Raw genomic sequence first — 72,089 nt, 5'->3', positions numbered from 1 at the left:
TTAACAAAAGGCTTAAGCAAAGATAAGGTGTATAAGTCGTCAAGAGGAATGGGACTAAAGCCCATAGAAGAAGGGAATATGAGGGAAACCTAACCTAGTTGACTGGAGATCCCAAGATCTAGGTTCAATAGGCAAACTTAATCATAAACCCAAAGGGAGTCACTGTGGGGGGGGGGGGGGGTGCCCCAAAATTAATAAAGGGAGTTGTATACTTCCTAGTCCATTCCAATCAGTGACATGAAGGAAAGGTTAAGCATGTTGAGGTTAAGGATTTTGAGGAAATCCAAAATTAACTGTGACAACCCGAGATTTCAAGGTCTTTCCTTTTTGCACACCACTAACTTCACAATCTTGGCTATCTGATGTTTATGGTCCTATGTGTTATATTGACTTGTGAATTGATGTTCATGGTCTTATGTGTTATATTATATTGAGTTGTGAATTGTTTAGTGTTTAAAATAATTTAATTAAAGTAAATTATCAAGTCTTTCACCACAAGTCTACTCGACGAAAGTTAAGGACTTTCGCCAACCACCCTATGACGAAAGTTAGACTTTCGTCAAGCCTAGAGTTTCGCCGATAAGGGTCCTCGGCCCAGAGAGATTAGCGGCCCAACTCCTTTTATATAATAACCTACTTGTAACCTATTGCCGTAAGAACAAACCCTAAGGCTCCTTCTCAAGAAATATTGTGCGACGACAATCAGTAGATCACGAAGTATTCTGTCTCGATTAACCTAGATTTTTCGGTACACGGTTAGTGTCCTCTCATTATTGGTGTGTTATGATTCTGTGTTTGCTGCTATGATTCTATGAAAATTAGGGTGTTAGATGTGAAACGATTGTGGGGTGTAGTGGTTCCAATGATTGATATATTACATGTTGTGATGTGATTCACCAAGTCTGTACAATGAATAAATGGCATGATAGTTTAACATGGAATGATGTATGATCATTGTATATGATGTTTTAAAGTTTGATGAAATTATTATATCGAATCGATCCGTATGATGTTAGCTGTAACGATGATTTGATTATGTGAACTGTTAATGTCATATTGCATGATAATGATGATTGGGGACTTGAGTATTGGTTGATGATTGTGTTGAAACCGTTGCTGCTGATGATTAGGGTTCTGGAAATTACGAAATTGTAACTGTTTGGTTCTGTAACTGTTGCATCACTTGTTGAGGGGCGACGAAACATAGAGGTGTTTCGCCGCACCTCACCTTGACGAAACTAAGTATGTTTCGCCATACCTTGTCACGACGAAACATGCTATGTTTCGCCACACCTTAGCTCGACGAAACCTGCTGACTTTCGTCGTATGAGCCTTTCGTAGTGGACTTGAACTGTAATAGTAATATATTGTCATGAACGTGCTAATGTATATTTATATACTTGGAATGCTGAAGTTCTATGATGACCTCACTAATTGAGCATGAACCTAGGCTTGTGTAAACTAAACACTCTCTTGTTAATATCATCCTGTTGGTACAAAGCACATGAGATGTGGACTTGATTGATGAACGAACACATGCTGCATGTTAACAATGATCATCATGTGAATAATAAACCTGTCTGTTATATGTGTTACGTGATTTGTTTGACTATGTCACTGATATTGTTTGGTAACCACGGTAGGGTTTGGGTTGACCAATTGCACGGGTAATTAATACACACCGAGCAAACCAAGGTGAGTTCACTACTCTTGAGCATGCGTCCCGGTGGTTGGGACAGTCAGTGGGTATCCTGGGGAGGGATAAGTCTTTTGGGTAAAACTGGGATGTTGGATAATATTCTCACTCTATCACTCTTAAGTCCCATATTTTTGTTACCGGAGTGGTAGCGGGGTATTAGTTGGTAGCGCTACTTAGGTTTGGCACCCTCACCCCGTACCGGAGAGGACGAGTGTGAACTAATGACCCAGTCATGCCCAGTGCTTTGATAGGAGTACTGGGGAACGGGCAAAACATACATCAGGAGCCGTCTTGTTCAGTATCGAGATATTATCAACATTACTTTCGGATTTGTAACAAACTGGATTAAACACTTGGTAACTAACGTTTTCTTAAAACTGTGAACTCGCCAGCATTGTCTGATACACTTGTTGCATGCTCGCAGGTCGTTAGGTACTTTGGATGGGAACTTGCTATCTGGATGGCTGGAGTGGTCATGGTCATGTTGCTGAGAATCACTTGCATGTTATTTAAACACTATTACATTTGGTTGTGAGAATACATTAAACATTACTATGTCATTTGCTTCCGCTGAATCTAATAACTCTTGTTTGACAATTATGATTATTTAATTTAATAAATATAAACTTGGCAATGTTTTGTTATTGGTTCAATGTGATTGATGGCTTGGATCCTGGTATGTCACACGTCCCGCGGTGTTACCGCATGTGGTATTTTGGGGGTGTAACAGTTTGGTATCAGAGCCACTGGTTATAGTGAACTAGGTTTTAAAACGTTTTTATAAAACCAGACTATAACCGAACAACTTCAAAAATCGACCATGACACTCAGCTCCAGATTGCAAGGTTCGTCTTCTGTTTACTTTATGCATTACTTGTTTAGTAATCACACACTCACAGCTTGCATGAAACGACATACTAAATACTATGGTGATTTGATAGTGTGACACTACTCTTCGACTTTTGTGATTCGTAATCCTGTAATACCTTTCGTTGTGCTATTTGAATGTGGGGGAAACTTCTAGCGCAAGTTAAGAGGCACTGAGATAAGCATGCAAATTGCCTTATTATTATGGGTGCACACATAATAATAACGTGAGGTGCATGTAAGGCTTAACGAGTGCGAGAAGGGTTCTGCCCTATTGTGTGTAAACTTGGTAGTTTGTAGATTTCAACGTGAGACTTGACTCTTACCTCATCTCGACTCTTAAGTTTGTTCTCTCTCCTTATATAGAATCATGAGCGGACGAGGTCACGGACGTGGTCACATTGCGATGACCCAGGCTGAGCTGACAAATCTGATTAATACACGTGTGGCTGAGGCTTTGGTAGCCTACCAAGCTGGTACAATATGTGCCAATTACCCTTTATTCTTGTGTCGCGTACACAACTCATACCCCTGTGTTGTATTTTCTTTCGTCCATTAGGTCAGCAAGCGCAGCAAAATCAAAACAATCCACCTGCTTGTACGTTCAAGATGTTAATGGATTGTAAGCCACAGACCTTCAGTGGGACTAAAGGGGCTGTAGGACTCCTATGGTGGTTCGAAAAGGCAGAATCGGTGTTTGCAATGTGTAACTGTCCTGCTGGGGACATAGTGAAGTATGCTACGGCACACTCGAGGATGGTGCCCTGACATGGTGGAATGCCCAGGTTCAGCTGTTGGGCATCGAGGTGGCAAATGCCACTACTTGGGACGACTTTAAGGAGTTGATAAGGGAGGAGTATTGTCCTCGTGATGAGATTCAGAAACTAGAAAATGAGTATTATGATTTGAAGATGGTGGGATCCGAGATTGAGGCATACGTGAAACGGTCTCATGAGTTGGCTATCATGTGCCCGAACTTGTCCCAACCTCCGCATCGGAGAATAGAATTGTTCATCAAGGGATTAGCTCCATGAGTGAAGGGTTTGGTTACTGCAGCGAACCTCAACAACTTGCCTCAGATTGTCCGTTTGGCTCACAAGATCACTGATCAGGAGGTGGAGATTGGTTCGCTACCACCGCGCGTTTCTGCCACTACCGCTGCTGCAACTACAGCTACTACGCCCGCTACTGATGGCAAGCGGAAATGGAATGATGTAGATAAGGGGGCGAACTCGAATCAGTCACAGAAGCGGCCAGACAATAACATCAATCGCAGCTTCAGTCAGTCTTCTGTTAATCAAAGCCAGGGCAACAGTTCGGGTCAAGGTTCTTACGCGGGGAAACTACCAAAGTGAAATAAGTGCAACTATCACCATCGGGGACAATGTACCCGAGTATGTCACAGGTGTAACAAAGTGGGGCATATGGCCAAGGATTGTAGGGTTTCACTTCCGAATCAGCAGCAGTACATCCCGCAACAGCAACAGTCCCAGCAGCAGGAAAGGCAACAACCCCATCAAAACCATGGAAATCGTAAGGGATGTTTTCAATGTGGAGCCGAGGGTCACATCAGGCGAGACTGCCCTCAGCTAAATCAGAATGCTGGTGGTAACAACAATGGGAATAACAACAACGGAAACAACAACAATGGGGGCAATGGTGGAAATGGCGCGCATGGGAGAGTGTTCACTATTGGAGCTGGGGAAGCTCGTAACGATGGCAATGTTGTGACTGGTACGTTTTCTGTGAACAATCTGATTGCTTCTGTTTTATTCGACTCTGGTGCCGATTGGAGTTATGTGTCTTTGGGGTTCAGTCGATAGTTAGGGTTAACCCCCACACCTCTTGTAAATAAGCATGTAGTAGAACTAGCTGATGGTAAATCAATAGAAGCTTCTCATGTTCTGTTTGGTTGTAAACTTGATCTCATGGGTCAAGTGTTTGACATTGGCCTACTCCCTGTTACTCTTGGAAGTTTTGATGTGGTCATTGGCATGGATTGGTTGTCCAAGCATCAGGCGGAGATTCTCTGTAAGGAGAAAATCGTGCGTATCCCTCTCCCAAGTGGAGAATCCTTGTCAGTACAGGGGCATTGCAGTGGTGCCATGGTTGGCATCATCTCAGTCATGAAAGCCCAGAAGTGTCTACGAAAGGGCTACCCTGCTGTTCTAGCTCTTGTCACTGATCCGCAACCTGAAGAAAGGAAGATCGAGGATCTTCCAGTTGTTCGTGAGTATCCTGACGTGTTTCCTGAAGAGCTACCCGGTTTACCTCCACATCGTTGGGTGGAATTCTAGATTGACCTTATGCCAGGAGCAGCTCTGATTGCCCGTGCTCCTTATCGTCTTGCACCAGGAGAGTTGCAAGAGCTATCGAACCAACTTCAAGAACTGTTGGATAGAGGTTTTATCCGACCCAGTTCTTCACCTTGGGGAGCCCCGGATTTGTTTATAAAGAATAAGGACGGATCTTTCCGTATGTGTATTGATTATAGAGAACTCAACAAGGTGATAGTCAAGAACCGCTACCCTTTACCACGCATTGCCGACTTGTTTGACCAGTTGCAAGGGTCAAGTTTTTACTCGAATATCGATTTAAGGTCGGGCTATCATCAGGTGAGAGTCCGAGAGGAGGATGTTCCTAAAACGGCTTTTAGAACGCGATATGGGCGTTATGAGTTCTTGGTTATGCCGTTCGGTCTGACAAACGCACCAGCAGTCTTCATGGATTTTATGAACCGTGCAAGCCGTATCTTGACGACTTCCTTATCGTGTTTATCGGCGACATTCTGATCTACTCAAAGAGCAAGGAGGATCACGAGCGGCACTTACATCTTATTTTGGAGCTCCTAAGGAAGGAGCAACTCTACGCGAAGTTTTCCAAGTGTGACTTCTGGATTCGAGAGGTACACTTCCTTGGAGACATTGTTAATGAATTGGGGATACACGTGGATCCTGCAAAGGTTGATGCTGTTAGAAATTGGGCGGCACCAAAGAGCCCTACGGAGGTGCGACAATTTCTTGGTCTCGCTGGGTATTATCGAAGATTTATCAAGGACTTCTCGAAGATCGCTCAACCTCTTACCTCTTTGACACAGAAAGGTGTTGTGTATTCTTGGGGAAGTATGCAGGAGGATGCGTTCCAGCTATTGAAACAGAAACTCTGCAGTGCACCGATCTTGTCTCTACCTGAAGGTACCGAGGATTTTGTGGTTTACTGTGATGCTTCTATTCAGGGTCTTGGTTGCGTGCTGATGCAACGCAACAATGTGATAGCTTATGCTTCTCGACAGTTGAAGGTTCATGAGAAGAATTACACGACCCACGAATTGGAGGCCGTGGTGTTTGCGTTGAAAATCTGGAGGCATTACCTGTACGGTACCAAATGCACCATCTACACTGATCACAGGAGCCTTCAACATATTTTCGACCAGAAGGAATTAAACATGCGACAGCATCGCTGGGTAGAACTACTGAACGACTACGATTGTGCCATCAAGTATCACCCCGGTAAAGCTAACGTTGTAGCTGATGCCCTTAGCCGAAAGGAATCAAAACCGAAGCGTGTACGAGCCTTACAACTTACCATTCATTCAAACCTTCCTGATCAGATTCGTTCGGCTCAGACTGGAGCAGTGAAGGAAGGAAACATTGAAACTGAGTATTTACAAGGTATGGAGAAATGACTTGAGAAGAGATCAGATGGCATTTACTACTTTATGGAGCGGATATGGATTCCGTTGTTTGGCAATCTTAGAGATCTTGTGATGGACGAAGCGCACAAGTCTCGATACTCAGTTCACCCAGGTTCGGATAAGATGTATCAAGATCTTAAAGTCTTGTATTGGTGGCCGAAGATGGAAGCTCACATCGTGACGTACGTTAGTAAGTGTTTGACTTGTGCAAAAGTTAAAGTGGAATATCAGAAACCGTCTTGGTTGCTGCAACAACCAGAAAATACCCATGTGGAAATGGGAGCAGATAGCAATTGATCTTGTGATGGACGAAGCGCACAAGTCTCGATACTCAGTTCACCCAGGTTCGGATAAGATGTATCAAGATCTTAAAGTCTTGTATTGGTGGCCGAAGATGGAAGCTCACATCGCGACGTACGTTAGTAAGTGTTTGACTTGTGCAAAAGTTAAAGTGGAATATCAGAAACCGTCTTGGTTGTTGCAACAACCAGAAAATACCCATGTGGAAATGGGAGCAGATAGCAATGGATTTTGTCATTGGTTTGCCGAGAACTCAAAATGGAAACGATACCATCTGGGTGATCGTTGACCGCCTCACGAAATCTGTGCACTTCCTCGCGATCAAGGAAATGGATAAGTTCTCTCAACTCGCTGCGGTGTATCTGAAAGAAGTGGTTTCTAGACATGGAGCGCCGACTTCTATTATCTCTGACCATGACCCGCGTTTCATTTCTGATTTATGGCAGTCGATGCATAAGTCGTTTGGCTCACGTCTTGACATGAGCACTGCGTATCACCCACAGACGGATGGTCAGATTGAGCGAACCATCCAGACGCTTGAAGACATGCTGCGAGCATGTGTGATTGATTTTGGTAAGGGCTAGGAGAAACATTTTCCGCTGATCGAGTTCTCCTACGACAACCGTTACCACACTAGCATCCAGGCAGCACTGTTTGAAGCATTGTGCGGTCGAAAATGCCGTTCTCTTCTTTGTTGGGCTGAGGTGGGTGACAGCCAGGCCACAGGCCCGAAACTTGTACTCGAGACTTCAGAAAAGATTGTTCAGATCAGGAACTGTATGGCAGCAGCGCGTGATCATCAGAAAAGCTATGCTAACAAGCGTAGGAAACCTTTGGAGTTCGCAGTTGGAGATCGTGTCATGTTGAAAGTCTCACCCTGGAAGGGTATGGTGCGCTTTGGGAAGCGCGGTAAGCTCAATCCTCGTTACGTAAGGCCTTTCAAAATTCTAGAGAAGATTGGTAAAGTGGCCTACAAGCTTGAGTTACCTGCTGAATTGAGTAATGTTCATGATGTTTTCCACGTCTCGCAACTAAGGAAGTGTTTGTGTGATGAAACACTTGTGGTACCGTTTCAAGAGCTAAAGATCGACGATAAGTTGCAATTTGTCAAGGAACCAATCGAAATTATGGACCGGGAGGTCAAGGTACGTAAACACAGCCGTATCCCGATCGTGAGAGTTCGTTGGAACTCAAGACGTGGACTGGAGTTCACGTGGGAACGCGAGGATCAGATGAAGCTCAAGTATCCACATTTATTCCCAGATGACAAGTTCAAGCCTAGAAAATCTAAATCTAATTCAACTAGTGAATTTTGGGACGAAATTCCCATTCAAGTTGGGGATGATGTGGTACCCGCGGAAAATCCACAGTCATCCTGAGTTAACGTCTTGCTGTTTTGTATTACTTGTCTGTTTTGTCAAATTTCGGGACAAAATTTCTTTCAAGTTGAGGATGATGTGACAACCCGAGATTTCAAGGTCTTTCCTTTTTGCACACCAATAACTTCACAATCTTGGCTATCTGATGTTTATATGTGTTATATTGAGTTGTGAATTGTTTAGTGTTTAAAATAATTTAATTAAAGTAAATTATCAAGTCTTTCACCACAAGTGTACTCGACGAAAGTTAAGCACTTTCGCCAACCACCCTATGACGAAAGTTAGACTTTCGTCAAGCCTAGAGTTTCGTCGATAAGGGGCCTCGGCCAAGAGAGATTAGCGGCCCAACTCCTTTTATATAATAACCTACTTGTAACCTATTGCCGTAAGAACAAACCCTAAGGCTCCTTTTCCAGAAATCTTGTGCGACGGCAATCAGTAGATCACAAAGTATTCTGTCTCGATTATCCTAGATTTTTCGGTACACGGTTAGTGTCCTCTCATTATTAGTGTGTTATGATTCTGTGTTTGCTGCTATGATTCTATGAAAATTAGGGTGTTAGATGTGAAACGATTGTGGGGTGTAGTGGTTCCAATGATTGATATATTACATGGTGTGATGTGATTCACCAAGTCTGTACAATGAATAAATGGCATGAAAGATTAATATGGAATGATGTATGATCAGTGTATATGATGTTTTAAAGTTTGATGAAATTATTATATCGAATCGATCCATATGATGTTAGCTGTAACGATGATTTGATTATGTGAACTTTTAATGTCATATTGCATGATAATGATGATTGGGGACTTGAGTATTGGTTGATGATTGTGTTGAAACCGTTGCTGCTGATGATTAAGGTTCTGGAAATTACGAAATTGTAACTGTTTGGTTCTGTAACTGTTGCATCACTTGTTGAGGGGCGACGAAACATAGAGGTGTTTCGCCGCACCTCACCTTGACGAAACAAAGTATGTTTCGCCATACCTTGTCACGACGAAACATGCTATGTTTCGCCACACCATAGTCCGACGAAACAGCTATGTTTCGCCACACCTTAGCTCGACGAAACCTGATGACTTTCGCCGTATGAGCCTTTCGTAGTGGACTTGAACTGTAATAGTAATATATTGTCATGAACGTGCTAATGTATATATATATACTTGGAATGCTGAAGTTATATGATGACCTCACTAATTGAGCATGGACCTAGGCTTGTGTAAACTAAACACTCTCTTGTTAATATCATCCTGTTGGTACAAAGCGCATGAGATGTGGACTTGATTGATGAATGAACACATGCTGCATGTTAACAATGATCATTGTGTGAATAACAAACCTTTCTGTTATATGTATTACGTGATCTGTTTGACTATGTCACTGATATTGTTTGGTAACCACGGTAGGGTTTGGGTTGACCAACTGCACGGGTAATTAATACACACCGAGCAAACCAAGGTGAGATCACTACTCTTGAGCATGCGTCCTGATGGTTGGGACAGTCAGTGGGTATCCCGGGGAGGGATAAGTCTTTTGGGTAAAACTGGGATGTTGGATAATATTCTCACTCTATCACTCTTAAGTCCCATCTTTTTGTTACCGGAGAGGTAGCGGGTATTAGTTGGTAGCGCTACTTAGGTTTGGCACCCTCACCCCGTACCGGAGAGGACGCGTGTGAACTAATGATCCAGTCATGCCCAGTGCTTTGATAGGAGTACTGGGGAATGGGCAAAACATACATCAGGAGCCGTCTTGTTCAGTATCGAGATATTATCAACATTACTTTAGGATTTGTAACAACTGGATTAAACACTTGGTAACTAACGTTTTCTTAAAACTGTGAACTCGCCAGCATTGTCTGATACACTTGTTGCATGCTCGCAGGTCGTTAGGTACGTTGGATGGGAACTTGCTATCTGGATGGCTGGAGTGGTCATGGTCATGTTACTGAGAATCACTTGCATGTTATTTAAACACTACTATATTTGGTTGTGAGAATACATTAAACATTACTATATGTCATTTGCTTCCGTTGAATCTGATAACTCTTGTTTGACAATTATGATTACTTAATTTAATACACATAAACTTGGCAATGTTTTGTTATTGGTTCAATGTGATTGGTGGCTTGGATCCTGGTAGGTCACACGTCCTGCGGTGTTACCGCATGTGGTATTTTGGGGGTGTGACATTAACCATGATGCTTTTAATGATTCAGGGAATCAGCTATGTTAGAGAGAAGTGGGGTCGCTTCGAATGGATTTGTGGGGAGGCGCAAATCCTTGAGCTCTCGCAGAACCAGGAAAGTGTTCCATGACCATAAACGGACACAACCATGAGGACTTGGCTCGACTAGGGAGAGTACTGTGTGAATGCATATTGTCGCCTACATAAATAGGGGATTGTACAAAGACACCGCGTCTACAAGACCCTAGGAGGCTAAGTATGCTTCACAAAAGAAGGTTCAAAGGTTACACCTACCTATCTTGTAATACTCAACTGTTGAACATGTATCGTTGAAACTTGATAGATCGATTTCTATTCTTGTGGGGGATTGTTGGAAATTTGTGAAAATAGCATTTTTCACAAATATAGGAAAATGATTTTTTCCTATTTTGGACTAGAAATAAATATAAGAAAGTGAGCGGGTTTTATATATTTATTTGTGGGTTTGTGTTCTATGTTGGAAGAGCTTCGCAACGAACTAAACCACGTCCAAAATGGAGCTAAAATGAATGAGATATCGATGCTCAAAGTTTGGTGTTTGAAACTTGAATGCTGAAAATGTGGGAAAGTGGCATCTTGTCCCACATAGGAGGAGAGATGAAACTTAAAGGGGTATTTAAGTGGAAACTCCCCATCCTTATTGTTTCATGGAAGCACTCACTAAGTGTACTCGCGAAGGGTGCGGAGTACCCTAACTCGCACTCACACTCGCACACGCGCGCGCGCGTGGCGTGGGCGATGAGGCGCAATGTGGCGCTTTGATGGCGCACTTTGCACTTCGCACGCTTGAGAGCCGCCTTTGTATTTTTTATCGTGTGCGCGTGGTGGAGTACAAGGGTTGCAAGGACCAAGTGGTTGGTGATGTGGCATGCAGGCGCATGACTCTGGTGGGTTCACGCGCAGTGGTGCATGACGTGGCAGTCATGCGCGTACGCGCGCGAGTACACATGACATGGTGGCGCGCAGTGGCGCATGGGCACTGAAGTGATGTGCGTGGCGCACCAAAGTGAGCCAATACGGCGCGACTGTGTGGCGTGCTCGTATAGGCTCATAGGTGATTTGGCGCATGCGCGCAGGTGCACATGCAACTGAGCCAGTATGGCGCACGCGCGCATGGCAGTGAGCCAAAATGGCGCATGCGCGCAGGAGCGTGCAGACTTGCACGTGCGAAGAAGCTTCCGGCAGTTAATGCTAGTGCAGTTACACTTCAGCATTTGAAACTGACGAATCAATGCGTTTGACTGAGAATTTAATGACGAATTAAAGTGCATTGAAGACATTTAATGCAGGTTAATTCTCCCATTAATTTCGTTTTTCAGTTTCTTCAAGACCAGCTAGTATAAATAGGGTTGTACCCCTGTTGAAGAACTACACCAGAAATCACTCAGCTGATAAACAATCTTCTCTGAATTCTCTTCTTCTACTTCAAGCTTACAAGGTACACCTTCGGGTTGGAGTCAAGACCGGCAGTGCAATTGCTTTAGCTGTTGTATCCTGGAAACAAACGTGTTCTCCCGGGAGACATGAAATTTGTTTAAGGGACCCGTGTTCAACACGATCCTCAGCTGTGAACAGTATTTCTGTTCGAATTTTCTGTTATTGTTTTTCCTTTTCAGTTGTAATTGTAATTTGTCCTAAGCATCTTTCTGTTCTACTTTGTAATTCAAGTTAATAAAAGAATTCTATTTATTTTTACACGAACAGATTCTTACAGCTATGGGACTTGGTGGAAGTAATAAAAGATCCGTATTGTTGTAAAAAAATATATTAAACACACCAGCTTGCCCTACTCACCCATTAAGAACATAGTCCAACACCGATATCACTTGGTTCAATTACGAGCCAACCTTCTAGTAATTTATCCAACTGATTCGTCTAAAAACCGGTTGGTGACACCTACAACATCGTGCGGGCCAACCCTCTAGTAATTTACAATGTGAAGACAGATGAGAAATTTTCTTTTAGTGTTAGAAAAATAGGATCTTTGCATTCTAAGGGTTGATACTGGAAAAATTCGCCCTGCAACACGGGTCATCCTTAAAGGCCCGTGTGGCGCACTCGGTCTACGAAGAGGCAACCATCCCGTCTTAGTTATTGATACGAGTTAATGGTTTCGTCATGTCATGCACTCATCAAGAGAGCAGTCACAACTTCTAACCAGTGGTATGCGAGAGGTGTAAACACTTCCATTGCATAACTTTTTCTAATCGCTTAGTCTCCAAGATGAAAAGGAGGGGTAGCTAGTAAATATTGGTGGTGATGAGTAGTAGATAAACCTAAAGTGTTACAACACAATTGGTGGTTTCTATCTTCAAAACTTTGCCCCATCACAACTAACCAACCTAACAAATTAAATCTCATAAATAGCAAAGCTAGTGATAGGGTCTAGGGAAGGTGAGATGTAGGCAAACCTTACCTCTATCTTTAGAGATATAGAGGTTGCTTCTAGAGAGACCCTCAGCTCCAAAACAAACCACAAACGAACAAGCACAACTAAATACAAAGAAATAAAGAGGTACCAAAAAACAAAAAGAAAGGTGGAAGAATAACATAGTGAAAGAGAAAACATATATAATATGATTAACTGACATATAGATATATAAACACGCTATTTTTTTTTGTTTTTAAATTAAATTAACAATAAAAACACTTAAATTATAAATTATAAATTATAAATTATAAATTTCATTTAAATAAAAAACAATATTTCTAGAAATATTTTAGACTACAATAAAATTAAAAACATACATAAAGAAACTCTACTCCTCGTCCGAATTAGAAAATTCCAAACCTAAAGAACCTACAAGTTCAATTAAATTGTATCTCAACCGAAAGTGAATTTCTTCATCACACAAGTCTTGTTGGATATTTTAAGGAACGGGAACTTGTCCAGGAGGATCCGACACCTAATTGGGAGATATTGCACGTCCGTCTTCTTTGATTAGCATACTGTGCAATATGATACATGCATATACTATACTATGTATTGATTTCTTATTCATCGTACGAACCGGTCGGCTTAGTATGCCCCATCTACCCTTTAAAACACCAAAAGTCCTCTCAACATCTTTTCTTGTTGATTCTTGCAACCTTTTGAACGCCTTTTCTTTAGCCTCGACAGGAAATGAATGAGCTTTCACAAAAACAGACCATGATGGGTAGATACCATCAACAAGAAGAAAGCCTCGTCTGTGACATCTTCCGTTTACATAGAATGGACAGAAGGGTGCGGTACCACCCGTTACGGTTTTAAACAACAACGACGTGTGCAAAACATTGATGTCGTTGTTTGAACCTGGAACACCAAAATATGAATGCCAAAACCATAAATCATTCGACATCACCGCTTCAAGTATGATGGTTGGTCGTTTGACGCCACCACTAACATACGCCCCTCGCAACTCTCTTGGACAATTCATCCATTCGATATGTGTACAATCAATGCTACCGAGCATCCCTGGAAAATGCCATCTAGCCTCCTGTGCGGCGTAAATACGTGAGATGTCGTGTCTCATCGGTTTACGTAAAAACTCTTTACCATACAATTTAATGAGCGCGTTACAAAAAAATTGTAGACATTCACGTGAAGTTCTGTCCAACATAGCTAAGTATTCATCAAATTGATCGGGAGGTGTCACACCCCGATTTCCACATGTCTCACCGGTGGGCCCGGTGGGGGATTACCATGACATAGTTGGCAACAATATAGTCAAACCACCCAATATATGAATGCACTGCGGAAGCATAAAGATAAATATATTTCAACGTTTAATTTAATATCAAAGTATCACCATTGTTGAAATAAAATCCACAGGGGATCAAAATAGTAATAAAAGTATTGTTCAACAGACGAAGGCATCGTAAGCTTGCGAGACTCTTTAAGGTGCTAAGGAGCTATATCCAGCCAATTACGCATAGTACCTGCATTTAGTCTTTTTGGGAAAATACGTCAGTTTACACTGGTAAATACATTCAACCGACACTTTTGAAAATGTTTATTAAAATTGATTTGAATGCACAAGGCACAAATTCTTTTATAACTTGGGAGAATTATTTAAATATATAATCTTGTGAACGAATTACATGTTCCTTATGCGTTCAGTAGCCCGGATCAAGTCCGGGTTAAAGATCAATAGACACACCACAGCGACTATTTATGCACAGACGAGTGTACGCCTACACTCCGCGCTTAGGTCATGGCCATTTCGTAAAATGATGCCAGGGATATCCGGGACATGGTCATTAACCCCCCAAAGGCTTTTAAGTAACAAGACTGTTTAAATGAGCCGATCAAATTTATTCAATTACCCACTCAATCGGTGGAGAATTTGATGCCCGATCAAGCGGTATACTATGTACCGTAACCCAAGCCCGTATAACGGAAAATAAGTTAAAAGTATTTACCTTTGCAAGTATAAATCCTTAATTGAAATAAATTGCAGATAGCTTTTACTGACCCAACAAGTTTGAAGACTTGTTTTATATGGGTATAATAATTACACTCTGGATTTTGGGGTGAAAACAATATGGTTTGACCCGTTTCGGCTAGTTTATGTAAACTAGTTACATAAGCCGAACCGTGCGCGCAAAAGGCGTAACGGTTAACCGTAAGAGTCCTACACTGGTTTCCTAAGTCAATATGCTTTAAAGAGGTTATGGTATCAGTAGGATACCTTCCATAATGCCCGTAACGAGTTTAAGTTCATATTATGCCCCGTAGGGGTATTTCGGTCTTTTTTAAAGATTATAAAAGAGGTTTCTGAGTTCTACAGGAAATCTGAGTTTCCCGAATAGTTTATAAAGTCTAAAATACTTTATTTATTATTTAAAATCAGTAGCAACTGGAATCGGGTTAAAAGACCTTGTAGAGCTCAAGTTATGGCCAAAAAGGGTATATTCGGTATTTACCGAACCGTTGCCATAACCGTAGGTTATGAGCAGGTTAAAAAATAGTTAAAAATCTTTAAAAATCCAAAAATATTATTTTAAATCAATGAGAAAAATGTTTGGTGTCGAAATCCGGTTTTAGATAGGCGTTATGCTAATTGCGCTATTAAATTACTAAAGTTTCCGTAGTTGTGCTATTTAGCATAACTCCTATTCTGGACCTCGGATTGACGTGAAATTTTAGGGACATGCTTAGAATCCAGTAACCAAGGTTATGGTCCTTTCACATGTCCGAAATTCTCGTTTTAATTTAAAAAGGGCGTTACGGTCAACTTTTAAGCATTTAACGGGAAGGTGTAAAAGACTCGGACAAACAACGAACCGGTCATAGAGGGTTATACCATCATGTAACCTGGTCCTAAGAGAGTCCTAAGGCATATCTAAATCATACTTTAACGGGTCAGAACTGAAGTCAAAGCAAAAGTCAAAGCTTTGCGACTTTCGGCTCCGAACCGGGTCAAAACAGTAAATGGTCGGATCAAACAAGCTTAGACTAGCTAATATACTTATTATCATGTTTTATGAGTGTTTAAACAGGTTACACATCATCTACATTAGTGATTGTGCATTAAATCGCAAAATAGCATTTCTGTTGACTTTTTCTAAGCACGTTTGACTCGACATTTAGACTAGTTAGAGTGGGAATCTGTAACACCCCGAAAACGGGTTTGGTAATCAAACCACGTTTATATTAAAAGACGGGTAATTTACCTTTAGTGGTAAAAGTAACCCGGTGAATATTGGGATTATTAAATAAACAAGAATTTACTAACTAGGAATTTTAACCTAGTTAGCTAATAGTCTAGAGATAACTTATAATAGGGTTAAAATTTAGCCAAACTATAAGTTATACAAAAGTGGAGGGACCTAAGTGGTAGAACTAGAAACTAGATTTTAATAAAACAAATAAAAATAAACCAAACACCCCAATTAGAGGTGTCTGGTCGATCAGAGAAGAGAGCAGGTCGATCCCCACTCTTCAAAACCCTAGAACTTTACTAAACTTGCAAATTGAAGGTCCAATTCAGTCCAAAATCGAAATTAAAGCATGGATTATTGATCCTCATCACAAGAGGATTAAAAGGTATGTAAAATTTAATGAAAACTCTTAGCTTGAAATTCTCATGAAATTGGGAATTTCTGAATTTATGGTTGCATGTGTATGTTATGATGATTTAGGAACAACTATAGTGTCTAGGGAAAAACCCTAGACAAATACAAGCTGAAATCATGTGAAATTTTAGTGAAAACTATAATCACCATTGTAGGTGATTAGTGAATTATGTGGAAATTGATGAACACTAGGAAATAGATTGTTGATCTAGTGTAAATTGACAATTTTGAAGTGATTTCGAAAATTATAGAAGTTAACCACTTTGTAAGATGGTTGATTTATGTGAAATTGGGGCTAAGAAATAAGCTAGAGATTTGATAAATAAACATGCAAAATTCTGCCCTTAAAGTGTTTGTTGAAATGCCTCAAAGAAGGCTCGAAACTAGAATTTTTGTAGTTAAAACACCTAGTTGTGATGTTTTGGCTATTATGCAAAATGTGATTAAAAAGAGTTCCAAATGTGATGAACGTGGTTAGAACTTTGGTTAAAACGGTGGTCTAAAGATAACGCCTACCGGGTAATTAAAGAATGCTAGAACTAGATGATGAACTCGAATATGCAATTAGTATACTAATGGGCATTTGACTTTTAAAAAGTCATACTGACCTATAATTCGATAAATGGTAAATTTTGATATAAAATGTGTAAGGTGGAATAATCGTATCAAATTATGATTAAACTAACCACCTTGAAAACAATGATGATAGTTTGACTCTTGACAAGCTAGAAGGAGACTTGGGCAAGGAACGGGTCAAACGGTTCGTGTATGGGAAAAAGAGCATAACCGGAGGCAAGGTAAGCGACGCTTACATCCTTTTGTAGAATATGCATTATTTTGTAAATTACTAATGCGATTAGTGTAATATCCGAATTAAGGGTTCCGACGCTATTAACATGAGTCGGAACAAACAAAAATGATAAAAACCATGTATTATGGTAAAAAGAAGCGAAACGGTAATTTAGTCATGTAATGACTAATAACTAAGAAGTTTTCGTTAAGATTATTTTAAATGCAACTAATAACGAGAAAATGAGTAAGAATGGAAATTTAGTCAAGTATTGGCTAAAGTAAATTAGAGTTAAAAAGGGGCACCCGTGGCGTAAGCCGAATGGGTGAAAACATAAGAAAGGAGTTTAAAAGAAAAAGGGGTCTAGTAGCAAAAATCCGAAATGGGTCGGATGAACAAATTGGTAATTAATAACCATGTTTTGCTACTTATGAAAATGCCTAGTCTTATAGGCCAAACGGGTCAAATGGTGTGATAACACCATTTGACAATATCGACTAATATGGTTGTCAAGTCTTATGCTAACAGGACCGATTAGCAAATCGGATAATTTCGTCACTATTGATTTTGTGATAATGAAAACAAGGTATAAAACGGGTCTACTTGTTGATCCGGGCCAGGTACGCATATTCATGTTGTAGTTTAAATTGCTATTTTGGTCGAATAAATGGGAAAGAGAGTCTTTCGTAGTAAAAAGAGTAAAAATCGACCAAAACGCCCCTGTTGGCTAATTCGAACAAACAACCCTTAAAAGTTGTTTGGAAACGAGTTCTATGATTAGGTAAATACTTAGAATAAGTATAGAAGCTGAAAGAAGTATTATTTTTAGCCAAATGGCACTATTAGAGTTTTGCCGTAAAATATGGATTCTAGAGGTAAAATTTGGGTTATATAAGATCATCACAAGAAACCCACTTTAATACAGTCGAGGTGGGATATTATAGGATAAGAAATGTGGTGATGGAATACTAGAAGCAATCGAAAGCGTTTTTAGGCTCGAACGTGCTTAAATACCCTTAACGGGTCAAAATAAACATTTGAGTAATAACGGGTTCAAGAATGTATGTAAACCGGGATTTTGAACCTCTTATGATAAATAACAATGAATTTATGGAATTCATAAGAAATCGGAGTCAAATAATTATGATTGTTTGACAAATACAAGAATGGGTCAAAATTGGGTAAAAGGGCGATAAGTCGAAGACTTAAAGGTCTGAATTTTTATTAAACCGAATGTTGGATTTTAACCTCTTAAGGTGAGGAATCAAATTACAATCACGTAGGAAGAAACGGTAGGGCAAACGGACAAGCGGTTTGAAAGATACGAAAGTTTTCGTGTCAAAAAGCGGCAAAATGGAAAGGATGGATGTAGGGGCCGCCGTAACTTACGGTGCCACCGTAAGTTACGGTGGAGCCAAAAATGCTACGGTAGGATACCCCTGATTTACGGTAGAGGAAATGAAGATTCAGGGGCCACCGTAACTTACGGTGCCACCGTAAGTTACGGTGGAGGCCTGAAATCAATTGTTTGTTGTGGATCAAGATTTAAATGTTGGATTTTCTTGATTTCCTTGTTATATTAGTTAATTAATTATCAAAACTGACCTTTAAGTTGGTTTTGATCACAGGTGAATGTCGAGAGTCTCGGATGAAGATCGAGCATCGAGCAAGAACCGAACACACATTATACAAAGCTTCCGCAACGTTGTTTGTCGTTATTCTAAACGGCGAATTAAATCACATTATGTTTATCACTCAAAATGTAAAAGTTTTTAACAAACCCGTATTTCCGATGTATATGTAATCTTAAATTACATGATTATTTTCGCAAAATATACGTTAAACCTTGATTTATAAGAATCGGTGTTACAAGTTGGTATCAGAGCCTTGGTTTAAGAGATTCGAGTATGGTGGGGAGGAACCATGCTTGGACTTAAACCTTATGCTCTTGACAAAGAATATTGTTCGGTTCGAGGCTTGATCGCAAATCCGGTAAGTGCATGTATGCTAATGGTTTAGCGTATTAAAGTGTTGTAGACAACACATAGGGTTACCGTGTAATACACGTTACCCCAAATAAATGATTGATATAGTTGACAAAAATATGCGCGTTGACGTGTATAGTAGAAAAAGCCTTGTATTATAATACAGGCGATTATTAAAGTTGATTTTACTAACTTTTGTGAATATCTTGATTGAAGGACACTTGCATTTAAAGATGACAAGAGTTGAACAAATTAAGGATATGACAGAGGAACGGTCCGAAGTATGACGATAGGAGCATGCTCACTAAGGACTAAATCGCGTAACGACCGCGAACAAGGTTAATGGCAAGAAACGCCCGTCGGGGCAAGCATTACCAGGTGCGTGTTTTTAAATATAATCGCACAATTAGCAATATGCAACAAACATGTAGAGAATGATCGTTGCATACGTAAATTAGAAACTTGGAAAAAACCTGAACAGAAATACATATCCAGGATATAATTTCGAAGAAAACCGAATAGAGGCGTTACTTACATAGGGCGTGATGTGAAAACTATAAAAAGGTCGTGTATGTCATGTGTTAAATCGCTTACTCTGGCCAAGTAAGTAGTGGCATATGATACCACGAGTTTCTTATAGCGGACACATTTACATCCGATGTAGTAAGGGCGGAGTGAATGGGACTAATTAAAAAGTACCCAAATGAATCAGATAAGCAAAATGTTTGATAATAAGGTAAACGCACAACCGAGTGACGGAAGCGTATTACATCAGGATAATGAGCCCGAATGAAGGGACAAAGAAGCATGTAAAATAATTCAGACAAGTATTGGGAGGGAGTGTACTTACACTCGAACCCAGAAAACACAAGCATGAAAAATGATTTAGACAAGTATTGGGAGGGAGTGTTACACTCGAACCCAGAAAATACAAGCATGAAAAGTGATGTAGACATGTATTGGGAGGGGGTGTACATACACTCGAACCCGGAAAAATATAAACATGTAAAACAAGGTAGACATGTATTGGGAGGGGGTGTACTTACACTCGAACCCGGAAAATATAAACATGTAAAACAAGGTAGACATGTATTGGGAGGGGGTGTACTTACACTCGAACCCGGAAAATGCGAATATGTCTCTAAACGGGTTGTTGATGCATATTTTGTCTATCGCCTTCGTCAATCCGAGTCATAGTGAAAAGCCGGGAAGAAATCAAGCGTATTATGTCATATTTAGTTAGAAATGGCAAGGTGGCAAACTTGTAATTAGTGTGAACTTTCATTTAGTTGCCTTGACCATATAAATAGGAGGTATGTCATGATTTTAGTGAGAGATTTTAGAGATTTTGAGAGAGATTTGGAGATAGACTTTGGAGAAGACTTGGAGAAGACTTTCTAGAGAGAGAAAGTTGTATATACGTGATTCTTGTACCGTTCTTGTCAAATTCAGCAATGGAATCACATTAGTAGTACGTTATCGTGTGTTCGGTCACGCACGTTCACGGATTCCGCACGTGAAACGTTCGTTACGCAATCGAACGGTGTCAAAACCGGTCCTACAAGTGGTATCAGAGCTAGGAGCTCGATTGCTTGATCAAACACGTCGTTCTCGTACAGATTTGAGCCGATTCAGATCTGATTTCTCCTATTTCTTCATCTTCTACTCGTTCTTTACGGAAATTCGACAAATTGAACGTGTTTTCACGGTCCGATTCGTCTGAAATTCTAGTATATTGTGCGAAATACATAGAATCAAAACCCTACCAAGTTTCACATCAAAAATCCAAGCCGTTTTGGAGAAATCTCGATTTTTCGGTCCGAATTCGCAGCTGTGGATCGCTTTTTTGAACACCTCAGGATCGCTCTTAGTGCACTTTTGTGGGTCGCTCATTGGAAGTTTCTTGGATCGCTCATAAATACACGTGTGAACCGCTCCAAAATTACAAACGGTGGATCGCTTATTGGGAATGATTGGAATCGCTCATATGTCATTTCTTTGAATCGCTTTTAAGAAAAACTCAGAACCGCTTTTGTGTCATCGTTCTTCACATAAGTCACTGATCTTACAGGTTGTTGACTGGTTGTTATTGTTTGCACGTGAAGCCCATTTTGCCGCCCACTTTAAGATCATTGGCCCACAAAACGGCCCAATCAATAGCTTTTGGGTCACCGCCCATTTGTTGATCTTTGTTTTGTGGTGTGTGCCGCCCATAAACTGTTGATTCCCTTGCACCAACCAATTAATCCAATTAACAATTGGGGCCCGCTCGAATCGACTGTTCTGAACCGCTTATTTGACACAAGGTGGATCGCTTTTAAGGACACAAGTCAAATCGCTCATATTGTGTTGCAGGATTGCAATGATATCGGCCAAATACTTTTACTATCCACTGCCACCTTATAGCCCTGTCAAGCCCATGTGACATGTTTTAGCTGCCGCCCATTTCCTATATTTCCACCGTCCAAGTTTTTGGACAGTTTATTAAAACAATTGCACCGCCCACATTAATTACCTTTGGTCACCGCCCCATTATCATAAGACTGCCCAATCATTAGCTTTTAGTGAGGCCCACTTCAGCCTCCCCATTAGCTGATATTAATTCACTGCTCACTCCTAGTATTAATCTGGACCGCTTATTCGGATTGATTTGGATCGCTTTTTCAGACAAATTCTTTGAACCGCTTATTCGAACATCGGTTGGATCGCGTATTCGAACATCGGTTGGATCGCTTATTTGGCAGTTTGAAAAACCGAGTTAAGAAATCATGGGTTTCGATGTGTTTAATATGACTCAGGAAACAATGGATAAAATAAGGGAATTAGAGACAGAATTTGATTCGTTTTCAATGTTTCCAGGAGAAAATACAAAGAGTATCATTAAGAGATATATCCATCTTGTTAGTTCAATGTCTGATTTAGATATTACAAAAGAACCAAAAGAGTGGGTTGAAAAATTTATCAGTGCTTTACCGAAAGAAGAATGGGAAGATTATGTCTTGAACTTGAAAAGTTCTAGAGAATTTTCTCAACTGACAATTACTCCACTCATTAAAAGGATTGAAGAACAGATGGTGATCAAGGATGAGAAAAGGAAAGAAAAAGCTGTAAAAGTCAAAGAATCTGTAAAGAATGAATTGTCAAGGTCTGCATCAGTATGCTCAAATTGTCACAACTTCAAGACAGTCAATGCCAAACTTGTGAAGGATGCAGAAAGTTTAGCATTGGAGATCAAGAAGTTGAACAATAAGAAGAAAGCTGATGAAAAACAGATTCTAGACTTACAGGGTATTTGTGAGAAGTTGAAAGTCGAAAATGCCAAACTGTTGGGTAGTGTGAACAGTTTGACATTAGAGAACAAAGGTTTGAAAGAAAATGAAAAGGTTTTTGAAAGCAAACAGAAATCATCAGAAAATGAAGATTTCTGGATAAAATTGGAGAACAAAAATCTGAAAGCTAATGAAGTGAAACTTCAAGAACAGATAAATGTTTTGGAAAATGAAAAATCTGTTCTTGAAAACTTGAAAAATGAAAAGGAAAGTCAATCAAGTCTCATCTTGAAAGAATATCTAAGCTTGAAGACGAAGCTAAGAGTTCAAGGATCAAGATTGATGAACTTGAAAAGAAATTGATCAGTTTTGCGACTAAATCTGACAAGTTGAATATTCCTTGTCCAAAACCGATCAATTCTGTTCCAATAAGTGACTGTGTCACAAACTTTGACTCTGTCAAAGTTGAAGATTGTGATGATGCATCCGATGATGAAAATGTTAAAAAAGAAAAACAAAAATTGTTTTTAAATTTGAAAGAAAAATTTCAGAAAACTGTTTTGCAATCGACCGAAAAAGGTGAATGTTCTAAGCAAAAGCCTTTGAAGAAGAAAGCAGAACAGAAACAAAAAGATAATAAAAGTTCATCGGATCGATCATCCAATCAAAAACAAAATTTACAAAAAATGAAAAATGAAAACTCAAAAAATGTTGGTAATAAGTGGTGCAGGTCAGACCACAGTGCTAAAGCGTCAAATCCAACAAAGTTGAGGAAGGAATATCACCAGGCCAAAGAGTGTTACGACTTGAGTGTTTGGTACAATGGTGGTAACTGGTACGATAACAGAATGTGTTACAGCTGCGGCTATCATGGACACATTGCTGTTAATTGCCAGTACTGGAGATATGAGACCAGGAGGTGCTTTAATTGCAACATCAAAGGTCACATTGCCCGAGATTGCCCAAGGAGATCGAATGAAAGATTGAGGGCTAATTCTCAGAAATCGGCAAAGATTCCAGTCAAAGTCAAGCCCCAGGAGCAAAAGGTTCTGAAACCTAAAGTTCCAGTACAGTCAATTCAGGAAAAGAAAGTTAAACTTTCTCAGGGGCAGAAAGACCGACTGAGGAAGAAGAGAAAGAAAGCGAGAGAATATCTCGAGAAGATTTTGTCCTCGGGTTCACAGGACAAACAGATTAATAGTTCTGATGAATCTACTTCTTCATCTGCAAAGTTGAGCAAAAAGAATTCATCAGATACAAATCTGGGGACTAAAGAGTAAAAGAAGAAGAAGAAAAGGGTCGGCGATGAATCTGACAGATCAAAGTCGGACAAGCCACCTGCAGGCAATGATTCTGGTATGGTAAAACCAGAGGAGCCATTGGTTGAGGTAAAAGTTGAGAATTCTAGTTTAGCAATGGATGATGCAAATTTTCCACCATTGTTGAGCAAGAATTCAAAATCACCCAAGGTCAGTCAGGCTTGGGTGAAATTGTTTAAATAGAAAAACCTGACTTGCCGGAGATCCCAAGATGGTATCGTGGATCATGAATCGGCACATTTCTTGAGAAATTTCACTTTGGTGATTTTTCGATTTACATGTGGTAAATCAGGGACATTAATTTGTACTTGATTTTCTACTGATGGTTTATGATCAAACTGGAAATGATAAATCTTTATATGTTCAAAGAAAACAAGATGATGAGATAACCCCAAATCTACAAATGGTTGGAACACAAACTAATTTTTCCGGAAAAACCATTTTGATTGAAACAAACTTAAGTTTTTTGAAATCATTATGGGAAAATAGTTTGTTGTGAGGGGGAGTTCTGATTGTTTTTACACGAGAATGGTGAATTGAGGTAATTCACATAATGTTGTCAAGTTTTTTGTATAGTTTGTTTTCAATTTTTTTTCTCGGAAAATCAAAATTGAAACATATTTTGATTTTAGGGGGAGTAAGAAAATTTTGAAAAATTTAAAAAAATTGAAAAATGAAAATGAGTTTTGTTGCAAAAAGAGGAGATGATAGTACATCGGTGGACTTTCACAGCATGCTAGAGATTTGTAAAGACAAAATTGTTTTTAAACAAGTCTTACTAATGATGTGTCAGTAGGCTTCACACAGTTAGTAAATTGTATTCGAGATATAAACATAAAATCAAAACTTACTTATTTTGTGGGGAACACTACTTGGATATATAGGTAACCCCTGAAATCTCGTCTGAAAGGTTTCTTATTCTGGAATACTAGGTTCTTGTACTCGAATGATGTCTGGGGTATTATTCCGGGACTTCTGCTGAACGGTGGTTCTGACCTAGTCCCTGGCTAATACTTTCTTCATATGCTTGAAACATAGTATAAACCCTCAGCTGATTAGACAATAAAATTGATGGTCAGTTGTTGTAGCTGAAAAGATCCTCTAAAGGGGACCCACTGCTAAGTCGAAGCTGATATCTCTCTGCTGAACGGAAGTTCTGACCTGAGATCCCTCAGTTCTAGCATTTTTTCCCCTAATTTATATACAGATATCATTTGTAGTTATACTTACCTGTAGATCAGAATATTGGGATCTGGATACGGGAGTATATTCAAGAGGTGGAACACTCAAATAAGTCTAAGTTCTAAAACATTAAATACGTATCTTGAATCAATTGAAAATTTGTGTATAGGTTTAAGTGGACAACAATACTGACAATCAGAAGTAAATTTGTTTTTAACATTTGCTGATTAATCAAGATCAACATCAACGGTGTTGGTGATATGTCTAAAAAATCGATATGATCCTCTTGCACAATCTCTCAAAAATAGTGTTCATTTTTTGTATTTCATTAAATTCAAAAATCCAAAAATATTGTGTTTTTGTTTGTATTTTGAAAACTACAAAAAGATTTTCGACAACAGACTGTGAAAAGCTGATTTTTAACATTTTAAGTGCTAAACATGTTGAACTTGTGGTTTGGGAGAGAGTGTGAAATTGTGAAGATTTGAAATGCAAAATTGGTTCATTAACTTGATGACTAAGTTGAATGGTAACCTACAATTTGATCTTCATAGTTTTTCTTATACGATTAGTTAATTCATTAAGTTGAATTACAAATTGTATTGGTTTGTGATAGTGTGTTTGAGTTGTGCAGGTTTCTGATCCTGTCGCTACGGATAGCCAGGAGACATATCAGAACCAGAGAAGAGCTTAAACAGAGAAAGCCAGGAGTTGATTTCAAAGGTGATAACGATTTCCAGACAGAGATCCCAGCATGATGATAGGGGGAGTCTGACGAAAGTTAGAGCCAGAGAAAGATCCAGGCATATGATTCCAGGCTGAGTTCCTGAAGAAGTTCGAACAAGATTGAAGTACTGTGAACGATTGAAGACTCTCACTGAAGATTCCGTCAACATTCAAGGGGGAGTTTGTTAGTGCAGTTGTCTGTCGACTACATCTTAGTTCGAGTCTTAGAGAGAGAGAAAGACATGTCGTTACGAGTTTCACTACGAGATTGACTACGGCAATATCCAAGGGGGAGATTGTTGATGCATATTTTGTCTATCGCCTTCGTCAATCCGAGTCATAGTGAAAAGCCGGGAAGAAATCAAGCGTATTATGTCATATTTAGTTAGAAATGGCAAGGTGGCAAACTTGTAATTAGTGTGAACTTTCATTTAGTTGCCTTGACCATATAAATAGGAGGTATGTCATGATTTTAGTGAGAGATTTTAGAGATTTTGAGAGAGATTTGGAGATAGACTTTGGAGAAGACTTGGAGAAGACTTTCTAGAGAGAGAAAGTAAAGAGAGAAAGTTGTATATACGTGATTCTTGTACCGTTCTTGTCAAATTCAGCAATGGAATCACATTAGTAGTACGTTATCGTGTGTTCGGTCACGCACGTTCACGGATTCCGCATGTGAAACGTTCGTTACGCAATCGAACGGTGTCAAAACCGGTCCTACACGGGTCGTTTTTGTAAAACGTCAAACTTGAGGACAAAGTCGGAATATAAAAATGAAGCGAAGTCTTGATGCATACCGGGAGGGTTGCAATAATAACGACTTCGGTGAAACACCCGGTTGATGGGTAAGAATTAAACACATGCGTAAACCAAGAGACGTGAACGCGGGTTGAAAAATCAAAGTAACTTGGATTACGAGTTAGGACTATAAAATCTCGTATATAGAAATTGTGAGTAAATATGTTCAACTATTCGAAGTCGAATGGGTTGAATAAAGAATAAAGTTGATTGTTTATTAAGTGATGGATTTCACATTAATAGGTCAAACATGTTGAATACAATATAACGCCGAATGGCACAAATGAGCGCTAGCCAGATAAAGGTAGCGTTAAATGCAAGAGAATAATGAGCCCGGTAATGGGATATAACCAAATAAGAATAAATTAGGGACTGTCAATATCCTGGTGATAATTGACAAAAGTTAAAGAGAAGATCCTAAAACTAAAACTTCGGTTTTAGTAAGAAATAATGTTTTTACAAACATAAATTCTGATAGGAATTTAAATAGTAAGCATGAAAGATACAAGTCTTGACACTGATAGGCGCAAGACGATATATTCGAAAAGTGATATTTTCGAAAATGAAATTTTGATATAAATTAAACATGATGTAACACAATCACGGTCAAGAAATATAATGTGAAGTAGAATCACATTATAACCAAGCAAGCGGTAAAAAGTAACTGGACTAATAAGTCTAGTTAGCGAGACCGGTTAAGGCCAACAATTCAAATCAATAAAATTTGGCTTACTTGTAAGCGATGGATTCGGTATAACTAAACCGAATGAATAAATCTGAAAAAAAAGCAAAAGAAATTATTGCTGAAAGTGAAATATTTCACTAAAGACCTTTAAACGGGTTAAAGTAACGGATTCATAAAGAATTCGATATTATATGAAAGCAATGGATATCGCTAAGTTAACTAAACCAGTGGAAATAACGAGATTACGTTATTTCAAGTTGCACTATGTCGTATGAGTTAAGAAGACAATTAGTAACCGAAAAGATGTTATCATACTTTTCTGGTAATACTAACTATTGGATAAAAGCACAAGTAATGTGTAAAAGATTTCGCGGATCGGATACATTGAGTTAAACTCAATAAGTTATGTAAGAAAAGGTTTTGAGGACGAAACCTCTTTAAGGGGGGTAGACTTGTAACACCCCGAAAACGGGTTTGGTAATCAAACCACATTTATATTAAAAGACGGGTAATTTACCTTTAGTGGTAAAAGTAACCCGGTGAATATTGGGATTATTAAATAAACAAGAATTTACTAACTAGGAATTTTAACCTAGTTAGCTAATAGTCTAGAGATAACTTATAATAGGGTTAAAATTTAGCCAAACTATAAGTTATACAAAAGTGGAGGGACCTAAGTGGTAGAACTAGAAACTAGAATTTAATAAAACAAATAAAAATAAACCAAACACCCCAATTAGAGGTGTCTGGTCGATCAGAGAAGAGAGCAGGTCGATCCCCACTCTTCAAAACCCTAGAACTTCACTAAACTTGCAAATTGAAGGTCCAATTCAGTCCAAAATCGAAATTAAAGCATGGATTATTGATCCTCATCACAAGAGGATTAAAAGGTATGTAAAATTCAATGAAAACTCTTAGCTTGAAATTCTCATGAAATTGGGAATTTCTGAATTTATGGTTGCATGTGTATGTTATGATGATTTAGGAACAACTACAGTGTCTAGGGACAAACCCTAGACAAACACAAGCTGAAATCATGTGAAATTTTAGTGAAAACTGTAATCACCATTGTAGGTGATTAGTGAATTATGTGGAAATTGATGAACACTAGGAAATAGATTGTTGATCTAGTGTAAATTGACAATTTTGAAGTGATTTCGAAAATTATAGAAGTTAACCACTTTGTAAGATGGTTGATTTATGTGAAATTAGGGCTAAGAAATAAGCTAGAGATTTGATAAATAAACATGCAAAATTCTGCCCTTAAAGTGTTTGTTGAAATGCCTCAAAGAAGGCTCGAAACTAGAATTTTTGTAGTTAAAACCATAGTCACCTAATTCGCGGTTCGCTCTGGTTCGGGTACGCGGCTCGGGTTCGCAATTCGCTAGTGGGTGCGAATTCGGTTCGGAGGGGGGTAGGTTCATTTCGGTACGATCCGGTACGATTCGGTTCGGTGTAGTATTACGTCCGGTTCGGTATACACAAATTAAAGCAAAAATTACTAATTTTATAAATCCAAATGATCAAAACATATTATTCATATTAGCAAAAAGAAAACATAAACATAAAGTTTTTAAAATCCTAATCTAGACGTGGCCTTTTTCCTTTCCCGTTATCAACGTCTTCTTCAACAAGATCTTCCCAAACCATTTCTTCCAACTGAGCACTTGAACCTTCAATATACGTGCTTTCCGGGTTCATATCCCACTTTTTGTGGGGTCCAGATTTATACGATTCTAGAAAACGACTCTGAAGCCTAATGTTAGAGTGAATAAAAACTAGTTTATCCGCTCTATTGCAATTTAAACGATTTCTCTTGACATTATGGATGTAGGAGTATGTACTCCAGTTTCTCTCCGCCGAAGAACTACTAATCGGTTGAGAGAGCACTTTTTTTGCCACCTCCGCCAATTCGGGTGTCTCCGACCCATATGTACCCCACCAATCAACTGCATCCATTGTCACGGCATCAGCTTGTGCCGCGCTCCTCGAAAAAAATACCTTTTTTCATATGAAACGTTGCAAATTGTGCCCGCAACATACTTCGTTCCTCTTCGTCTTCCCCGATTTTTTTAAACGCTTCTATAACACCATCTGAAACTTCCACATCTAGGTTAGGAGCTTTTCTTTTAACGTCACCGGGGGCCAACTTTTGTAGATAATGTTTATCATAAAACCTTGGATTCAGAGCATGCGCCAAACAATGAAGTGGGATTGACATTTTATCCCATCTAGCCAAAACAATCTGATTAATTTCCTCAAAATAACCTGCATATTTGTTATCCTTCATGACATCTTTGATTTCTCCAACCATGTTGTCCATCTTTTCGTAGATTTCACCCATTTTAAGACCTTCACCATCACAAAACTTGATTAGCAAAAAAATAGGTTTTGTAATGGCTAAAATATTCTCCACGGATTCCCAAAACTCTTCATCTTTAATCGTTTCGGTGATGTTTGCCCCCTCTGTTCTAGCGTTTGCATCCCCACTTTTCATCCAATCCCGCCAAGAATTGAGGACGATAGTAGTGGCTAGTGCCTCCCTACAATCCAATAACCTTCGCAAAAGTATATAATGTGACGCAAATCTTGTTTTTGCAACCTTCAACAATTCCAACCTTGAATTTTCTCTAAATATTGATAAGGCATGTGTATGGTTAAGAAAATACTTAACAATAGCCTTACCTTTCTTATATGTGTCGTTTAGCCAATAAAACTCGTTCCCCAAGTCTTTAAAAATAAGATTTAAAGTATGCACACAACAAGGCGACCAAAAAATATGCTTATATACCTTCTCGATCTCTTCCCCGGCCTTTTTGCAATTAGCCGCATTGTCTGTTACGACTTGCAACACGTTGCTTGATCCAACGGTCTCGATCGCGTCAATAAGATAATTCGCAATCACCCCAGCCTTTTTCTCTACCCCTAAGAAGTCTCCCGCGTACATAAACATGGCACCACGAGAATTTACCGCGAGAACATTAATCAATGGGTTATGTTTGACATTCGTCCACCCGTCCGAGACGATCGACACTCCCTGTGTGTACCAAGTGTCTTTGACCGGTGCTAGCTCCTTCTCAACATCCCGTACACACGCGTCAAGTAATGTGGTTCTCGCTTTTTCACTAGACGGGGGTTTGTATCCATCTGGTGCCTTCTTGATTGCACTCACCATCTCAAGAAACTGCGGGTTGCGTAAAACATTGAATGGGATCCCATTAGCCCACAAACCACGAATAATCTTCAAATATACCTCGTTTCTCTCTAACATGGCAAACGATTCTTCAAGCCGTTTCTTCGAGGATGAGTTTTTCGATAGAACCGAATTTTTTAACGACTTTGAAACTCCACCAGATTCTGCTTCTTTTACCTTGTTCAAAAGCCTTTTTAACTTCTCCTGGTCTCTAAGTAGGACCGAACATCTTTTAATGTCGGCTTTTTTTCCATCAGCCCCAAAAAAGTGGTAATGAATTCTTGTGTAAGTGCTCGTAAACGTGCACTTACAGTGATTGCAAACCCATGTTTTACTACCGCCAGGATTCTTGCTCTTCCCTGTAGCAAGTAAATTATATTGAATTAATACCACATAATACAACAACATCACTTTTGAGTCAACAACAGCATACTATAATTTAATACAACAGAAGACTTTTGAGTTTTGACATATTATTTAATAATTAATCAACAGCAATAGACTTTAATCAATCAACAGCAATAGACTTTTGATAGCAACAGAAACTATAAACTAATTTAATCAATCAACAGCAATAGACTTTTGAATCAAAACCCACGGCCCGCTCAGTTTTCTCAAGGTAGTCCAAATTCTAATTTTTAACTTCCAAATCGGTAAGAAGTCGTTTAAGTTTAGTTACAGATTACGATATCTACGCTGCAATGTTAAAAAGCACTGTCAATGTCCCAAATAGATTGTTAAAAGTGTAAAGTAATTACTGAGAAATATGGATTGGGAAGGACTGGCTTTTGACTTATGGAAGTCAAAGTTTGACATTTAACATACATAATAACAGGTTCATGATGCTGGAGTTTTGACTATTATTTAATACAACATAAGACTTTTGAAACTATAAAGTATAAAGTTATAAACTACTGGTTTCAAGCAACAAAAACTATAAAATAATTTAATCAACAACAACAGACTTTTGACTATTATTTAATAAAACATAAGAGTTTTGAAAATTGAAAGTTTACTGCAGAAACGTACCGACACCCGTGTAGGTTACTTCACTAAGGAGCGGCTTTGTTGGATCAGAAGTCGTTTCTTCAGTTGGTTTTTTCGATTGACTTCCACCTGCTGCGGATGTTTCCTGAACCTCATCATCAAGGTTAATGAAATCTTGTGTCTCGCTGACATGTGTTTCTTGATCATCACTGTGATTACTTTTTTTCCCAAAAGCCATGAAGGTGTGAATTGAGGATGAATGCAGTGAAATTGAAGGTGTGGTTGTGTGAAATTGAGTAACAAATCATCGTATATATAAACATGATTAGGGTTTTCTGGGATTTGGTAACTGGGCGAATTATGGAAACGTACCATACGTATTCTCTGTGTTTCCCGCTGGTTTTATAATCCCGCCAAATCTACGTATTATCATACGCGCCGTTTCTGAACCCTAATACGTATACTACCTACAAATTCGCCACTTTGGAAAACGGAATTCATTGAATTCATTATCGCAATACGCTGAATTGATGTATGAAAGTCGATGAATTCATGTATTCAATACGCTGAATTGATGTACGCAATTCGCGAATTCGAACCATACAATACACAAACGAATTCCGTATGGTACGAAACGTACCAATACGAAATTCGTGGCTTCTAGGGCGAATTATGTGACTATGGTTAAAACACCTAGTTGTGATGTTTTGGCTATTATGCAAAATGTGATTAAAAAGAGTTCCAAATGTGATGAACGTGGTTAGAACTTTGGTTAAAACGGTGGTCTAAAGATAACGCCTACCGGGTAATTAAAGAATGCTAGAACTAGATGATGAACTCGAATATGCAATTAGTATACTAATGGGCATTTGACTTTTAAAAAGTCATACTGACCTATAATTCGATAAATGGTAAATTTTGATATAAAATGTGTAAGGTGGAATAATCTATTAAATTATGATTAAACTAACCACCTTGAAAACAATGATGATAGTTTGACTCTTGACAAGCTAGAAAGAGACTTGGGCAAGGAACGGGTCAAACGGTTCGTGTATGGGAAAAAGAGCATAACCGGAGGCAAGGTAAGCGACGCTTACATCCTTTTGTAGAATATGCATTATTTTGTAAATCACTAATGCGATTAGTGTAATATCCGAATTAAGGGTTCCGACGCTATTAACATGAGTCGGAACAAACAAAAATGATAAAAACCATGTATTATGGTAAAAAGAAGCGAAACGGTAATTTAGTCATGTAATGACTAATAACTAAGAAGTTTTCGTTAAGATTATTTTAAATGCAACTAATAACGAGAAAATGAGTAAGAATGGAAATTTAGTCAAGTATTGGCTAAAGTAAATTAGAGTTAAAAAGGGGCACCCGTGGCGTAAGCCGAATGGGTGAAAACATAAGAAAGGAGTTTAAGAGAAAAAGGGGTCTAGTAGCAAAAATCCGAAATGGGTCGGATGAACAAATTGGTAATTAATAACCATGTTTTGCTACTTATGAAAATGCCTAGTCTTATAGGCCAAACGGCTCAAATGGTGTGATAACACCATTTGACAATATCGACTAATATGGTTGTCAAGTCTTATGCTAACAGGACCGATTAGCAAATCGGATAATTTCGTCACTATTGATTTTGTGATAATGAAAACAAGGTATAAAACGGGTCTACTTGTTGATCCGGGCCAGGTACGCATATTCATGTTGTAGTTTAAATTGCTATTTTAGTCGAATAAATGGGAAAGAGAGTCTTTCGTAGTAAAAAAGAGTAAAAATCGACCAAAACGCCCTTGTTGGCTAATTCGAACAAACAACCTTTAAAAGTTGTTTGGAAACGAGTTCTATGATTAGGTAAATACTTAGAATAAGTATAGAAGCTGAAAGAGGTATTATTTTTAGCCAAATGGCACTATTAGAGTTTTGCCGTAAAATATGGATTCTAGAGGTAAAATTTGGGTTATATAAGATCATCACAAGAAACCCACTTTAATACAGTCGAGGTGGGATATTATAGGATAAGAAATGTCGTGATGGAATACTAGAAGTAATCGAAAGCGTTTTTAGGCTCGAACGTGCTTAAATACCCTTAACGGGTCAAAATAAACATTTGAGTAATAACGGGTTCAAGAATGTATGTAAACCGGGATTTTGAACCTCTTATGATAAATAACAATGAATTTATGGAATTCATAAGAAATCGAAGTCAAATAATTATGATTGTTTGACAAATACAAGAATGGGTCAAAATTGGGTAAAAGGGTGATAAGTCGAAGACTTAAAGGTCTGAATTTTTATTAAACCGAATGTTGGATTTTAACCTCTTAAGGTGAGGAATCAAATTACAATCACGTAGGAAGAAACGGTAGGGCAAATGGACAAGCGGTTTGAAAGATACGAAAGTTTTCGTGTCAAAAAGCGGCAAAATGGAAAGGATGGATGCAGGGGCCGCCGTAACTTACGGTGCCACCGTAAGTTACGGTGGAGCCAAAAATGCTACGGTAGGATACCCCTGATTTACGGTAGAGGAAATGAGGATTCAGGGGCCACCGTAACTTACGGTGCCACCGTAAGTTACAGTGGAGGCCTGAAATCAATTGTTTGTTGTGGATCAAGATTTAAATGTTGGATTTTCTTGATTTCCTTGTTATATTAGTTAATTAATTTTCAAAACTGACCTTTAAGTTGGTTTTGATCACAGGTGAATGTCGAGAGTCCCGGATGAAGATCGAGCATCGAGCAAGAACCGAACACACATTATACAAAGCTTCCGCAACGTTGTTTGTCGTTATTCTAAACGGCGAATTAAATCACATTATGTTTATCACTCAAAATGTAAAAGTTTTTAACAAACCCGTATTTCCGATGTATATGTAATCTTAAATTACATGATTATTTTCGCAAAATATACGTTAAACCTTGATTTATAAGAACGGGTGTTACAGAATCAGAGGGTGCCCTTTTAGGGGTTTAAAGCCCACATGATTACCATCATATAACTATCTTTGATTCGACAAACCACTGGACCATTTGTGATTTATCGCAAAGTCAATCGTTAATTACGACGGATTGACTTTTAAGCTAAACTAAGCAAAAACAAAACCACAAAAGGTTAGGCACACTTACAGAAGCTTGGTGCACGACTATGGATGTTAGAGGAATGCTTGAGAGCTCCAGAAATGATCAGAAGTGCAAGAGAAAGGTGTGAGGAACTTGTTGCCACAATGTGGCCTTTTATAGGCAATGTAGATCCTTAAGATCATTACAACAAGGCCTACCAATGCTCCTTGATGCTCAACAACTGTCCCTTGGTGCTAGAAGATGATTAGGGGTCGCCCATATCTCTGGAAAATCTTTGCATTAATGTTTTACCGCTTAAAACAGCCAACAGCCAACTTTCTGTCGCTGGGCGTCGCTTACGGACCGTATGGCATGGCCCTTGCGGTCCGTAAGCCTATGGCGGAAACATTTTTACCCCTTCACCCCCTTACGGTCCGTAAGACAGGACCCTTACGGTCCGTAAGAGCTTAACAGAGGCAAAAAAATTAACCTTTCAAGCATTGAATGGTCAATTGTAATAAATAATCTTTGTGCTTGGAACAAGTCAGTATGAGGCTCTTCTTAACCGATGCTTGGTCAGTATCATAATGCATCATGGGTTTGCACAAGGATGGGCTTATAAATAATTATTTGCATTGCATTATTTTCTTAGGATCCAAATTAGCAATTTGGACATCCTTGGTTAATAGTAATTACCGGATTAAGACATATTAGATGCTTATTAATTATGCTTAGAGTCTTGGGATTTATAATGAAGAAGTCGCTCAGAGGTAAAAATTAACATGTCGACATGTTCAAAAATCCTACCGTACATTTTAATTACATCCGGGTTTACAATACTTTTGTCGTATGCGACACGTGTCATTTATTTATTGGACACAAAATTCCAAGGTGTTACAGGAGGGTTACCTGTTGCTAGTTGGCGAATGGCGGACGTGCATTTTTGTATCGGCGTGAAACTTCGTTTGCCACTCCCATCGTAGCGTTCTTGAAACCATTCTTCAGTTGCTTCAATATCTCCAACAATCTTTAAAAATAAATCTTTTGGTAAACGAAACGGATCTCTAAACGTTTCAGTATTGTAGACCAGATTCTCCACAAAATAATCATTCATTAACACTTCGTTGGCATGTATCACGATCCACCATTTTCTTCTTTGGGCGGCTCGAACTTGCTTCAAGTTCGTTATACACCGACTCGAAAAATCAAACGTCTTATTGTCGGAAGACAATTGGTTATCGTTATCGTTCTCCATCGGAAACGTCGAATGCGTAGGAAAATCCATTTGTGAAATATGTAGAATGTGTGAAGTATGTTTGTGTTTTGGTGTGGGTGAAATGGTATAAAGTGTGAAATATATATAGATTGTTTAAGGGTTTTTTTTATTAAATAATGGTCAAAAAACAAAGGTCAAAACAAAGAAACGGTCGGATTTTTTTAAGTTGTCACGCGTTAAAAAATAACGCGTTTTAAGTTTGACGCGTTATAAGTAGTAGTGGCGGCGGTGTTTTTTTTTATAATGAGTTACAGGGGCCGATCAAGGGGCGCCCCTACCCCCTTATTATCATTATTTATTACGCCTATAATAAAAACTAGGTTGTTTTTCCGCGCGTTGCGGCGATACGTTATCTCAGACATCCGATCGGTATCGGTTAGGTTCGTTATAACAGTGGTATAATACATGTACTCGATTTAGAAATCAACACATGTTTTACATGGACCGAAACGAAAAAAATAAACACCCGTACCGACAACGATGTTGTCCGAACGGCGTCGATCTGTTCAGATCGTCATGGTAGTGGTAATGATATCATCACAGACAGAGTTGTATAAATGAAAATTATCGAAATTGAAAACCATAACAATGAACACAGGTACATGTACCAATGTTATTTGATAGGATACATCAATTTATCAAAAGCACAACAATAAAAATAAGTAGCGGTACTGATACCGATGTTGTTCGGTCGGTTTCGGTTTTGCTAATTACGATAGCAGCACAAAATTCATTACCAAACAGAAACTATACAAATGAGTACATGTACAAATAACGATGTTGTTTGGCACAGTATATTAGTGATACGATGTCAGTTTATTGAAAACAAAAACAATATAAATAAATGCCGATTTATCAAAAACAATATAAATAAATACGGGTATCGATACATATAATATTCGCTCAGTTTCTGTTCTTTTTTGGTACGATGGTGGGGCAATATTCGTTTTCAACAAAATTTATACTGCAATGTTGAAAAAAACAATCGGGTTCAGTTCGGTTTAGTACAATAGTAGCACATTATCCGTTTTCAATAAATTTATATCGCAATGTTGAAAAAATAAAAATAGAACGCAAGTTAGAAAAATAATCAAAATATACTATAAATGAAATATTATTAAAAAGTTGAAATAATTATTTAAAAAAAAAAAAAAAATCAAAACCATTATCTATGAAAACTTTATTTTAATTATATATATACATATCAATATATATTATTTTATTGTAAATGAAATATCATTAGAAAAAAGTGAAACAATTATTTAAAAAGTCAAAAATACTATTCATGGCCTATTTGTTTTAATATGTATAAATATAAATATACTACTATAAATGAAATATTATTAAAAAGTTAAAATAATTATTTAAAAAATTAAAACCATTATCTATGAAAACTTTGTTTTAATTATATATACACATATCAATATATATTATTTTGTTGTAAATAAAATATCATTAGAAAAAAGTGAAACAATTATTTAAAATGTCAAAAACACTATTTATGGTCTATTTGTTTTAATGTTTTAATGTTTTAATATGTACAATACATGTACAATATTTATAATACTCATCTCATGTTTATCTAAAAGTTACACATTTTTATATTAAAAAATTACAATGATGATGACGACAAGCAAGGGTGAAGGGAAACCCCCTAATTAGGTGAGGGAAAACTTTTTTTAACCCAATCATACGTTGCCATGTCATTTTCCCTCTATAACTTCCCTCTTGTCCAAAAACGTACGGGTGCACCCCTCTTAGGGGAATTGTTTTTTTATTAAAAAAAAAAAGAAAATTTTTCATTGGTCCATCAGTTTCCTCTCTCCTCCCTCTCTCCTTCCTTTTTTCGGTGACTCCCCACCGATTTGGCCCCCCGATTTCCCTCCCCTCTTGGTTGGCAGCACCTCACCGCTCGGCAACTTTGGTCCCCGAAGGGAGTTACCGAGGGTGCCCCGCATAGCCTAATAGTTTATGAGAGAGAAAAATAGATTGAGGCATGTGGTGCTCATTTCAAAAGGATTATTCAAGCGACATGTGACTATAAGACAATATACCGGTACAAGATTTTTCTTCACTCTACCAAAAGTTTCATTCGATAGATGGACACATCAATCTCCACCATTGCCTTCAATTTGAGTTCATCTTCTCTACTTCTGATCAAGCAGGTCAACTTTAATGTCAATCAACAATTTGTCTACACTCTACATCAATAAATAGACGTGATCCAACACCATTTATCATTCAAAAAATTATCTCACTTCCAAGTTTAGTTTATTTAAACTTTAATATAGCAACCGTTTGTTCTTTCTTTCTTTCTTATTGTGACATAAACTAGTTTTTCTGAAGTCTTCATCTTCTGGTTACCAACATGAGCATAGCTCAATCTAGTGTTTCTCCGACTGGTTGTGGTGGCCGACGGATGGTTAACCTAACCTTAAACGTGTTCACCGGGCGGTGGTTCATGATGTTCGCCTCGTGTCTCATCATGTCGGTCGCCGGAGCAACTTACATGTTTGCTCTATACTCAGGGGACATTAAACACTCCCTTGGGTATGACCAAAGCACCCTTAATCTTCTTAGCACATTCAAAGATTTGGGTGGCAATGTCGGGATCATATCCGGTTTGATTAATGAAATATCTCCCCCATGGGTGGTCTTGTTACTAGGCGCGGTTATGAACTTTTCGGGGTATTTTATGATTTGGTTGGCGGTTACGAGGAAGATCGCCAAACCGCCCGTGTGGCAAATGTGTTTGTACATTTGTATTGGGGCGAATTCGCAAACGTTTGCGAATACGGGCGCCTTGGTCACGTGTGTTCAAAATTTTCCCCAGAGTAGAGGGGTGGTGTTGGGGCTTTTAAAGGGGTTTGTTGGGTTAAGTGGTGCGATTATTACACAATTGTATCATGGGTTTTATGGGTATGATACCAAGTCACTTATTTTGTTTATTGGGTGGCTTCCGGCCGCGGTATCCATCGTGTTTCTTCGGATTGTTCGGGTTATGAAAGTGGTTCGACAAACAAACGAGCTCAAGACGTTCTATCAGTTATTGTATCTTTCGTTGGGGTTAGCCGGGTTTCTTATGGTTGTGATCATTACGCAAAACAAACTCCAGTTTTCGGAGTTTGCGTATGCCGCAACTGCTACCGTTGTTGTGATTCTACTGTTCGCTCCGGTCGGTATAGTGGTTAGAGAAGAGTTTAAGATCTGGAGAAGAAAGGAAGAGGTAGTTAATCTTAATCATATCGCGGTTAATATAACCGCGGAGAACCCGACTAATGACTATGCAACCGCGCCTCCGCAAGTGGAAAAGGAAGTTTCGTGTTGGAAAACGGTTTTTGATCCGCCCGAAAGAGGCGAAGACTTTACTATCCTACAAGCGGTGTTTAGCGTCGACATGTTGATATTATTCACTACCACTACGTTTGGTGTCGGTGGGACGCTGACCGCCATCGACAATCTCGGCCAGATCGGGCGGTCGCTTGGGTACCCGAACACAAGCATCACCACTTTTGTGTCTTTAGTGAGTATATGGAATTACATGGGCCGGGTTGCCTCGGGTTTTCTTTCCGAAATGTTACTAGCCAAGTACAAGTTTCCCCGCCCATTGATGCTCACAATAGTCCTTTGCGTCTCATGTATCGGTCATTTGTTGATTGCATTCGGTGTACCGAATGGGCTCTATGTGTCATCGGTCATAATGGGCTTTTGTTTCGGGGCTCAGTGGCCGTTGATCTTCGCTATCATATCCGAACTATTCGGGCTGAAATACTACTCTACTCTTTATAATTTAGGCGGTGGGGCGAGCCCTCTAGGGGCGTACATCCTCAATGTGGTGGTGGCAGGACAACTATACGACAAAGAAGCGCAAAAACAATTAACCGCAAGCGGAGTGACACGAAAAAGTCATGAAGAAATAACTTGTACAGGAGTAGATTGTTACAAAATGTCTTTCCTTATTATAACGGGTGCAACGCTATTTGCATGTTTCATTTCTTTCATCTTAGTGATCCGTACAAGAAAGTTTTACCGAAGTGATATCTACAAGAAGTTTCGAGAGGTTGCAGAGGCAGCCCATACTGAGATGGTGGTTTCACCGAGCAAACCACCATCCGGGCCGCCTCCAGAAAGAAAAGGAGGGGAGGAAGACAATGGTTGATATGTGTTAGGTAAATTTGTAGCCAATATACTATAAAAGGAAAACTGAATGAAAGATGTATGTCTAATTAATTCTGTTGTATAAATTATGTTGATTTCCAACATAACGGGGAATCTTATTATGATCTGTTATGTTTTTCAATAAATACTTCTAAATTGTTGTAGGAAAATGATTGCAATGAAACCTTTGACTCCGATGTTTACCTAATTAATTGATATTTTAAAGGCTACTTACCTAATTAGTTGATTATGTTATGATTATTAGATTGGGTGTTGCTAAATGCACTCTCAGTTTTTTAAATTTTACTGGTTGCACTCCCCTCCTGAAGTTTGTAAATAAATACAATCAACCCTTATATTTTCTAAATTTTGAAAATTTGTATTAGGAAATATTCCTATTTTTTCTAGGAGTTTATCTAGTTGCCATAGTTTGAATATTTAGGTATATTCGTACAATTTTATGGAAGAAAAAAAAACTTGCACTGAGGAGCTAAAAAATCCTAATCCAGACCGAACTGTACAATATGTTGGTTAAACTTCAGTTGTAATTTGTTTCGGTTAAACTTTATTTGTTTTAGTTAAATCTTAACTTTAATTTTTTTTGGTTAACCTTCATTTTTTTTAATGTGTTACTTATTTGTTTTAAACGTAACGAACTCATCATAGTCTTAATCTTTTTTTCTTGACGTAATAGTATCAAAGGCACTGCTTCTCTGGCAAATTCCTGATTGCCACCTTAAAAATTTGGTTAAGCTATTTGATATAAGATCTCGTTTAAACAAAGATGATGTTTATTAGTTGTTATACGTGGAACTCAACTAAATTTTTAGGAACAATATACTAAACGCGATTGTCATGCAAATTGGTGATTTAAAAGTGTTATCATTATGTGACGATATTATATGTGAAGGTTTTGTGTATGTTACTATAGTCTACAGATGCTATAATAGTATTAAAGAATAAATAATATGACGAATAATTACTTACATAACGTTCATAAAGTTATTTAATATTTAAATGAATAATTAATTACATAATATTTATAAATGAATAATATAATGTTTATAAATGAATAATAGTTGAATATCTAAAATAAAATTTAAAGGGATTAAAGAAGAACATAAGAAAATACAAGGTTGATATTTAAAAAATTATAAATATGATATTTTTGGAAATGGAGGTATAAACGGTAAAAATAGAGGTGCAAATAGCCACACCCATTAGATTTTATTTTTTATATCGAACTACTTAGATGCCCCGTCCGTATTGCGGGGTGTTAAGCCGAATATTTGTTAGTTTCATAGTATGTACGTATGTATTTTAGTTACATGTACACACTAATTGTAACACGATCTCAACAAAAAATAAATACTTCGAGCCAACCAATTAAACCTAAACACAACCATAGTTTTGCTAAAAAAACGCAAAAATGATGGCAAGCCTGTAATTTTAAGCTGGGGCAAAATATTAACTTGTCAGAACCAAGGAGCGAATGCTAGACACCTTCTTTACACAAAAGTTAAATTGAATCAATCAAGTAAAATAAAAACTACTATAGCTTTGCCAAAAAAAAAAAAACACTAAAACAATGGGAAGACTACAACTTTTTACTGGGGGCGAAATCGTAATTTTTTAAATGAGGGCAAACTCATAATTTTAAATTGGGGGCAAATTTATAATTTTAATCTCAGGCAAAACCATAATTTTATTTTGAACAGGGACAAAATCATAGTTTGAACTAAGGGCAAAATCGTAATTTTTAGCTGGCGGCAAAAGTATAATTTTGTTTTTAACTGAGGGCAAAAGCATAATTTTGAACTCAGGGTGAAATCGTAATTTTTAAAAAGGGGAGCAAGAGAAAAAAACTAAATCGATGGCAAGACTACAAATTTTAATTGGGGCAAAATCGTAATTATTTAAATGAGGGCAAACTCATAATTTTAAACTAAGGGCAAATTCGTAATTTTAAGCTGGGGGCAAAACCATAATTTTATTTTGAGCTGAGGGCAAAATCGTAATTTTAAACTCAGGGCGAAATCATAATTTTTGAAAATGAGCAAAATAATATTTTTGAACTGAGGGCAAAATCGTAAATTTGAGCTAGGGGCAAAGGCATAACTTTATTTTGAACTTGGTCAAGACCGTAATTTTAAACTAGAGATAAAATCGTAAATTGGTTGGAGCAATGGGGTTGTCTATTGAATTTGTTTGGTCATATACATACATCAAAACCACGTGTACTTTTGATAATGCTCAATTATAATTATACTAAGCTTAATAGGATGGGGAACTATTGTCGCCCATGTTCTTTGTATATGTAGGTAAATATGGCATTATATTAGACTAAAAATGACACTTTATTAGGTTTTTAAAGGGACGGGGCACCAAGCGGGTAGCCAACACACCGCTGCCACCCCCAAGGGTGGGTAGGGCGGATTCTTTTGACCAGCACAGATACCCGCTTCACATTTGTCATCTTTGATGTTTTTTTGACCTTTAAACCCATTTGACCACATTTATTTAAATTAAAATATTAAGTTTAAGGCATGTGAAAGCTTCGCTACCACTTACTAGTTAATGGGTACTTGATTCGCTTTTTGAGTTGGCGAGTAGTAGTTGGTCCGGGCTATGGTACTTACCCTAGAGTGCTTATTTCTGCCTTAGACTACTCGGTATGAGGACCGGCCTAGGGCCGGCAGGCTCCAGCGCCGGGCCAGCACACCGCCCCCTTGGCGAAGGAGATTGCTGAAGCAACGAAGAAAGTCAACAAGGCACTAATGGATAAAATCTCTAGCGAATCTGCTTCATCTTCATCAAGCTTTGTCGAGAGACAAGTTGCTGGAATTCCCAAGGGTGACGAAGCAACTGATAAGGGTTTGAAGAGCTTTCTCACTCCTACTGAACCCATGGTAGATAAAGAAAAAGAAGAAGCAGAGAAGCTTGAGCTGAAGAAACATGTCCAAGAAGCAGCAAGTGGCACCAAGAAGGAGAAAGTTGAAGCTCCCGCAGCCGCCATGAAAGCCAAATCCGCAAAAGCAAAGGAGGATAAGGATTTGGTAAATAACATACCGTATGAATTTAAAGTTAAACTGTGCTCCCAACCATGTGTGAACGACGTGGCACATTACAAATCTCTCAACCGTGACCTAATTAGAGACAAAGAAAAAGTTTTTCAATTTAACAAAGAGTTGAAAGAAAATGAAGCTGCATATCAGAGAAAGTTGAATTCGACTTTAGCTTAAATGCAGACTTTAGAAGAATTTTTTTCAGAAAAGATTTTGTCATAAACAACTTGACTGAAAGATTAGAAAAATCTCAAAATGAAAACAATAGATTGCAAATCACAATTGATAAATGGAACGTCAGTAAAAAGGCACTGGTTGACATTAAAAATTGCCAACGACCGACATATGTGAAGGATGGGATCGGGTACAAGGATAAGCTCGGAAACGAAAGAAAACTCTTTTTTCCACCACATAGCAAAAAATATGTACCTATGCCATCTCCTCATCCTGATAATGATTTGATTGATGAAAAAGATCTTATTGCTCAAAATGTTTCTTGTGAAAATGAAAAAGTCACTAACATCTCTGAAAGTGATGCAGATGTGTTTGTGTGTAAAGAAGATGTATGCGATGAGGACGATGACTTCGATGGATCAAAAATAGGAATAGGTTATCCAAGCGACAATTATTCCACTGTTAACTGGTTCGCCTGGAACTGTGATAAGAATAACAATATTCGGGATGAATGTAATAATTTAACTAGGACGAATGACTATAATGGCCGTGTGCCTAAATTTAACATTCGGGATGACTGTAATGTCCGTGTGCCTACATTTAAGACCCAAAACTACGAAAATGTAGTGGTTGAATGTCATGATTTAAATTCTGCTTTTTGTGATGAAAAAGTTGTATGTGAACCTCCTGTGTTTGTTTTAGAATTGAAACAAAACATGTCACACCCCCAAAATACCACATGCAGAAACTCCGCGGGACGTGTGACGTACCAGGATCTAGCCACCAATCACATTGAACCCATAACAATATTTTAAATAAAAACTTTCATTCAATAACATAAAGTATTACAAAACGTTAAACTTAATTCATTGTATACAACGGAAGCATAAATCACTTGTTAAGCGTTTCATAAACCACGTGTTCAAAAACCATTAGACTTGTGTTGCAATTCCATGTATCTCGACCCATGACCACTCCAGCCTTCCAGACAACAAGTTCCCAATGCTATAACTCTATAGACCTGCAAGCATGCAGACAAGTGTGTCAGACGACGCTGGTGAGTTCACAGTTTTTTGAAAACGTTAGTTACCAAGTGTTTAATCCAGTTTGTTAACAAATCCGAAAGTAATGTTGATAATTTCTCGATACTGAACAAGACGGCTCCTGATGTACGTTTTGCCCGTTCCCCAGTGCTCCTATCAAAGCACTGGGCATGACTGGATCATTAGTTCACACTCGTCCTCTCCGGTACGGGATGAGGGTGCCAAACCTAAGTAGCGCTACCAACTAATACCCTGCTACCTCTCCGGTAACAAAAAGATAGGACTTAAGAGTGATAAAGTGAGATTATTATCCAACATCCCAGTTTTACCCAAAAGACTTATCCCTCCCCGGGATACCACTGACTGTCCCAACCACCGGGACGCATGCTCAAGAGTAGTGAACTCACCTTAGATTTGCTCGGTATTTAACAAGTTACTTTACCCATTCCAAGTCGGTCAACCAACCCTACCGTGGTTACCAAAGACAATCAGTATTGTGTTCACACATATCACGTATCTAACGTACACGTTGCACAAGTAGCAGACAGGTAAGACACATGTTCTCATACAAGTCATAACCGTTAAACATGCAACCCATTGTTCTATTACGTTTATTGTAAAATCACATAACGAGTGTTTTGTTCCCAAGCCAGTCCACGCCCCATGTTTATGACACATATCAACATTCACAGATATACTGTTTGTTCATACAGGTTAAGTCCAGGTTAACATTATTACCATGTAACAGATAGGCTTTTCTAATCCAACTACCCTATTCACCACAGTTTCATTCTACCTTACACAGTTTCATTTAACATCATACACATTATATGGTTTCATTAACTAATCTGACCAAGCATCCTTGACAGAAAATCACAAGTGACGAGACAGAAAATCATACACATCCTATATGTTTCGTCGGGGCCAGGTTATGACGAAACTCATGTTTCGTCGGCATGTTTCGTCGAGCTCACTTATGAAGAAACACTACTAGTTTCGTCGAGGTCACTTGCGGCGAAACATCACTAAGTTTCGTCGCCCTCATCAGTTGCTGAAACAGTTACAATTTACCTTGAATTAAGGGAATCCATTTACTCACTCAAACAGTTTCCATTTATGCATTTATTCGATCAAATCATGAGGTTATTCAATGATTCTTATGAACCCTAATCAACTTCCACTCATAAACAACAACCTATTCTATCATCGAATCATCTATTAAGTTGCACCAGATCATTCAGCCCCCTATTAACATGCAATCATCATGTACCCTAGTCATTCACTAGCACTTTCATCATCAGTTAACATTGAATCCAACATGTGTCATATATCAATCAATTTCAACAATCATTAATAATTAACAATTTCAACACATCCAACAATCGCACTTAACATGAAGTCCATCATTAATAATCAATCAAGATTAACCAACATCTAAATGATACCCTAATCAAAAACATAATATAACCGATCACATACAAAATACCCGAATCTATTCATACACATATATAACACTACCACCCCTTCAACAGGCTAATCGGCCCACAAATAATCATCGTAATAGCGACATCCAAATTCACATTTATACACATAACATGCTCACCCTAGAACATACGTACACATTCTTTGTTAATCAAGCACACACATAAACAAGATCACAGAAGGTTTACTCTAATCAAAATAACATTACTAACCGTGTTGTTGTGTGTACAAATGTGTTGGGGCGATCGATCGACGATGCAAGCTTCTAGAGTTAATTGCCGTCGACAGAAAGCAAGGTGAGTAGTTCTAGGGTTTCGCTAACTTTCAACTTACATACGGTTATTCGAATACACGTTCTTATAACCTAGACACCTTTGGGCTTCACATGGGCCAAAAGCCTATTCCGGCGAAACAACCCCACTGGACGTTTCGTCCTTTGAAGAGAGTGACGAAAGTCACATGTTTTGTCGAAGAGGAATAATGTCGAAAGTCTAGAGTTTCGTCACACAGGGAATGCAAGTGATAAGTCTATCTAAGTCTTAACCAAACAATAATACAAAACACCAAGCATACACCAAGCATGAACAAGTTATCATACAACGAATTATGAAAACACTATGCAAAACAAGTAACGTGTCGAGTGAAACCCGGGTTGTCACAAAACAGATTTGGAAGATTCCTTACCGAGGAAATTCTAGTATTGTTCCATCTCGCATGGGTAAATAAGAGTCAGAAAAGGAGCTAAATGAAGAAAGCAGCAGCGAAGCCTCAAACACCACAACTTTAGAAAATGGTGAAGAAAATTCAAGCTCTAGTGTGGTTCAAGGTTCAGATGATTGAAGTGAAGATCAAGAATCAGATTTTTCATCAGATACCGACAATGACGAAGACTGCTTAGAAGATGAAAGTCGCATCGACAAGAAAATGAAGAAAGTTGAAAGTTCAAGCTGCACTGCATCATCAGACAACGCTTCAAGCAGCTCAAGACTCTCATCACATACACCATCTTCTAACACGTCAACCTCCAAAAAGAAAAGGGCAAATTGCAAGCGATGTTTTCGCTGTGGTCATTTAGGACATACGACGAAATATTGCAAAAGCACGAAATTTTCTGAACATGAACATAATTTGTCAACAATTTCACAGAGCAGTTTGATAATTTTAAGAAATTAGTCAAAAAAATGTTTTTTGGAAACGAAAAGAAGATATTGTGATTCAAAATCACGATAGATAAAAAATGAAACAAGTCTGGGTTCCAAAATCTAACTAACTTGTATATATTTCTTGTTGTTGTATAACATAATAAACTCCAGAAATGGCTTCGGATGCTCATGGAATACGTCTGGCATGTGGACAGTGGATGCTCAAGGCATATGACTGGCTTAAAGGAACTACTGAAGAACTTCCGACTTATCGATGGTGACTTCGTATCTTTCGCCGAAGATGAAAAGGGAGGGAAGATAGTTGGAGTTGGAGACGTTGTTTCTAAAGCACTGACGTTGGAAAACGTTAACTATGTACCAGAATTGTGTTACAATCTTATGAGTTTATCATGTGTTTGACAAAGGAATATATGTGCTATTCAACGATGTGGAATGTCTCTTTCTCAAGCCCGAATACTCAGTTCCTGCTGAGATGATTATGCTAACAACTGCTCGTCAAAACAACACCTATGTCCTCAACATGAAAAATCCCAAAACAATGAGCGAATCACTTGTCTGATCTCCAAGGCGTTTGAATCAGAATCACTGCTTTTGCATAGGCGATTGGGGCATGCGAACTTCAAAAACATGAATAAACTTTCTAGGTTAAACTTAGTAAGAGGTTTACCTATAAGGGAATTTCCTTTTTCAGAAAAATGTATCGCATGCGCCCAAGGAAAGCAACACAAAAAGCCGCACAAGTCCAAAACAGTGAATACGATAACTGTGCCTTTTGTTGGTGCATAAATGTCTGTTAACTTTGTCTTTATCGAGTCATGTGTCTAGATAGGATAGAATGGAGCTTGGTATTTAGGAAATTAGGTTTTGTATGGTTAGGAGTCATTTCGCACGAAATGAGATAGGTCTTTCGTACGAAATGAACAAGTGTTCATTTCGCATGAAATGAACTCTACATGTTTCGTACGAAATAGCAACTCTATAAATACCAAGCTTGCCAACTCATTTGTAACGTTCGAGATTTCAGAGCCGAGGTGCTGCCAGTTTGTCAAACGATCTATAAAGCTTTGAAATCAGTAATAAGAAGATAATTAAGAAGAATCAAGCTGTAATCAAGTCTATATCATTGATTCCCCCTTTGATATGGACCGTGTACTCTTCTGATTGACTCGTTCGGGTCATACGACGATCCAACAAGTGGCATCAGAGCTCAGGAAGAAGAGTTCATACCAATTCAACTTGTTTTTATCAAAATCTCTCACTTCTACTCATTCTTTTCAAAATTAATTGAGATTTAACAGTTAAAATGGATTGAATTTCACATATATCACGTAAAAAACAGTTTTAACGAATCCTTGAAAGAATTGGACCTAAAATCGACCAAAACCAGATCAATTTGACAAAATGGTTCCCGATATGCTGACGTCATCATCATTACGTACGGAATAGTCATCATTATTTCGCACGAAATCAACCTTTTGATCCTCATTTCATACGAAATCAAACTAGTGGACCTCATTCCGCACGAAATCAATCTTGTCAATCTCATTCCGCACGAAATCAACTTTCTGGAACCTCATTTCACACGGAATCAACGTTGGAACTTCATTTCGTACGAAATAGACATCTATTTCGTACCAAAGATCCTATTTCGTACCAAAGCTGCTATTTCGCACCAAAAGGGTATTTCGTGTGAAGACCATTTCGTGCAAAAGCTCATTTCGCGTGAAATCTATTCCGCTTGAAGACATTTCGCTTGAAGACTGTTTCATTTCGCTTGAGATTCATTCCATTTGAAACTCATTTCGCGTGAACCATTTCATTTGAAATTGTTTAAAATCCAAAAATTTTTCTAAGTGTTTGTTGATTGTTTCAGGTAATTGAAGATGGATGATTTTCTTAATCCGTTCAGTGATGCTTTTGCATTCACGGGAAGCACAGGAGATGATACAACGAATAACACAACTAAAAATGCTCCAAATCCGAGTGCAAAGAAAACCATTGCTGATTCTTTGAGTGTTGATAATGCGTATGGCACTTACAACAAACCGCCCAAGCTAATGGCTATTGAGGAATACAACAGATGGGCTAGTCGGTTTGAAGAATGGTTGAAAGCTTTTGCATATCTAAGTTGGAAGAGCATGAAGAATGGTTTTGATATGGGAAGAACAGATTATGAAAATATAGAAGAGAATCAAATAAAAAGATTTGTTGCTGAACAAAAGTACATCGCCTTACTTCATCAGTCTGTGAGGGATGACATTATATCATTGATCGAGTACATAGATTCTCGAGATCTATGGGAGAAACTGAAAATAAAATGTGTGGGTAGTGCCGAAATTGTTAAAAACAAAAAGAAGTTGTTAAGAAAAGAATTTGATTTGTTTGGGTGTTTGAAAAACGAATCTGTGACAAAGATGATTGAAAGATTCGGTCATTTAAAGATGGAACTTGCAAGACACAAAATTGTGTATACTCAGGAAGAATTAGTTGACAAACTGTTTGACTCACTTCCTGATGAGAAAGACTGGCAGTATTTTGCTTTGATGCTGAAGAACACAGTAAAGCCAGATGATCTGACAGTTGATCTGTTAATCGAAAGATCGGAGAGTCATGAGTTGGAGATCAGGAAAACGAACAAAGTCAACAACTCTTCATATCAGCAGAATGTAGAGTTATATTATCGAGGAAGTATGTCCCGAAAACAGTGTCACCAAAGACAGCTTTCTCTGCTGAAAGTTCAAACAGTTCATATCAAGAAAGTCCGAGCAGCGGTTATCATGGAGGATCATCATCAAATGCTCCAAGTCAACAACAATAGTCAGCTTCAAAGAACTTGTTCCAATGCAATATAACAGTAGACCTTAAAAATGCTCAAAATTTTAGTGAAGAATCTGCCAAGCAGCAAATGGTGTTTTTAGCATCTGTTTTAGAATCTTTCGAAAGCCTTGTTGCAGGTAAAATCGGAAACACCAACCTCACCAAGGAGGATTATGATCAGATCGACCCCAAAGAGATGGAGTTGATCGATATCAGGTGGTGTATGGCGAGTGCAGTCAGAGGGGCTCAAAGATTCATGGAGATTACAGGCTGACACTCCATTGGCGGACCTTCCACAAAACTTGGTTTTGACAAATCAAAGGTCACGTGCTTTAAATGTAAACAAAAGGGACATTTTAAACGTGAATGTCGAAACGCATCTGCTGATGACACGGCAAATCCATTCAGAGAGGATTATTATAAAAGAGCAATTTATCATCAAAACAAGTCCGAACCTCCCAGAATGAAGCAATTAGAAGATGCTCCCAAAGAAAAGTCAAGAGCACTTGCTGTTATCCATGATGACGAGGGATTCGATTGGAGTGAATTGTTTCCAGAAGAAGACGCAGTGGGCTATGCTTTCATGACAAAGATTGTTCCTTTCAAAGATACCAGAACAGAAGAAGTGAAATACATCAACAGAAAGGTGTCAGCCCAATTCATGAAAAATAGAATCTATCAAACATGGAAAGAAGCAAAAAGGGCAAATAGATGGGATGCAATTAGAGAATGTTATCTAGATCCTAAAGGAAACATAGCTATTGATCCTGATTATGTCAGTGTTGAAACTCTCACCGAGCAAATTGCTGAAGAGGAAGAAGCAAGACAGAGAATGTGGTGGGGAGGAGGAGAAGCTGAAGAAAAAGAAAAAGAAAAAGAAAAGGAGAAAGAGTCGCAGCTAAAGAAAGTTAATGACGGGATTATTGACACGACAAAAGAATTCACAGTAGAAAATTTGAAGAAAATGGCTGACAAAGTGCTTGCAGCGAAAGAGTTAGAGGTAGTTTCTGAGTCTGGAACTGAGTCTAAAAGCAAGGTCAGTCCAAATGATTCAACCGATGAGTTAGGTAAGAAAGCCAAAACTGAAAGCGACTGCAAAAAATGCATGAAAAATTGCAAGGTTTGTAGTACACTTGCTTACCTCAACAGTAAAAAGACTGAAGAACTGACAGGAAGAATTAGAGATGTTGAAAATCAGATCTTGAGTCGTGACAAAATGTTAAAGGCTTCAAATGATCGATTAAAAGATCTAACTGAGAAAATTGAAAATGATAAAATTGACGTAGAACGAATTAGGAAAGAAAACAAAAAATTAATTCATGAAAATCGTCAAATTTCAGAAAACTATGAAAAGCTAAAAAGAACGGTAAAAGATTCTGATGAAAGAAATGGTAAAACAAGTAAAGAAAATTTGAAACTGTCAGGTGTTCTTAGGTCAAAAGAAGAGCAAATCAACCAACAGTTGGATGAGATTGCTAAGTTGAAGCTTCAGTTTCAAGAATCAAAGATTGAAAATGAATCCATCAATCTGAAACTGAACAGTTACAACTTCGCAAGTTTTGTTCTTCCTAAACCAATTGGGAAGAACAAAGTCGGCGAAGATGTATACTCAGATGGAACTGGGGTTGGGTATCATAAGCTTCCACCGTCAGTGTTAAATAATTTTTCGAAGAAAAAATCCGGGTTGGTTAATGATGAAGAAGTAAATGAAGTTAAACTTCCAGAATCAATTGATGTCATTTTCAGTCCATCATCCGATGAAGATAGTGTTCAGTCGGAAGTTGTTAAAAGTATGGTTGAAAATGTTTTGAAATCCGACAGTGACACAACCGAGGATGATGAATGCTTTCTGGATAAATATATTCCAAAATCAAAATCCAAAAACAACTTAAGTGAAGAACCTAATCTTGTGATGTACAAGATGACGGGATCGGATAAGTTGTATTCGGATCTTGAATTTCCGTTGGAGAATGTGAATGTGGACAAACTGAAAAATGTGTTCAAGTTGGTAGAAATTGATGTTTCTGAAATTGAAGGTTTGAAACGTGCTGAAAGACAATTGAACTTTGAAAAAGATAAATCTTAGTATAAAAAACCTGTTGTGCCTCCGCGTTTTTATAACAACAATCAAAACAGATGGTCGGGTGGTTATCAGGGTGGTAAGAACAATCAAAGAAAGAACTTTCAAAACAAAATATTTGTCGAGAAAAAGGTTTTTGTGAAAAGTTCAAGTTCAAGCTCACTTTCTAAGCAAGAATCTGAAATTTTCTCAAAATCAAATCAAGAATTCTTTGAGAAGAAGGCCTCACAGCCTCAGACTGAAGGTACAAGTCGGGTAGTTGATACCTGTACATGCTTCAAATGCAACAAAGTTGGACACATTGCACGAAAGTGTACTGACTTAAAGCCTAAGTCTGAAGTTGTTGAGAGTCAGAAGAAGAAAGTTGATGCAAAAGGAAAAGCTCCAATGGTTGTTGAGAAGAAAGTTTTGAAAAATGAAAGCACCAAAGTGAAAACTGAACCTGTAAAGAATGTGGTAACTAAAACTGACAAATTTTATAAACGGGTTGCTTCATCTCAACAAACCTGGAAGCCAAAAGGTGTTGAACAGAAAACAAGTTCTCCAAAACCAAAGGTGTCTGAGACTACAAAATCATCATCTTCAACTAAGAAGATGTATGTACCTTTGGATTTCTATGAGAAACTTGAAAAACAAAAGTCAACTTCTGAAAAGAAGTATGTGGTAAAGAAAGATCAATCATCTAGTCAACCTACTAAAAATAATTTCTTTTTATATAAAGAGGTTGAGATTGGATCTAAAGAGAGCTTAAAAATGAATGACAAGAATTTTCCACCACTTTACATTGCAAAAACTCACATCAATGTCAAGTTACCTGAGTCTAAAGAGGCTTGGGTAGCATCTAAATCTAACTAAGTATTTGTGATTTGTGCAGGAGCTTCCAAGATCCGTTTCACGTTGGATTATAGATAGTGGAGCTTCTCGGCACATGACGGGAGAAAAGACCCTATTGTACGATGTTAGATGATTTAATGGAGGATATGTTGGATTTGCAGGTAATCAAGGTGGTCGAATAGTTGGTGAAGGAACTATATCTAATGGCATTGTTACATTTGAAAGAGTGAATTACATTGCCGAGCTTGAAAACAATCTTCTGAGCATATGTCAAATCTGTGATCGCATATATACAACGCATTTCACGGATAAGGAATGTTTGATTTTGAAACCAGGATTTGTTGTTCTTGAAGAGTGGATTATCATGAGAGCACCTAGAGTCAATGATCTGTACGTGTTGGATATAAGCGTAGCTACTACTACCACGGGTCAGACTCACTGCTTCATGTCACGGGCCACAGAAAAGGAATCACGTTTATGGCATCGAAAGATGGGCCATATTCACCTGCGAAAAATGAACTACTTGGTACATAATGACTTAGTAAACGGTGTTCATTTGAAAGGTTTCCATCTTGAAGGGGAGTGCATTAACTGCATCAAAGGCAAGCAAAAGAAGAAATCACACCCTCAAAATAAAGTCAATTCAGTTTCTAGACCGTTAGAGCGACTTCATATGGATCTTTTTGGTCCAGTGAACGTCAAAAGCATAACTGGTGATTAATACTGTCTCGTAGTAACTGACGACTACTCTAGATTTTCGTGGGTATCATTTCTGAAGTCTAAAGATGAGACGTTTGAAAGTTTGATGGCGTTGTTCAGAAAAATTGAGAACTTGTACCAAACTCGAATCAGAAGAATCAGAAGTGACAACGGTACAGAGTTTAAGAACAACAGAATGGAAGAGTATTGTGATGAGAGGGGTATATTGCAAGAATTTAGTGCTCCTTACACTCCACAACAAAATGGAGTAGCTGAACGAAAGAACAAGAAGCTAATTGAAACGACCAGAACGATGCTTGCTGATTCAAAGTTACCAGTCAATTTTTGGGCAGAAGCAGCGTCAGCCGCTTGCTATACACTCAACCGGGTTCTCACAGTGAAGAAATTCAACAAAACGTGTTTTGAGCTGATAAATAACCGCAAACCGAACCTGAAGTATTTAGAACCGTTTAGGTCTCCCTGTACAGTTCTAGAGCCTTTTGGGAAGTTTGGTGTCACACCCCGACCACGTGGAACAACAAAACGTGGCGGAAACGTCGGGGAGTGTTGTAACAGAATCATTGTTTCATAACACATGGAAATTTAAATATTGTTTTATTGATTAAATGAACTCATTGTTCTATTACAATCACATAAGTACAACTATGATCTTCCAAGTTTTAAAGTTGCTAAGGCACGAGTCCATCCTAAATGTAGCATGTTGATCCTAAATGTAGCATGTATCAACAATCATCTCAAGACAACACCTGAAACATGTGTAAAAATAGGTACGTCAGCATAAAAATGCCTGTGAGATACATAGGTTTTGTGAAAATGAGATTCATGACTTGAGTTTAAAGAAAACGTTTAATAACAGTCAGTCATGAACCTTGTAATTTGCTTTGTCTTGTAAATCATTTGAAAAATGATAAGATTGGATGATATGTATAAATAAGAGAACACTGTATTGTTAAACGGATAACCATGTAAAATGTGTTTGTATAAGATAAGTCGTTTGTAAAACAATGTCTCGTGAAAAGTGTGTTATTTGTATAAAAGGTCATATGTCTCAAATTGAAATGATTCAAATAACGCTACGATATGTAATACCATACAAACACTTATATATAGGAAGTACCAGCGGCGTATCCACCATGCTTGTATCATATTACACACGCCTCGTTACTTAAGTCACTTACGCAAACCAAACCACCAATATAGAATGTTCATGTTTAAACCAATAGTCCAAGGTTATTGTATAACTCAAGTTAAATGTAAACCACGTAATGTGTAAAGAAAAGTTACGTATGGTAAGTGAAATGATGTAAGGTTAATCGAATAACCTTATAGCAGCATATTAACAGTATACTTTGGATTTGTAAATAACATATTAAAAATATGTTTTGGTTTGTTGATAAAATGCTTATGTTGGTTCTGTACAATACCACACATGAGAGTATATCAAACTATACTTTTTGGGAGTATATCAAAATATACTTTAAAGGTGCGATTTAAGAATTCATTCAGACCTAGTGCATCAAACTACACCTTTGAGACTATAAGGATACCACAAAGGAAATCCCTATTTGGATGGAGAAACAAATTGGTTTCAGACATTCCATGACAACAGGAATGGGGTGTCTAGTCCTATAGCGCTATATCATACTACCAATCGGTCTGGTGAACAAAATAAGTACTATTCCAACAATTACTTTTGTAATCTTTGAGAAATCAGTGTTTAAACCATAGATAATCAATCAGTTTGTTAAAAGATATGTATAATCGATTATACTTTGAAATCATGAAAATAACAGATAGGTACACATGCTTCACCCCAAAACAGTTGAAAACAGTAGAAGAGGGGAACTATGTACTCACCTGAGATTGCTTTGGAGTTCTTGTATAATAACCAGATAATGCTAAAGATCACGGGATATCAAACGACACCTAATAGGTAGCTATGTTAATATACCGGACCAAATCGGAAGGATCGGATAGTACGCGGGTTCGTAAACCAAACGAGTATGGAGACTCGTGTAATATGGTTTAACAAAGCCTACATACTAAAATGAAACTTAACCTAAGAGCTTACGGTCCATCACGACCCGTTTAGGTAGCTTATGCTACCCTAACGTGTCGTTCGCGTAGAACGCGTTCGGAACGCCTAACATCGTGACCACAAGGTATAACCTCGGAAGGTTATAGCTATGGTCACCTAATGTGTTTGGTCGGATCCTAATGATCGACCAAATGGGTTGGGTTCGAAAGTAAAAGCGATGTTTAGATCGCTTACCTTACGACCCTATATAAGCACTAAACTAAAAGTGACGAGCTAAGCATGTTAGAACATGCTTAACTAAGTTTAGAAAACAGGTTTGGCATCAAAACAAACGGCTTTGATGCTCACGAGTAGTTTGGTTACAAAATACGCAAGAATGCGCATTTTGGCCGAAACTACGACTCGTCACTGAGCCTAGATAACGTGGTGACCAGTAGGTATAGTCACTACGGACTATAACCATCGTGATCACGCTCACGTTATGAAGTTCCATGAACTTCGCATCGACCATAAGCTGGTCAATGCAGAAAGTCAACAAAACGTTGACTTTCGGACTCGAAAAGCGATAAAACAACGAAAGAATACTTACGGAGGGTCCCCGAATGCTAATCTAGATCAGAGAAACTCAGGTATGAAGCAATACTTCAACTTAGAGCTTTTAGATCTGATTCTTGTGATTTTTACACAAAAAGGGGGGGGGGTATTTATAGGAAAAGTGGAACCGTTAGGATCGTTTATCGAATGTCGTGCCGCGATCTCGTGCGTACACTTGTCGAAATGTTGTGGTAAGTCAGAAAATGCCCCTTGGCTCTTGATTGGGTGAAAGGGCATTGCCCCTTGATCGAACGAAAGGCCAACTGCATTGATTAGAAACATTGAATCTAGTCTGACAGTCTGACGCGGCCCGCCTCAACATTTAGGCAAAACTCACGCGGGCCGCCTGAAGCTTCTGATCTGCACATACTTTCAAAATTGGCAGTTTTGGTCCCTGTTGCGTATTTAAGCCATTTCCGACACTTCTAAGGCCCGTAAAGCCAACTTTAAGGCCCTAAAATGATGCCTAAACATTGTGGACATGAAACATGCTCAAAAATGTTCCGGATGTTGGTTCGTTTGGTCGTACGAACGCGATGTTCGCTTAATTACGACGGAATGCGCATAAGCGCGAAAAACGATCCAAATGACGCGATGAATGGATTTTTCTCATGCCAAACACTAAGGCATAATATGAGGATGCTTACATAAATTTTTGGATGTCCGGATGTATTCAGAACGTAAGTTATGCGCGAAAGTGCAAACTTGTGCACTTTTTGACACTTTTAGTCCCTGAATGATCCAAAAGTTTGTTTTAGCATACCAAACACCTCAAAGCCTATTTCTAAGCCATGTAAAGGATATTTATGGTATGTTTAACTTATGGATATGTTCCGGAATGTTCGTTACAGTTCAAATTGGCATACTTTCGCAGTTTGTCAAGTTTAGTCCCTGTAAGCGAATTAACTTGTTTTTGCCATACCAAAGCCTTCAAAACTTATTTCTAAGTTATGTAAAAGTTATTTAAGGTATGTTAAGCCTATGTCACTATTCCGGAGTATTCGTTGGATTAAACTGGTTATTTTTACGCATCAGAGCGCATATAACCCTCCAGAGAGCGATTTAAAGCTTAAAATCGAACAAGAGTTGATGTGTGCAAATGATACACATATTTTTACGAATCCCAAGTATGAGATACAATATTTCATTGTTTTGGAATCTGTTCGATGGTTGCAGTGACACAGGTGTCACAGTCTCCCCTACTTTAGGAAATTTCGTCCCGAAATTTAATTCTAGAGGAAACTTGTGAAGATAGCTGTGACGGTTTCGCCTTCTAATAGATCCCTTGAACCCTTAAGTAAAACTCGGGGCCATGTTAGGACTCTTAGCGAATTTGTTAACCCTCAAGCGAATTCCTAGTAATAATAAAACATGGAATTTTGAACTACGAACAGAAGAATGTTTCTTATGAAGACTTATCATAGGAAACTTGGTGTGTGATTGAGATCAGAATTGGGGGAGCGTGAGAACAAATGACATTGGTCGAGGTCCAAGACTTCTCCCGTATCATTATTCTTGTCACTAGGTCTTAACGCAAGATGAAGCTTCCTGTGGCTCCTGTGCACTGAATTCCATAATTATGTAGGCCTCCATAATTACGTAATTCCTTGCACAGTCCGCACAGTCCATTTCATAATGTGTAGGAAAAATTACCTGAATAAACATGAAGCGATTCGACTAGACCACCAAAGGATCCTTTTAATTAGATCAACGAACGATCTTTTTAACTAGATCAACACATGATCTTCTTAACTAGACCGTCGCACGATCTCTTTAAATAGACCACTTAAGGGATCATTTTTAGTTATATCATCACATGATATTTCTAATCAGATTTTCAAAATCAATCTGTTTAAGCAGACCATTCAAGAGGTCCAATTATAGAATAATACTTTATAACCAGAGGGACTTAACTACAATGTTGAAATCCATTAAGGGTTTAAGATAGTATCTTTGGATATCCTATTACGAATCTCTCGTATGAGATATGAAAGAGTCTATGAGGATTTGGATGGATCACATACAACCACAAAACATGTAAGAAAACATATAAGCACAAAATTAGTTAACTTGATTCTTTATTTTGTTATCCTTAGGTATGGATATTAAAGCACACTAGGAATCCAATCTATGGATTTCATTTGGCACTTTAATGATTTATAAAGATCTATCTATAAAGATAGAGGGTTTCTCAATAAGAGTTTAACTTTGATTCTTAAAAGAAATGAGAGTTTAAGGTTCTTGGGGAGATCACAAGTGATCATAATATGACAGAACCATACGAGTAGTTTGTCTTTGGGTTGACATCATAAGGTTTCATCAAGCATTCATACAAATGCATAAATTTTGCAGAAATAAAAACAACAAATCTTTATTTATGTAACAACGGAATTGTCTTGAAGTGTCAAAAGATAACAACCAAGGAAACACAAAACACTAATTGTTCACTGCTGCATCATTGTTCATATTTGCCTCATTGATGTTGAACACTCGTCCACGCGCTGGAGGTATGTTAACAAGCCTTGGGCAATTGTTCCTGTAGTGGGTAAGGTCACCACAGTTATAACATGACCCTGGAGGGAACCGTGCTTGAACAGCAGCAGGGTTTGCAGCAGCTTGATTTGCGTAACGACAAACATTGATCAAATGTCCCAACCGTCCACAGTGGGTACATTTGTGACACTGCTCTTGCTCTAGATGATGACGGTTGCACTTGTTGCACAAAGGTGCGGTACCAACATAGTTTTGTCTTTTACGAGGTTGTGCTGGCTGGTTTGGTGCAACTTGTTTGTCTTGAGCAGTTACAACGTAGCTTTGAGAGGCTTTGCGCTTTTTCTTCTTGGACACCTCAGCACTTTCTTCCTTTGGTTCCACATGAGCAGTCTTGTCAGATGGTCTTAAGTCGCCCTTCCGAAACAGCTTGCGCTTCCTGATTTGGGATTCAGTCAGAGTGGCAGCCAATTCAATGGCTTGTCTGACAGTAGTAGGGTTGCTGCCAGTAACGATATCCTGAACTACGTCAGGAAGCCCATCAATGTATTTCTCAATCGCCTTATCCAGAGGCGTAACCATAGTAGGGCATAACAAGCTCAATTCCTCATAGCGATCAGTATAGGCTCGATGTTCCCCACTGTCTTGCTTTAAATCATCAAATTCCCTTTCTAGAGCCCTAAGCTCATGACGAGGACAGAATTCCTTCATCATAAGAGCCCTAAGCTCGGCCCAAGTCTGTGCTAATGCAACCTCTGCACCGCGGTCTCTCATAACCCCGTTCCACCACGTAAGAGCCCTCTTCTGAAACACACTCGAAGAAAACTCGACCTTGCGATTTTCAGGACACTGAACGTGACGGAAAGTATTCTCAATGCTCTCGAACCATTGAAGAAGCCCAGTTGCTCCCTCAGAACCACTAAACTTGAGTGGTTTAGCCGAGTTAAAAATCTTGAAATTGCATGGAGCATTGTTGTTGTTGTTGTTGTTGATGGCTTGGGTTATTTGAGCATAAAGATTTGGGAAGGCAGCAGCCATTTGCTGCGCGATAATTTCCGCCAGTTTGGCATTCGCCATTTGATTGTCGCGTCGAGGAGGCATTCTAAAAGAGGAAACATGAGAGGAAACGAGTGAGAGAATTAGACGAAAAGAATGAGATGAAACATATCTGATGAAAACAAGGATAGTGGTCATTTGTTTGTTACTACAAAGCAACAAACGACCTCGGTGATTAATCAAGGTAAATAGGCCAAAAATAATGTATCGCGAAGACATGCTCGCCTATAAGTGGACACTCACCCCAAGAGTTCCCAGGTAAGAGTGACTGGACCGATTATGTGGATTTGTACGAACACTCAAGCCTTAGACAGAAAACTCAGGGTACAGGCATCCACCCTTCCAGTTTGCATGTGTTCACATTATTTAGACCAACTTTGACGGGATTTTGAAAATTCAAAGGGGTTCAAAACCTTATAACAGAGGGTTCAAAACCTAGAAATCAATCATCCTAGAACAGAAGATTAGTTTTCAAAGCGGTTTTGAAATTTATGTTCTTGTTGGGGTCGTCGCCTAAGGATAGGTGACAATATTGTTTTATGACTAAACGCAAGTAAACTCGCGTTAGGGTCCTAGGAAGGTTATAGACTAGGTCAAAGCGTTACTAATAACCTAATTCCCTATAACCATGAGCTCTAATACCAACTTTTCTGTCACACCCCGACCACGTGGAACAACAAAACGTGGCGGAAACGTCGGGGAGTGTTGTAACAGAATCATTGTTTCATAACACATGGAAATTTAAATATTGTTTTATTGATTAAATGAACTCATTGTTCTATTACAATCACATAAGTACTACTATGATCTTCCAAGTTTTAAAGTTGCTAAGGCACGAGTCCATCCTAAATGTAGCATGTTGATCCTAAATGTAGCATGTATCAACAATCATCTCAAGACAACACCTGAAACATGTGTAAAAATAGGTACGTCAGCATAAAAATGCCTGTGAGATACATAGGTTTTGTGAAAATGGGATTCATGACTTGAGTTTAAAGAAAACGTTTAATAACAGTCAGTCATGAACCTTGTAATTTGCTTTGTCTTGTAAATCATTTGAAAAACGATAAGATTGGATGATATGTATAAATAAGAGAACACTGTATTGTTAAACGGATAACCATGTAAAATGTGTTTGTATAAGATAAGTCGTTTGTAAAACAATGTCTCGTGAAAAGTGTGTTATTTGTATAAAAGGTCATATGTCTCAAATTGAAATGATTCAAATAACGCTACGATATGTAATACCATACAAACACTTATATATTGGAAGTACCAGCGGCGTATCCACCATGCTTGTATCATATTACACACGCCTCGTTACTTAAGTCACTTACGCAAACCAAACCACCAATATAGAATGTTCATGTTTAAACCAATAGTCCAAGGTTATTGTATAACTCAAGTTAAATGTAAACCACGTAATGTATAAACAAAAGTTATGTATGGTAAGTGAAATGATGTAAGGTTAATCGAATAACCTTATAGCAGCATATTAACAGTATACTTTGGATTTGTAAATAACATATTAAAAATATGTTTTGGTTTGTTGATAAAATGCTTATGTTGGTTCTGTACAATACCACACATGAGAGTATATCAAACTATACTTTTTGGGAGTATATCAAAATATACTTTAAAGGTGCGATTTAAGAATTCATTCAGACCTAGTGCATCAAACTACACCTTTGAGACTATAAGGATACCACAAAGGAAATCCCTATTTGGATGGAGAAACAAATTGGTTTCAGACATTCCATGACAACAGGAATGGGGTGTCTAGTCCTATAGCGCTATATCATACTACCAATCGGTCTGGTGAACAAAATAAGTACTATTCCAACAATTACTTTTGTAATCTTTGAGAAATCAGTGTTTAAACCATAGATAATCAATCAGTTTGTTAAAAGATATGTATAATCGATTATACTTTGAAATCATGAAAATAACAGATAGGTACACATGCTTCACCCCAAAACAGTTGAAAACAGTAGAAGAGGGGAACTATGTACTCACCTGAGATTGCTTTGGAGTTCTTGTATAATAACCAGATAATGCTAAAGATCACGGGATATCAAACGGCACCTAATAGGTAGCTATGTTAATATACCGGACCAAATCGGAAGGATCGGATAGTATGCGGGTTCGTAAACCAAACGAGTATGGAGACTCGTGTAATATGGTTTAACAAAGCCTACATACTAAAATGAAACTTAACCTAAGTGCTTACGGTCCATCACGACCCGTTTAGGTAGCTTATGCTACCCTAACGCGTCGTTCGCGTAGAACGCGTTCGGAACGCCTAACATCATGACCACAAGGTATAACCTCGGAAGGTTATAGCTATGGTCACCTAATGTGTTTGGTCGGATCCTAATGATCGACCAAATGGGTTGGGTTCGAAAGTATAAGCGATGGTTTAGATCGCTTACCTTACTACCCTATATAAGCACTAAACTAAAAGTGACGAGCTAAGCATGTTAGAACATGCTTAACTAAGTTTAGAAAACAGGTTTGGCATCAAAACAAACGGCTTTGATGCTCACGAGTAGTTTGGTTACAAAATACGCAAGAATGCGCATTTTGGCTGAAACTACGACTCGTCACTGAGCCTAGATAACGTGGTGACCAATAGGTATAGTCACTACGGACTATAACCATCGTGATCACGCTCACGTTATGAAGTTCCATGAACTTCGCATCGACCATAAGCTGGTCAATGCAGAAAGTCAACAAAACGTTGACTTTCGGACTCGAAAAGCGATAAAACAACGAAAGAATACTTACGAAGGGTCCCCGAATGCTAATCTAGATCAGAGAAACTCAGGTATGAAGCAATACTTCAACTTAGAGCTTTTAGATCTGATTCTTGTGATTTTTACACAAAAAAAGGGGGGGGGGTATTTATAGGAAAAGTGGAACCGTTAGGATCGTTTATCGAATGTCGTGCCGCGATCTCGTGCGTACACTTGTCGAAATGTTGTGGTAAGTCAGAAAATGCCCCTTGGCTCTTGATTGGGTGAAAGGGCATTGCCCCTTGATCGAACGAAAGGCCAACTGCATTGATTAGAAACATTGAATCTGGTCTGACAGTCTGACGCGGCCCGCCTCAACATTTAGGCAAAACTCACGCGGGCCGCCTGAAGCTTCTGATCTGCACATACTTTCAAAATTGGCAGTTTTGGTCCCTGTTGCGTATTTAAGCCATTTCCGACACTTCTAAGGCCTGTAAAGCCAACTTTAAGGCCCTAAAATGATGCCTAAACATTGTGGACATGAAACATGCTCAAAAATGTTCCGGATGTTGGTTCGTTTGGTCGTACGAACGCGATGTTCGCTTAATTACGACGGAATGCACATAAGCGCGAAAAACGATCCAAATGACGCGATGAATGGATTTTTCTCATGCCAAACACTAAGGCATAATATGAGGATGCTTACATAAATTTTTGGATGTCCGGATGTATTCAGAACGTAAGTTATGCGCGAAAGTGCAAACTTGTGCACTTTTTGACACTTTTAGTCCCTGAATGATCCAAAAGTTTGTTTTAGCATACCAAACACCTCAAAGCCTATTTCTAAGCCATGTAAAGGATATTTATGGTATGTTTAACTTATGGATATGTTCTGGAATGTTCGTTACAATTCAAATTGGCATACTTTCGCAGTTTGTCAAGTTTAGTCCCTGTAAGCGAATTAACTTGTTTTTGCCATACCAAAGCCTTCAAAACTTATTTCTAAGTTATGTAAAAGTTATTTAAGGTATGTTAAGCCTATGTCACTATTCCGGAGTATTCGTTGGATTAAACTGGTTATTTTTACGCATCAGAGCGCATATAACCCTCCAGAGAGCGATTTAAAGCTTAAAATCGAACAAGAGTTGATGTGTGCAAATGATACACATATTTTTACGAATCCCAAGTATGAGATACAATATTTCATTGTTTTGGAATCTATTCGATGGTTGCAGTGACACAGGTGTCACAGTCTCCCCTACTTTAGGAAATTTCGTCCCGAAATTTAATTCTAGAGGAAACTTGTGAAGATAGCTGTGACGGTTTCGCCTTCTAATAGATCCCTTGAACCCTTAAGTAAAACTCGGGGCCATGTTAGGACTCTTAGCGAATTTGTTAACCCTCAAGCGAATTCCTAGTAATAATAAAACATGGAATTTTGAACTACGAACAGAAGAATGTTTCTTATGAAGACTTATCATAGGAAACTTGGTGTGTGATTGAGATCAGAATTGGGGGAGCGTGAGAACAAATGACATTGGTCGAGGTCCAAGACTTCTCCCGTATCATTATTCTTGTCACTAGGTCTTAACGCAAGATGAAGCTTCCTGTGGCTCCTGTGCACTGAATTCCATAATTATGTAGGCCTCCATAATTACGTAATTCCTTGCACAGTCCGCACAGTCCATTTCATAATGTGTAGGAAAAATTACCTGAATAAACATGAAGCGATTCGACTAGACCACCAAAGGATCCTTTTAATTAGATCAACGAACGATCTTTTTAACTAGATCAACACATGATCTTCTTAACTAGACCGTCGCACGATCTCTTTAAATAGACCACTTAAGGGATCATTTTTAGTTATATCATCACATGATATTTCTAATCAGATTTTCAAAATCAATCTGTTTAAGCAGACCATTCAAGAGGTCCAATTATAGAATAATACTTTATAACCAGAGGGACTTAACTACAATGTTGAAATCCATTAAGGGTTTAAGATAGTATCTTTGGATATCCTATTACGAATCTCTCGTATGAGATATGAAAGAGTCTATGAGGATTTGGATGGATCACATACAACCACAAAACATGTAAGAAAACATATAAGCACAAAATTAGTTAACTTGATTCTTTATTTTGTTATCCTTAGGTATGGATATTAAAGCACACTAGGAATCCAATCTATGGATTTCATTTGGCACTTTAATGATTTATAAAGATCTATCTATAAAGATAGAGGGTTTCTCAATAAGAGTTTAACTTTGATTCTTAAAAGAAATGAGAGTTTAAGGTTCTTGGGGAGATCACAAGTGATCATAATATGACAGAACCATACGAGTAGTTTGTCTTTGGGTTGACATCATAAGGTTTCATCAAGCATTCATACAAATGCATAAATTTTGCAGAAATAAAAACAACAAATCTTTATTTATGTAACAACGGAATTGTCTTGAAGTGTCAAAAGATAACAACCAAGGAAACACAAAACACTAATTGTTCACTGCTGCATCATTGTTCATATTTGCCTCATTGATGTTGAACACTCGTCCACGCGCTGGAGGTATGTTAACAAGCCTTGGGCAATTGTTCCTGTAGTGGGTAAGGTCACCACAGTTATAACATGACCCTGGAGGGAACCGTGCTTGAACAGCAGCAGGGTTTGCAGCAGCTTGATTTGCGTAACGACAAACATTGATCAAATGTCCCAACCGTCCACAGTGGGTACATTTGTGACACTGCTCTTGCTCTAGATGATGACGGTTGCACTTGTTGCACAAAGGTGCGGTACCAACATAGTTTTGTCTTTTACGAGGTTGTGCTGGCTGGTTTGGTGCAACTTGTTTGTCTTGAGCAGTTACAGCGTAGCTTTGAGAGGCTTTGCGCTTTTTCTTCTTGGACACCTCAGCACTTTCTTCCTTTGGTTCCACATGAGCAGTCTTGTCAGATGGTCTTAAGTCGCCCTTCCGAAACAGCTTGCGCTTCCTGATTTGGGATTCAGTCAGAGTGGCAGTCAATTCAATGGCTTGTCTGACAGTAGTAGGGTTGCTGCCAGTAACGATATCCTGAACTACGTCAGGAAGCCCATCAATGTATTTCTCAATCGCCTTATCCAGAAGCGTAACCATAGTAGGGCATAACAAGCTCAATTCCTCATAGCGATCAGTATAGGCTCGATGTTCCCCACTGTCTTGCTTTAAATCATCAAATTCCCTTTCTAGAGCCCTAAGCTCATGACGAGGACAGAATTCCTTCATCATAAGAGCCCTAAGCTCGGCCCAAGTCTGTGCTAATGCAACCTCTGCACCGCGGTCTCTCATAACCCCGTTCCACCACGTAAGAGCCCTCTTCTGAAACACACTCGAAGAAAACTCGACCTTGCGATTTTCAGGACACTGAACGTGACGGAAAGTATTCTCAATGCTCTCGAACCATTGAAGAAGCCCAGTTGCTCCCTCAGAACCACTAAACTTGAGTGGTTTAGCCGAGTTAAAAATCTTGAAATTGCATGGAGCATTGTTGTTGTTGTTGTTGTTGATGGCTTGGGTTATTTGAGCATAAAGATTTGGGAAGGCAGCAGCCATTTGCTGCGCGATAATTTCCGCCAGTTTGGCATTCGCCATTTGATTGTCGCGTCGAGGAGGCATTCTAAAAGAGGAAACATGAGAGGAAACGAGTGAGAGAATTAGACGAACGAAAGGGCATTGCCCCTTGATCGAACGAAAGGCCAACTGCATTGATTAGAAACATTGAATCTGGTCTGACAGTCTGACGCGGCCCGCCTCAACATTTAGGCAAAACTCACGCGGGCCGCCTGAAGCTTCTGATCTGCACATACTTTCAAAATTGGCAGTTTTGGTCCCTGTTGCGTATTTAAGCCATTTCCGACACTTTTAAGGCCCGTAAAGCCAACTTTAAGGCCCTAAAATGATGCCTAAACATTGTGGACATGAAACATGCTCAAAAATGTTCCGGATGTTGGTTCGTTTGGTCGTACGAACGCGATGTTCGCTTAATTACGACGGAATGCACATAAGCGCGAAAAACGATCCAAATGACGCGATGAATGGATTTTTCTCATGCCAAACACTAAGGCATAATATGAGGATGCTTACATAAATTTTTGGATGTCCGGATGTATTCAGAATGTAAGTTATGCGCGAAAGTGCAAACTTGTGCACTTTTTGACACTTTTAGTCCCTGAATGATCCAAAAGTTTGTTTTAGCATACCAAACACCTCAAAGCCTATTTCTAAGCCATGTAAAGGATATTTATGGTATGTTTAACTTATGGATATGTTCCGGAATGTTCGTTACAGTTCAAATTGGCATACTTTCGCAGTTTGTCAAGTTTAGTCCCTGTAAGCGAATTAACTTGTTTTTGCCATACCAAAGCCTTCAAAACTTATTTCTAAGTTATGTAAAAGTTATTTAAGGTATGTTAAGCCTATGTCACTATTCCGGAGTATTCGTTGGATTAAACTGGTTATTTTTACGCATCAGAGCGCGTATAACCCTCCAGAGAGCGATTTAAAGCTTAAAATCGAACAAGAGTTGATGTGTGCAAATGATACACATATTTTTACGAATCCCAAGTATGAGATACAATATTTCATTGTTTTGGAATCTGTTCGATGGTTGCAGTGACACAGGTGTCACATTTGGTCCAAAGAGTATCGAAGGAATATTTGTGGGTTATTCAAGTCCACAAAAATGAGTCTTTGTTCCAAGCTTAAAGCGGATCATTGAAGCACACAATGTTGAATGTCAAGGTTACACAATGCCACCGCAGAATCCCGGTGACTCATGGCGATTCAATTACGATACTCTGTGGGAGTCGTTTGACATGGAAGAAGAACCAGAGTTCTTTGATGAGTTGGATATTCTAAGAGAGTATGAGTTATCACAAGAAAGGTTTCCAGCTGAGTATTATAGACGTCAACGACAAACCTCTAATGACGATGAAGTCGGTCCAAGCAATGCTGGAGAACATGATGATATTCAACAATCTTCAGAACAACAACATGCTCCTGAAAATCAGACGGCAGTCAACGATAATCTAGAATCTGATGATAGACCAGTATTCGATCGTGGTGATTCAGATTCTAAGGGGGAGTAGATCCAGATTTCAAGTCAAACATTTCCAGTCAGTGAACAAGGTGCAAATCAAAATGTCACAAATTTGGAAGGCGAGGTAGATGTTCCAGGCGAGGTGATGCCGAGAATTCTTTCATACCATCCAGAGGAGTTGATCATTGGAGAATTACAGTCAGGTGTCTGCACAAGACGACAAATTGACCAAGGGCTTACTTGTTTTTATTCTACAGTTGCTCCTTTACAAACAGAGTTTTCACTTAGTTGTTTTATTTCGCAGATCGAACCAAGAACATATAAGGAAGCACTAACTGAAGATTCTTGGGTCAACGCGATGCAAGAGGAGCTGAGTCAGTTTGAAAAGTTGGGTGTGTGGAAGTTAGTAGATTTGCCTGATGGTCACAGGAAGATAAACACCAAGTGGGTGTTTAAATGTAAAAGAGACGACCGAGGGGTTATTATTCGCAACAAAGCTCGACTTGTAGTCTAGGGCTTTAGTCAGCAGGAGGGTATAGATTTCACTGAAGTATATGCTCCCGTTGCTAGACTTGAAGCGATTAGAATCTTCCCAGCGTTTGCATCTTGGAAAGGATTTAAAAAGTGATTTAGTTAGATGTTCAATCGGATTTTCTCTATGGGAAGGTAAAAGAGGAGGTATATGTCAGACAGTCACCGGGCTTCACTGACCCAATCCACAAAGACAAGGTTTATTTACTGGATAAAGCACTGTATGGTTTACATTAGGTCCCGAGAGCCTGGTACGAGACATTGTCTCAACACCTACTTGCCAACAGCTTCATCTGTGGAAAAGTGGATGCCACTCTCTTCACCAAAGAAGTCGACGGACATCTTTTGATAGTTCAGATATACGTGGACGACATCATATTTGGGTCAACAAATGAAAATTTGTGCAAAGATTTTGAGAGTGTTATGAAGCAAAAATTTGAAATGTCATCGATGGGTGAGATGAAATTCTTTTTGGGACTTCAGGTTGATCAACTACCCAAAGGAATATTCATACATCAGACGAAGTATGTTCATGATATCTTAGAGAAATTTGGGATGTCCAGGACTACTCCTGCTTCCACCCCGTTAGCGACAAATCATGGGATAAACCCTGATCTCACCGGAGAGAAGGTAGATAAAACGATGTATCGCTCCATGATCGGATCGCTGATGTACTTGACTGCTTCAAGACCCGATATCATTTATCCAACCTGCCTCGCAGCAAGGTTTCAGTCAAGCCCCAGAGCTTCGCATATGGTAATTGTGAAACAGATATTACGCTACCTGAAAGGAACTCCATCATTGGGGTTGTGGTATCCAAAAGAAGGCGACTTCACTCTTGAAGGGTATTCTGATTCCGATTTCGGATGCTGCAAAATTAACGCTAAATCAACAACTGCGGGATGTCAGTTTTTCGGACCACGCTTGGTCACCTGGCAATGCAAGAAGCAGACTTCTGTAGCTTTATCCACATGTGAAGCCGAGTATGTATCTGCTAGCAGCTGCTGCTCTCAGATCTTGTGGATCCAGCAACAGATGCGCGACTACGGTTTGCAACTTCTTGACACCCCTATCCTTGTTGATAATGAGGCAGCAATAAACATAACAAAAAAAATCCTGTTCATCACGCTGAAACGAAACACATTGAAATTCGTCATCATTTCATTCACGATTGTTTCGAGAAGAAGTTGATACGAATTGAGAAAATCCACACTGATGAACAAAAAGCTGATTTACATACCAAAGCGTTTGATAAAACTCATTTTCAATATTTGTTAAAATTGAACGGTATGAAGCTTTTATCGGTGTTGGAGGAGATTCTTGGTGTAGACGAAGGTACCACTGTAGATGATGATGAAAAGCAATCTGCAATGGTTCGTCGATTTTTTACTTGTTTTGGTATTTAGGGGGAGTAGGTTATTTTTTCAGAAAATACACAAACAATAAAAAATCAAAAACCCAAAAACAATAGATATTTCAAAAATTCAAAAACAATAGAAAAACTGAAAAAGAGCTTGTGTATAAAGGGAAAATGATCGTACATCAGTTAGACAGTTACGGTACGCTAAAGATTTGTAATGATTAAAGTATTAAACAGTCTCGCTGATGATGTATCGATAGGTTTTTATACATTTAGTAGATTTGATTCGGGATATAAACCTAAAATCATCACTTGCTTATTTCATGGGGAACATCTCTCGGATATATAGGTAACCCCTAAAATCTTGTTTGAAAGACACTATTTCTGACATACTAGGTCTTTGTACGTGATGATATCTGGTGTATTATACCAGGACTTCTGATTTTGCGGAAGCAATAGCCTAGTCCTTGTATAATGCTTTGCAATGCTTTGCTCTTAAAAACTCATCCTCAGCATAAAAAATGATGAAACATTGAAAAATGCTAATCATGTGCTGTTGAAATAGAAGATCCCCAAAGGGGACGCACCTATAGTCGAACCATCATCTCTCTGTACGAACGGAAGTTCTAGCCTGAGCTCTCATGGTTTCGCATTTACCCCTTTACAGATATCATTAGTGTGTACTCACCTATAAGACTGAATATAGTTGTCTGGATACGAGAGTATATTCTGAGATGGTACACACGTATAAGTTAAGTTTTTAATTCACTAATTCGTATCCTGAACAGATTGAAATTTGTATGAAAATTTAAAATGGATCAGTATATCGACAATCGATGGAATTGTTTTAATGCTTATGTTGGTGCACTTGTGTCTGTACTTTGTCTGTATTTTGTAATGTTATAAAACGATGTCTTTTGTCTGTCGTGTTTACGTCTTTTGTTTATTTGTATATGTGTTTGAATGTAAGTTTGACCAAGTCAACCATCCTCCTGGTTTGACTTGGCCAAACAGTCAACTCTAAGGTTGTAAGTTTGTTTGCTTCGAAGGATGTCATCGATGGATGGTTTATATCCTTCGATGACCTCGAAAGACAACCTTCGATGGATACAGATGGACCTCGAAGGATATATCATCCTTCGAGGTATGTATGGATCCTTCGGTAGATTTCTGGTCGATAGATGATCCTTCGACCAGACTATCTTATCCTTCGAGCATGTAATCTGTTATGGGTATATATATCCCATGTATGGTTCATTTCACAGTTAGACATCTAGACATCAGTGAGTTATATGTGTGTGAGTGAACCAAGTCTTGTAGAGAGCATTTTCAGTTTGGTCAAGGGCTGTAACCGTGTCCACTGAAATACAAGAGAAAACTTTGATATATTGCGTGTCTACTCTTTCTCTTTGTAGCTTGTGCTTTCATATAAACTACGGTTTGCACTCTAGCTTGGATTCCGCACTTGCTAGTGTGTTAAACATAACAAGGATAAGGTTTAACCTCAACCTCCGGGGGACCTACAAGTGGTATCAGAGCCGTGGCTCTTTTCCTTGTTAAAAACCGGGTTTGTACAAGACTTTGGAGTGTTTGGACAAAACTCACTTGGTTTAGCACCCGTTTTTGGTGTTTTTCTTGCATTTATAAACTTAAAAACGTGTTCTAAACTAACCGGGTGTGTTAAGGGAAGGTTTGGGTAACTTAAAATCTTGTTCTAAAAGGTTTGGTAATTTCCGGCCAAAATTCCGGCTTACTCCGGTGACCGGTTTCTGGATAAGAAGCTTCCTTTTTGGGCAATATTTTAAAAGTCAAATCTGAGTTGGTAGAAAGTTGAGGTCTGAACATACCTTCTGCCGAAAGTTGTCCACCAACCAATCACCTTTTTCACCAACCTGTCAACCTTTTGTCTGTTGTGTCAGATCTGTTCGAAAGATATCCTTCGAAGTCGAAAGATTATCTTTTGATCATAGGAGGTTCGACAGATACCCATCCTTCGAACATCTTTCGAAGTCTGTGAGTTATCTTTCGAGCCAAGGAATCTTTTCGAAGGATATATTGTTCGAGCTACTGTTACTATTCGAAAGATAAGGATCCTTCGGCTTGGAGAATCTTTCGAAGTCATTGTTCGAAATTCAACAGTGATCTTTCGAACACTGTTGATCCTTCGAACAAGTGTTTATCTTTCGATCCTTATCTGTTTAAATTTAACAGTTGTGATTTTCAGGTCTTTCGATCCAGTATCCTTCGGCTGTTTGTTCAGTTCCACATATTAACATAGTTTGTGAACATTGAATTTTCAAAAGAAAAAAAAACTTGTTTTTCAAATTTTTAAATCAATTTTCACTTAATATATTAATTTTTTTATAAAATGGGAACAAACGGTCAGTGGGATCCATCCGCGTGGACTACAACAACTTTGACTCCACAATCATCAGCTACGCAATCATCAGCCACGCAATCTGCGTCAGAGTTCAACAAAACTGCATGGATGTAGGCTATTGCCCCACCTCAAGCTGCAATGATAACTGCAAATCAATGGGCATTGGTCACTAATCAAAGCAGCAGCATTCAAGCAATGATGCAGAACGACAGTGAAACTGGTACAAGCACAAAACCGCCAAAACTAAATCACATCAATGATTGGGGATGGTGGAAAGAAAGGCTGAGAACTTATGTTCAGGGGCAAGGTCAAGATCTATGGATGTGTTTCTTCACTCCATTTGAAAATGAGTTGGAAGTTGCAGGATCTAATCCAGAAACTTACAGCACTATGTCTGATGATGATAAGAAGAAATTTGAGTTGGAAAAGAAAGCATTCATGATTCTCACGCAAGCTCTTCACAGAGACATTTACCACCAGTTTGTTTACTGCACGACTACTAAAAGCTTGTGGGATATGCTCACGTTACGATGTGAAGGAAATGCTCAATCTAGAAAGATCAAGCAAGAATTGCTGAAGAAAGAGTTTGATGGTTTCACATGTATGGAGAATGAGGGTTTGGCAGAATTATCTACAAGATTCCATCACTTGTTGAGTGAGATGTTTGCCTTCAGAGTCACTGCCACTCCACAAGAAATGATGAAGAGATTCGCTGATAGCTTACCAGCAAAATGGAGCGGTTATCTTGAAATTCTCAAGGAAAATGGTGTTCTGGACACAATCACCGTTTATGA

General features: G+C 38.5%; 3 protein-coding genes and 1 long non-coding RNA gene across 4 annotated transcripts; 3 read left to right on the top strand and 1 right to left on the bottom strand.

Annotated features, from left to right (window-relative positions):
* Positions 1-16,113: 16,113 nt before the first annotated feature.
* On the top strand, positions 16,114-17,712 carry LOC110887351. Its single transcript, XR_002563251.2, has 3 exons — positions 16,114-16,200; positions 16,939-17,026; positions 17,548-17,712. It is a non-coding gene; the product is annotated as an uncharacterized LOC110887351 (long non-coding RNA).
* An 11,240-nt stretch (positions 17,713-28,952) lies between these two features.
* On the bottom strand, positions 28,953-31,401 carry LOC110888828. The gene is made up of 2 exons (XM_022136331.2): positions 31,206-31,401; positions 28,953-30,535 (listed from the first exon to the last, which is right to left on the bottom strand). Exons 1-2 carry the CDS (start codon positions 31,399-31,401, stop codon positions 28,953-28,955), a joined length of 1,779 nt encoding a protein of 592 aa, XP_021992023.2.
* Positions 31,402-37,557: 6,156 nt separating this feature from the next.
* On the top strand, positions 37,558-39,830 carry LOC110891156. The gene has a single exon (XM_022138822.2). The coding sequence runs from the start codon at positions 37,871-37,873 to the stop codon at positions 39,659-39,661; it is 1,791 nt and encodes a 596-aa protein (XP_021994514.1). The 5' UTR covers positions 37,558-37,870; the 3' UTR covers positions 39,662-39,830.
* A 10,037-nt stretch (positions 39,831-49,867) lies between these two features.
* On the top strand, positions 49,868-67,073 carry LOC118479626 (FK506-binding protein 5-like). Its single transcript, XM_035974248.1, has 3 exons — positions 49,868-50,732; positions 50,829-51,194; positions 66,727-67,073. Exons 1-3 carry the CDS (start codon positions 49,868-49,870, stop codon positions 67,071-67,073), a joined length of 1,578 nt encoding a protein of 525 aa, XP_035830141.1.
* Positions 67,074-72,089: the final 5,016 nt, after the last annotated feature.

This window comes from Helianthus annuus, chromosome 6, assembly GCF_002127325.2.
Source record: "Helianthus annuus cultivar XRQ/B chromosome 6, HanXRQr2.0-SUNRISE, whole genome shotgun sequence".
NCBI lineage: Eukaryota > Viridiplantae > Streptophyta > Magnoliopsida > Asterales > Asteraceae > Helianthus > Helianthus annuus.
Note: the sequence above shows the minus strand (reverse complement) of the source record. Positions and strands in the feature narration are given on the sequence as shown.

What these genes read in the sequence shown, in the direction of transcription:
- LOC110888828 (XM_022136331.2), bottom strand. Translation starts at nt 31,401, where the DNA reads ATGGCTTTTGGGAAAAAAAGTAATCACAGTGATGATCAAGAAACACAT. An exon ending in AGTAACCTACACGGGTGTCG is followed by an intron (nt 30,536 to 31,205) that starts GTACGTTTCTGC and finishes TACTTGCTACAG; the next exon opens with GGAAGAGCAAGAATCCTGGC.
- LOC118479626 (XM_035974248.1), top strand. Translation starts at nt 49,868, where the DNA reads ATGAAGCAATTAGAAGATGCTCCCAAAGAAAAGTCAAGAGCACTTGCT. An exon ending in AAAATTAATTCATGAAAATC is followed by an intron (nt 50,733 to 50,828) that starts GTCAAATTTCAG and finishes TGAAACTGTCAG; the next exon opens with GTGTTCTTAGGTCAAAAGAA. An exon ending in TCAGTCGGAAGTTGTTAAAA is followed by an intron (nt 51,195 to 66,726) that starts GTATGGTTGAAA and finishes TTGAATGTCAAG; the next exon opens with GTTACACAATGCCACCGCAG.
- LOC110891156 (XM_022138822.2), top strand. Translation starts at nt 37,871, where the DNA reads ATGAGCATAGCTCAATCTAGTGTTTCTCCGACTGGTTGTGGTGGCCGA.